We start from the raw sequence: 70631 nt of genomic DNA on the forward strand, positions 1-70631 counted from the left end.
GTTTAATTGCTTTCTGGTCATTATCCAGACTAGCTTGTTCTAAATTACCTTGTGGTTGAAACTGAAATAAATTTTGAAACTTTCAGAAGTCTCATATCCTGGTTCTTTGTGTATTTCTATCTTAGTGTGTATGACTGTGCATGTAGGCAAGAGGTTGACTTTGTCAGCTGTCTTCCTCAATCACTCTCCACCATATTGAGACAGGATCTCACTGAACCTAAAGCTTGCCAATTTGACTAAACTTCCTAGCCAGAGAGCCTTGTCTCCATCTCCCCAGTGACGGGGTTAGAGCTGCAGACCAGCATGCCTGGCTTTTGCACACGAGTGCTAAAGACTAAACTCAGGTTCTCATGCTTACTCAACAAGCACATTACTGACCGAGTCATCTCCCTAGCCCACACTCTTAGAGGTTCTTAGAGGTTCAAATCCATTCCCATTACTATAGTCACATTATCATACCCTTCCCTGCCCACGTTAGAATGCACCCTGTGTGCTCATTCTTAATGGTCACCCAATCCATCCGTTCCTTTGTCCACACCTCACAATCTGGTCCTAACCTCACTTTCTTCTATCCATAATTCAGAGGATTGGGGACCCCTCAAGACTGGGACAAGTCAGCAAACACCAGACCCTTTTTGTTGTTATTTTAGCCTTCTCAGTGTCTGTCAAAACTTGCCAAACCTAAGTATATTCTAAATCATCACCAGAGAGAGAAAAAAAGTTTCGATTACAGTCACACATCACTAGCTCCAATTCTCCCATTGTGGTGGTAAGCAAAGCCTCAAGTGCTGAGGCACAAAAGTGACTTAAACCATCCTGAGTTTAGTTAGAAATCAACTGAGTGGGATGAGGAAGGATCAAAGACCACATGGAGTAAGAACTTTGATCTTATAATAGTATGGTGCTCAGAGGAGAGGATCATGCTATTTAAAGACATCTGTACCGTCTAAACTCATGCTGTTCACACTGATTAGGGAAACTCTTAATTATATTTGGTTAAGAAAATGGTTTGCATTCTATACTAATGTTTTGAAGACTTTCATTTCTCTTTCTTGAGAGAGGGTCTCAAACATTACTAGCTGGCCTGGAACTCAGAGATCTGGCCCGCCTCTACCTCCTGAGTGCAGGAACTAAAGGTGTGAACCACCCCATCTAACTCTTTGGGAGTCAGGTTCTCACTCTAGCCTAGGCTAGCCTGCAGCAATATACCCAACAAAACCTCCGTTTTCTTCACTCTCCTGATCCCCTTGAAGGCAAGATTTTGAAGCAAAACATTAAAACAACTGCAGTAGTGAAACTGTAGTAGACGACAGGCTATTACTCCATGTCCCCTGCCACTCAGCCAAACAGGAAGATCACTTCTCCTTCTTAGCAACTGCTATTGCAGATATTCCCCTTTATACATATGTCTTATCTCATGTGAGTACAGGTTGTTTTTTTGGTTTTTCAAAATGGTTTCTCCATGTAGCCCTGGCTGTCCTGGAACTCACTCTATAGACCAGGGCAGCTTTGAACTCAGGAGAACTTCTTGCCTTTGCCTCCCAAGTGCTGGGATTAAAGGCATGTACTACCACTGCCTGGCTCAGAGGACAAGTTTTATTTCCATTTCATGTATATGTGTGTATGCCTATTTATCTGTATATGTATCACATAAGTACAAATGCCCTTGAGTCCAGAAGTGGTTGTTGGATCCTCTGAAACCAGGTTTACAGATAGTTGTGAGCTGCCCAGTGTGGATGCTGAGAACACTGCCTAGCCATCTCTCCAGCCCTGAAAGGACATCTTTGGGGAGTTGATTCTCACCTTCCACAGTGGCATCCAGGAATCCAATTCAGGTGGTCAGCCTTACACAGAAAGCACGTTTACCCTGCGCCATCCTGCCAGCGTCTTATCCTGAGTCAGTGACATTCTCCCACCTTGCCTTCCTGACTGTAAAACCAGTCACCGTATTTCTAAAATGAAATGTGGTTATCATCTTTGTACCATGAAGTCACAGCGGAAGGCAAAGAAGGTACTTGCTGAGCTCTTGGCAGTCTCTTTCACTTTACATTCTACTAACATTTGTTGAATAAGATGGTTTGTGTGCCTGCTTGTCTTAAAATACACAGCTGGGCTCTGTGGGAAAAGGCAATTTCTGCCAAGCCTGAAGACCCTAAAACTCAGATGGTGAGTAGAGAACCAACTACTCTGGATTGTCCCCTAACCTCCATATACTTTCCATGGTATACATTTCAATGCACAAGTGCACGCACAATAAACAGATATTTAAAATTATCTACACAACTAAAAAAAAAAAAAGGGCTTAACCATTCAGGAAACACTGTAGAGGAGGTTGGAAACAATGTAAGAGCCAGAATGGAGAAGGGCTGGGAAACGATAGCGTCTGGGCAAGATACAGCCATCATCATAACTGAATTACTATGTCCATACTTGATCTGCACAAAAATGGGACAATCAACAGGCAGGTGTTGGAGGAAGAGGGGCCTGGGAACCCCATCCCTCAGTATGGAACTAGTTTGATGATAGATTCAGGAAAAGGGGAAATAGTTGTGTACCCACTGATGATCCCACCAGGCTTAAGTGGAAAGTTCCAAACAGAAAGCCTTGGTTTAACTAAATGAGACTGGTAGAGATGGAAGTAGGAGGTAAAGGTGTGGGAAGGAGATAAGGCTGTGTGTGTGTGTGTGTGTGTAATAACAAGAATGTATTACATATAACCACAAAATTGCCAAAGAACTAAAAAAGAATAAACCCATACACATTGTTTATGTAAAAATTTATTTGACCAAAATGTAGAAAAAGTGATATTATCACATATGATACAACTGCAAGAATCTAAAGAACAGAGTAGGTTTTATTCAATTGCACAGTTTGCTAAAAGATCATCTCCCCGGTAGTGTGATGCTTAATAAATAGGAGTGAGGGGCAGGGGTTCAGCTAAGCTAGAAGCAGGGTGGTTTTTCAGTTGGAATTGTAAACTTGAGTTGTCCCCACACTGCTAGGGAATGTGGAATGTTTCAGTCTGAGATGTTAACTGAGAAAGCAGAAACTACAACAAAGCCAAAAAATGTGCAGCCTACAGAATACTCCACATCCAGTTCAATCAGGAGTTTCTTGGTCTTTTATTAGTGTCATTCCCGAAGGAATTCAAGTCTTGGCAAAGTCAAGCTTCTATTTGTTGTTCCCTGAACAATGGAGATGAAGTTAAACCAATTTCTTTTTCTATCATTTTGCTGGAGACACTTTTTGTTGCCCAACATTTGTTAAAAATGTCTGCTCAATATATTCGTGGCTAGCAATCTTTTTGTTTGAGGCAGAATCTCACTGTGTAGCCCAGGAACTCACTCTGTAGACCAGGCCAGCCTTAAACTCCCAAGTGCTGGGATTAAGGGTGAGCATCACTGTGCCTGGCTTTGCTAGCAGTCTTTGACATGACTGATCTGGAAAGGACTGGACTCTGCCATGTTCCCTTGTGAGCATGTCATTAGACCACGGCAGACAAGCCCTGGAATAGGACACTTGCTCCTCACAATTTTGGAGAGAAAGGAAAATGTGCATGGGACAGCATCAAGGATCTATCAGAAAACACATGGGTAATCACTCCAGCATCCTCACGGAATGCTTAAAGGAAGTTTGTCCTGCACAGTGGAATGTGGAGCCAACTTGGCATGACTGGGCTAATCTCTCTATGGCTTTACTTCTCACAGTAGCTCGTTTTTAATTTTTGCTCTGGGTGGAAAATATTCACACTTTTTCTTGAGACAACCCCCAGCCTCCCATAACTTCCCCAACAGCGACCAGATCCTATCAGATACATGAGCCTGTGCTTCAAAGTGTGGGGCTGACTAATTCCCAGGAACCAAACGCTCTCAGCCGTAAGCAACTACACTCGGTGTGAAATTCCCTGCCTATTTTAAGAATAAATGCAATTTAAGAATAAGAGTAGCTGAAGAAGCTGGTGCCATTTGAAAGGAAAAGGAAAGAAACTTAACTGGTGCTCAAAGCTTGTCTGATATAAAATATTTGGTCATGAATTCATTATCTGCTTGGCATTTCCAGCAAGGTGGAGACACAGTAACAAGAGGAACTTCTGACAAGAGAGGAAAGGAAGACAGGGCACACTGTCTGGAGTCGAGTTGGTCTCAGAACAGGACTCTTCTTCTGGGTTATATACAGTTTAGTTCGTTTAGTGTCTGGTCCAGTGTCTGATGTAAGCCCACATTCTCTTCTTTGGCCTGGGCAAGTTTTTCTGGTAAGGATTAAGACAGGAAGGAAAAATGAATTAATAAGTATTTTTGTTAAAGGGGGGTGGGACTCAAACTGTCAGTGGAAGTCACAGCTGAGAAAGTACTTTGTGTTCTAATCACACAGAATATCATGGAGTAATAGAGATCAAGGCCCAGACAAGATAAAATACGGCTGGGCATGGTAGTGCATTATTTGAATCCCAGCACTCAGGAGGCAGGTAGATCTCTTAGTTCGAGACCAACCTGAGCTACACAGCAAGTATCAAGCTAGTCAGAGCTGTGTAGTTAGATCCTGTCTCAAATGCCTGGATTTGTGGTACACTCTAGCACCTAGAAGGCTAAGGAGTCCAAGGTTATCCTGGGCTAAGGCCAACCTAGGCTACAAGTGACCTTGTTTCACCACCACCCCAACCCAAAGCAAAATCCTGGGTTGGCTGGATTCTTCATCAAGAAAAGGCACTTGCTTCCAGACCTGATAATCAGGGTTTTGTTGTTGTTTTGAGACAGGGTTTCTCCATGTAGCCCTGGCTGTCCTGGAACTCGCTCTGTAGACCAGGTTAACCTCAAACTCAGAAATCCGCCTGCCTCTGCCTCCTGAGTGCTGGGATTAAAGGTGTGTGTCCCCGCTTCCATGATCAGTTTTATTCCTGGGATTCATCTATAGAAGCGACTCATACTGTGTTACATGAGCACCTCCCCCATTAAAAAAAAAAAAAGAAAGAAATTCTTTGCCTTGATGAAACTCAAATTTGACCTCCTGTCCTGTATTTTCCTTTGCTAAACCCAGGAGTTCCTGAGCCACAGCTCTTGGACCGAAGCCCTGAGTTGTACCATTAGAGTGAGCCATTTAACTTTTCTAGGTCTCAGTCTGTGCATCTGTGAAATAGAATAGCTAGTGTGTGTGATCCAGGCTTTAGGAGAACTGGGACATGCTTCAGAACTCAGGAGGTGCTGTACACATAAAAGATTCTGGCCCTAGGTACAGGTGACTTAGTACATTTGTTAAGAAAATGTAAAATCCCGTAACCCATTTTTTCTTTGGAGTGTCTGAGGATTACTGTTTTAATCCCAGGCATAGTGTTCTAGACTGGATGGCCAGCAAATCCCTTCTTGGTACCTGCACTACAAGCCCAGACACACCTAGTCTGTTTACTTTGGTTACAGGAGCTGAATGCAAATCCTTATGCTTGAAAAGCCAGCACTTCTCTGACCAAACAAACAAAAGTCCATGTTTCAGGGGTACTACTGCTGTGTTTGAGGACCCCTACCAGATTGGCTTTTGGAATTCTTTTCAGAAAAGGACCACGGGTAAAGAAAGCCTCTACCTCTCATCCCAGCCATGGTCAAAGGCACATGGCTCCAGCTCAAACATGAGGTGGCAGGGACAGAAGATGAAGATGCCTGTTGTCATTTCGGTCAGAGTCTGACACATGGGAAAAGGCTAACATTCGTACCAGGAGGTGGGTCCCTGGAGATGGCTAGGACCCAGGGTGGCACACGGTGTGCCCTCAGAGAGGCTTGCCATTGAGGGCTGGTTCCGATCCTTCATGATAACTATTTACTTGAGCTTTTGGGCACTCTGTCTACAGGGTGATGGAGGAGCAGAGTGAGAAAACAGTGTGACTAAGCCCTATGGAGTGACTACTAAGAGGTCTCTCAACTGGAATTGTCTAGATGAGCTCTTAAAATAATGGTGAGCTGGGCTTGGTAGCACATGACTAATCCCAGCACTTGGGAGGCAGAGGCAAGGCCAGCCTAGTCTACACTATAAGACCCTGTCTCAAGATAAATAACCCCCACTACCATCACCACTGGGCCCAAGAGGACTTCTGCCGATTTAATGATGTCACCCTGCCATAGGTCACCCTTTGGAAGGGAACGTTTTCCCTTATATGGATAAGGGATATGAAGAATGAAGCGTGAGTTTCCCTCCCTTCCTGGATGAGACAGCCTGGAAGATCCCAACCCCAAGTGTCTGGAATTTCCATGCTCTATCTTGAAGAAAAAAATAATAAATGCTGAGTTGTGCGCTGCCCCAGGGAACCGAGGCCCTGTAGGCCCCTTTTTTCCTTTTCTTCACACTAAGATAAGCGTTGCCTCTGGGAGACAAGCCAGCAAGAACTGGAGGCATTTAAAGAATGCAAGGCATCTCTGAGAATTCTGAAGACCTCTCTGGAAACAAAGGCCAGTCTGTCCCTCCATAGACTCCTTCACCCAGCTTTCCACGAGTCGCTTAGGGAGGTGGGGATTCCTACCTTCCAGGTCATCGATCGTCTTCTCCAGTTTGGAAACTGTCCTCTCTGCAAACTCAGCTCGGGTCTCAGCCTAGGGAAGAAGAGAGTCACTACCTTGCTTCAGATCAGCCCCTCAAAATGTAGGACATGGCTGGGCATAGCCACACTCACCTCCTTCAGCTTGTCAGACAGAAGCTTAATTTCTTCTTCATATTTATCCTCCTTTTCAGAATACTGTGGGAGAAACCAAAAGGCAGGTCTTAAAAAGAGGGGGATGGAGGCTGGAGTGATGCTTTTACAGAGGGGCAGTGTTCAGTTCCGAGCACCAACACGGACACTCACAGCCATTTGTAACTTCAGTGCCGGGAGACCTGACACCCTGCAGTGCAGACATACACGCGGGCAAAACACTTATGCACACTAAATAAAGACTTTCAAAACGGGAAGGAGCTGGGGTGATGATTGAGTGAGTGAAGCATAGCCTGGCAGTGAACAGTGAAGAACCCAGTGTCCACATAAAAGCTGGGTGGTTGTGGCAGCCCATCGGTGGACATGGGATTCCTGGAGCAAGCTGGCTACCTAGACTAGCCAAATAGATGAGCTTCAGTGAGAGAGCCTGCCTCAGCAAGGCTCCCATTAGCAAAGGTCTGCATGCCGACACCCCGGCACATGCTAGGTCGCCTGGACTGAAGAACAGAACGATGCATAGCAAGCTCCCCTCCATCTGACCTTTTCAGAAGCAGCCTCCAGTGACTTGAGGTTGTTAGTGACGTTCTTGAGCTCCTCTTCCAGGTCACCACACTTTCTGCACCAAGACAAAAGATCTGTGTTTCTTCTCATATTACAGCAGGCAATTCTCTTCCAAGAAACCCCACTCCCCAAGGAATGCCGGGAGCTTATCAAACCCTCTCCTGCCAGGTACAGGCAGAGGCAGGGCAGGAGGGCACTTGGAGGGTTTGTAAAGTAAACTGGGCACCTGCCAGGGATGAGGAAATAGGGACTTGTGAAATCTGTGACTGGCCAGGCTTTCTCAGGAAGGTGTGCATATGAGATGAAGCCAGGAGGTGGGAGATGGCATTTGGAGTTCATACCGGACACTCCAGGACAAGCCTAGAATGCATCTGTGAAACCCGGGTGCTCCCAGCCCTGCAGGGCTCTCTGAGGAGCTGGATCCCTGTTCCAAGGCCAAGGGGAAAGGTGTTTTGTTTGTTGGAACCTGTGGGATTCTAGCTGAGCTACCCCAGCGGGAATGTGTCAAGCACCAATACCAATATCAGAAGCAAAGCCCTGAACCGCTTGTGGGGCACCTGCCATCTACAGACAGCATTCTGTGAAGATCACATGGCCTGGCTGGGACATGGGAAAGTCCACGTTCCAAGCCAGCCTGGCTATATAGTAAAACCTTGTCTCAAAAACAAAATCAGCCAACAAGGAACACTGAGGAGGTGAAGTGAGAGGAGGGTATAAGAGCCAGAAGATGGGGAAGAGAGGTGTGAAATGCTGTCTTCTGCACAAGACAGGGCTACTGCAAACTCACAGCAGCAGTGGCTACCCACCCAAGACCTGCACAGGATGGGGCTGTCAACATTCCATCATGGAGGAGGCATGGGCTCATGAGGCCCACCCTGCCCAAGTAGCTATCAGTAGTTAATGGTCTCTGGGGGTGGAGGAGATGCATTCTTTAATGGGGTAGCTCTTCAGCAAGTTGCTTTGCTCAGGTAAATAACCCCCAGCCATGCTCATACTAATATATATATCTAATAACTGTAGCAGGTCACACACAAGAAGAAAGTTAGAAAGGGGCAGTGGGAATAAAAGGTGTAGGAGGTGTGATGTAATCAAAGTAAAATGTGTGTGTGTTGTATATATATGTATAAACTGTGAGGAACAAAAATTTAAAAGCTCGAAAACTACAGAGAAACCCTGTCTCAAAAAACAAAAAAATTATAAGCTCAGCCGGGCGATGGTGGCGCACGCCTTTAATCCCAGCACTCGGGAGGCAGAGGCAGGTGGATCTCTGTGAGTTCGAGGCCAGCCTGGTCTACAGAGCTAGTTCCAGGACAGGCTCCAAAGCCACAGAGAAACCCTGTCTCAGAAAAAAAAAAAAATTATAAGCTCAGTGTGGTAGTGTGTGCCTGTCATCCCAGTAGCCAGGAGTCAGAGGCAGGGAGATCAGGCGTTCCAGGCTACAAGAGACCCTGTATCAAAAAACCAAAAACAGAAACAGAAAGCAAAGCAAAACACAGTAGTCTTGGCTGGGAGAAGGAAATTTCGGGGCCTCTAGGCTGCCCTGGGGTCTCAACTCAATTTCCCAGTATCTTGGTGGGCAAAGGTTCCCTTGGTAGTAAGAACCATCAATCATGTTCTGTCAGCTGATGAAGCAAAAAAGGAGGAATGAGCCCTGAACCCTGGCTGCCCAAGCCCTTGAGCGGAGGCCCCAGCTGCAGGCAATTACGAGCACAGCCCACTCTCCCTCCTCCACCTGGAGCTGGATGAGCAGCTTAGCCCCGTTCTGCCACTTACAATTCGGACACCTCCGCACGCTCCTCTGCTCTCTCCAGCTCACCCTCCAGGATGACCAACTTCCGCGCTACCTACAGAGACAGAAGGGCCAGCTGAGATCCACCCCACCATGGGCCATTCCTTTCAGATGCCGCTCCCTCCAGATCTAAGAGCTCTGGAGCCTGCAAGGGACAGAAAATGTCAGGTTCCCCAAAGTGAGGCAGGCAAGAAGGTAGAGCTGAGTCACTGAACATGGAGGGAGGAGGACTAGAGCCCAGTGTGGTGGACACGCTCATCCCTGTTTGGGAGGCCCCCCAAAATAAAACCAAGCATGAGAGCCTGTAATCCCAGCATTTGGGATGCAGAGGCAAGAAAAAAAAAAATCAAGAATTAAAAGTTACCCCTGGCTATATAAAAGGTAGTTAGAGGCAAGCCTGAGATACCTTAGACCCTTTCTCTAACTTTGGAGATGGAGGCAGGAGGATTAGGACTTCAGAGGCCATTCTTGTATTCTCTTCTACATAGGGAGAACAGCCTAGACTACAGAAGTATCTTTTTCAGAAAAAAAAAAAAAGGAAAACCAAAACAAGACAGCTAGGCACAGCGATTCATACCTATAATCCCAGCACTTGGAAAGCTGAGGCAGTGGACACGGAGTCAAAAGTTCATGGCCAGCCCAGGCATCAGGAATTCCAGGCCAGCCCGAGCTAGTATGAGATCCCACGTCCAAGAAGATAAAAAAGGACAGCAGAGCCTGACTGGCAGCCATGACCCCAGCATTTGCCAACTGGTCTCATATCTAGCTTGAGGAACAAGAGGAGTGAGCAGATGAGCTGGTCTCCAATCACTCAGACAAGGGGTCACAGGACTTTTTTTGGCACCCGTCTAGATAGTTTCCCAGCTAAGTGGCTGTGTCTGGAGACACAGATGTTCCCACAGAGGGAATCGTCCTGACTGCAGCCTTCCACTGGGTTCCTATCGGCAGCATCACTTCCTCCCACTTCCTGTGGCCACCCCCACTGGTCTCACTCACCTCCTCATACTTGCGGTCAGCCTCCTCGGCGATGTGCTTGGCCTCTTTGAGCTGCATCTCCTGGATCTCCATCTTCTCCTCGTCTTTCATGGCTCGGTTCTCTATTACCTTCATGCCTCTGCAAACGGGGTTGGGTGTCAGAGCCAGGTCCTCAAATGCCTCCACCCAACACCCATCAACTTCCATATTCATCTCATTGAGAAGCCACCTGGTGCTGGGACTGAACCCAGATCCTCTACAAGAGCAGTCGGTGTTCTTGACTGCAGAGTCACCTCTCCAGCTCATGGTATCTTTTTGAGCCGGGTCTCTTGCTGAACCTAGAGCCTGCTGCTCTCTGTAGACTGGTTGGCCATGGAACCCCAGGATCCTACAGGCTTTGCCTCTCCAGTGTCAGGATTACAGGCACACCCACCCATGTCCCGCTTTTGTGTGAGGATGTGGATACTAACTCGGGGTCTCAGGCTTGGGCAGCAAGCACTTAACCCAGAACAACCTCCCCAGACCCACATTCATTCATTTTTTGAGCCAGGGTCTCACATAGCCCAGATTGACTTCAAAGTCACTGAGCAGTCAAGAATGGCTTTCAATTCCCGATCCCCCTGCCTCGACCTACTCAGTGCTGGGGCGATGGACTTGTATCATCACACCTGACTTATGTGGTGCTGAGGACTGAACCAACTTTGTGCAAGCATTCTTATCAACTGAGCTCCAATCCTACCCGCAACACCCCTCTTATTAGCTCTTAGAAGACAGGGTTTGCTACTGAGCCTGGGCTACACCTACCTCAGCTTTAGGGAACACTAGAATGACAGGCATACATCATCACCATGTCTGGTGGACTTCACAATCACTCCATGTGGTGGGTTTACTATCTCTACTTTACAGATAAAAGAAACTGAGGGGGGCTGGAGAGATGGCTCAGTGGTTAAGAGCATTGCCTGCTCTTCCAAAGGTCCTGAGTTCAATTCCCAGCAACCACATGGTGGCTCACAACCATCTGTAATGAGGTCTGGTGCCCTCTTCTGGCCTGAAGGCACACACACAGACAGAATATTGTATACATAATAAATAAATAAATATTTTTTAAAAAAAGAAACTGAGGGAAAGAAAGGCTCAAGGTTATGAAGCTGCTAAGCAGCAGAGCTGGTCCTGCTCCTCAGGGTGCACCCCTTTCTTCTTCCTCTCACTGAAGACAAGCCTGAACATCAGCAGTCACTATGGAGTGACACCTGCGGGAATGTTGAGGAGCAGGTGTAGTCGGAACTGAGAGTCACCGATGGCTTTCTAGACCCCTCATCTGCACGAGGCTTAGCTAAGGGTAAGGAGAGAACTGGAGGAGCCTGGCAGGTCAGTGGCCCATGTCTGTCATCTCAGCACTTGGGATACTGAGATAGGCCTTTGAGTTCTATAACTCATATTATATAGAGTTTGGCTCTATAACATGATCTTGTTTCAATAAAAACAAAAGTTTGAAGAAGAAGAAGAAGAAGAAGAAGAAGAAGAAGAAGAAGAAGAAGGGCAGACAAAAGCCAGAGTGGCACACCTCGAGGCGGAGGCAAGGGGCCTGTGAGCTTCAGGTCAGCCAGGGTTAGACAGTGAGACTTTGTGTAGAACAAAGAGACAACTTCCAAACCAACCAACTAACCAACCAGAAAAACAGAACAAAAACCAAAAGCACACAAAGGCACAGAACTGAAAGAACGTGTCCATGCCTGGTATGGGCAGAATGTTTATGCTGGGATGGAAGGGAATTACCGGAAGCTTCCAGAGTCAGGGCTGAATGGAAACAAAATGGACAAGCTGCACTACAAAGACTACAGGGAAGGCAAGCATAACCTGCACAGCCCCAAGTGCTCAAAAATAAAAGTCATGTACCTCCATGCCTGACTTTCAAAATAAACTTTTTTTTTTTTTGGGACATGCTCAATGCTATGTGAACCGTAAGCAAGAGTTCTCCACTAAGAACCCACAACCCGAACCCGTGAGTACAGTCACAGCACAGATGGAAAACTCCTCACGCACCAGGCTGCTGTTAGGAGTGAGCAGTAGAAATGCATGAAATGACCCTGGTCCTGGGTAGAAGGGGCTTAGGGTACTCATGGACTTCCTGTTTGGACTTGGATCCCCCCCCCCCCGTTTAAAATATCTCATTATGCTTATGCAAATATCCCCCAATCTAGAAACAACCAAATTCCTAAGTACGTTCTGCCCCAATCATTTCAGATAAAGGACGCAAAAAGTACACCCAGGTCAGAAAGGAGGATGTCCTAGGGCGGTCAGAACAACTCAGCCGGAGTGGATCAGAGAGGTTGTGGGGCTAGGGAGATGGCGGTGGGGCTAGGGAGATGGCGGTGGGGCCAGGGAGATGGTGGTGGGTCAAGGGAGATGGCAGTGGGGCCAGGGAGATGGCGGTGGGTCAAGGGAGATGGCGGTGGGGCTAGGGAAATGGTGGTGGGTCAAGGGAGATGGCGGCGGGGCCAGGGAGATGGCGGTGGGTCAAGGCCTCCACACAAGCATGAGATCTGGTCCTGCTCCCCAGCACCACATAAACACCACTGCCAAGAAGGTGGGGACAGTATCCATGGAGCTTGCTGACCAGATGTATGGCTCACTGGTAGACCCTGTCTAAAAAAACGAGAGCTAGCCAGAGAGGTATCTCAGTGAGGTAGCGCTTGTCACCACCAGTACCGCCAGATGTTCCAGCTTCCACACATCGGTGGCACACAAGCGAAATATAATCAACTGGAAAAAAAGAGGCCAGGAGCGGTGGGGCACGGAACACGCCTTTTGATCCCAGCACTGAGGAGGCAGAGGAAGGTGGATTTCTCTCTGTGAGTTCTAGACCAGCTTGGTCTATACAGCGAGTCTCAGGAGAGGCTGGACTCACCACACACCAGACCAGATGGAAGCTGGGCACAAAGCTTGGTGACACACATTATTAAAATGTGGAATATGATAAAACACCGGATTTATTTTTTATTATAATTTTACATTTATTTGTGTGTGGTGCATGTGCCCCAGCATGAGTGTGGAAGTTGGAAAATACCTGCAGGGGTTGGTTCTCCTCCACATTGTGGGTCCCAAGCACTAAATGAACTCAGGATGTCACACTTGGCAGCAAGTGCCTTTACCCACTGGGCAATCTCACTGGCCTATTGTTTTTGGGTTTTATTATTATTTTAGTTATTATTATTATTATTATTTTTGAGGCAGGATTTCTCTGTGTAGCTATGGAGTCTGTCCTGGAACTCACTCTGTAAACCAGGCTGTTCTCAAACTCAGAGATCCGCCTGCCTCTGCCTAGTGCTGGGATTAAAGGTGTGCACCACCACTGCCAGCTTTATTTTATTATTTTTAATTATGTGTGTGTGTGACTGCAGGTGCTCACAGAGGTCAGAGGTACTGTGTTCACTGGAGTTGAAGTTATATACAGTTGTGAGCTGCCCAGTATGGGTGCTGTGTGTGTTCAAGGGTGTGTACATGCCATGGCACAGATGTGGAGGGCAGAGGACAGCTTGCAGGAGTTGGTTCTCTCCTTCCACCCAGGAACTGAACTCGGGTCATGAGATCTGGCAGCAAGTGCCTCTACCCACTGGACTACCCCGTCAGCCCAAGTGGACTTTTCCCAGTGTTGAGTACAGAGCCCGTAGGCATAAGCAAGCCCAGCTCCTAGTTGGTGTCTAGTGTCTGGTTTGAGTTCACAGCAGCGCAGTCTGAACTCAGTTCTTTGGCAGGAGCCTGCACTGGTAAACCTTCAGTGCTGGGCCAGCTGGCCACACTGTCCATGTCTGGAGCTTCTGTAGCTATGCACTGGGCCCTCATCCCTCTAAGCAGAGACACCAGAGCCACTCACTCCGGGGAACAGTGGGACAGAGCTCCCTGTGGAAGCAGATATCACTAAAGCGGCACAATCAGCTGCACACAGCGATGGCTGGTTATATACTGACCCCAAATACAGCTGTCATCATCCGGAAGCCTGAAGCTTGCCAGTCACGGGGACCGCCATTTATGCAAATGACGGAGATCACCCCACGTCTACTGCTAACTGCGCGGTGGTGGTGCACGCCTTTAATACCAGCATTCAGGAGGCAGAGGCAGGCGGATCTCTGAGTTCGAAGTCAGCCTGGTCTACAAAGTGAGTTCCAGGATAGCCAGGGCTACACAGAGAAATCGTGTCTTAAAAACCAAATAAAAAAACCAAAAAACCAAAAACCCAAAACCAAACGACAAACTAAACACGTGCACTGCTGCACCTCCCCTTCTGCCTTTACTTCCTCTTTCTCACCATCATCTAGGAACTCCTTTCTCGAATGGGGATGAGCCACTGTGGCTTCCCCGGGAAGCAGCACGGCCCCAGCCCCGACCTGCTCATTTTTGCTTTTCTCTGCCTGTTGGAATGTGTTCTCCTAGGCCATCATCAAAACAAAATAACAACAACAACAACAAAACCAAGATGGCACATTGGGAGAGCGTCTGACATCCCAGCACTCAGGTAGCCGAGGCAGGAAGGTTGTTGCTAGGAGTTGAGGCCAACCTAGGCTACGTAGGTAGACTCTGCTTCGAACAAAATAAAACAGAAAAGGGAATTAAAATAAGCAAGTAAAAAAAACAAAACAAAACAAATCCCAAAAGTCACCACACAAATGGGGTGTTTATAGGGTTGTCACACATCTGTAAAATCCCATCGTCTTTCCCTTTTGCTTTGAGGTCACCAGTATTATCTCAACATTTTTTTTTCCATCTAAAATTTGTTTGTACATATAGAGGCCAGAGGAGGACGTCTGGTGTCCCGCTATGACTGTCTTATCCCCTTGAGACAGGGTCCTTCTCTGAGCCTGGAGGTCGGCTAGCAGCCAGCGAGCCCCAGTGTCCTGTGCAAACACAGTAGGGCTTTCACACGGGCACTGCTGATTTCAGCCCTTACACACGGAGCCAAGCTGGATGCATTAGCCTACCTCTCGCTCTCATCCGCAGCCTTCTCGGCCTCCTCTAGCTTCTGCAGGGCTGTGGCCAGTCGCTCCTGAGCCCGGTCCAGCTCCTCCTCCACCAGCTGGATGCGGCGGTTGAGAGCAGCCACATCTCCTTCAGCCTGCGAAGTCAGAGGCACAGCCAGGTTAAGAAATGGCAAGCTGGCGAGCGGCAGCCCCCACCACCTTCCCTCCGTGACCCCGACCCCCAGCCACAGCCCACCCCAGGGGTCCAGGCTCAAGAGAATTCACTCTCATCTTAATTTAAATTTGATTTTTAAAAATGATTGTCTGTGAGACAGGGCCTCACGAATTGGCCAGGCTGGTCTCCAACTCAGGGATCCTCCTGCTTCAGTCTCTCAGGTGCTGCTGTGACACCATGGGCAAGTCTAAGCACCCCGTCTCCTCGAGAACTTTGGGGATTCACTCTGTGACTGATGGCCAAGCAAGTCAACATAGGAGAGACCACCTGTGCAGCTATCACGTGCTGACTAAGAATCTAACTGCAACGGGAAAGAAACCCAAGCCTTGGTGGCCCACTTGGAATGCAGAGGCAGGCGGATCTCTGTGAGTTCCAGGCCAGCCCAACATCTCAGCACTCTGAAGGCTGAGGCAGAAGGATGGCCAGATGGAGGCCAGTTTCAGCTACAGAACCCACTATGAAATCTAGGTTAATGCTGGCCTACCCACAACCTACAACAGACTCAGTATTAGAGTAAGTTCCAGAAGGTTCTCAGGCTCAAGGTAGGAGTCTCAAGGGACCCGGCTAAGCATGTTCCTAGTCGGCTCCCATACACAGGCTCAGTCCGGTCCCACTAAGAGGCCGTGAAGCTGGATAGGATGAGAAGGGAAGGAACGCTGTGCGAAGGGCATGGGGCAGACCAAGTAGTACTACTGGCTTTTTGGTGTTTTCTGTTGTTTGTGGTTGCTCCTTTCCTAGTGGGAGAGGGACCTGGGGCCTTGTGAACACTCAGGAAGTAGGCTGCCCTGGAGCTGCCCTGTTAGCAGGCTTTCTGGGGGCCCTTTCACAGCATGCAGAAGAGCAGGAGCTCTGGGGCCAAGGAGGCAGGTTGTGTGTGTCGCTCTCTATGCCTCTATCAAAGACTGAGCTTCTCAGGACTAAGGGCTCTGACCAAAGGCGAGGGCATGGCTCATCCCTAACAGGGAAAGGCTGTGGGGGTGGGGGCGGGGGCTCTGATGGCTCTGCTTTGCCATTATTTTCCTGAATTACATTCATTGTGTGTGTGTGTGTGTGTGTGTGTGTGTGTGTGTGTGTGTGTGAAGAAGCAGGGACCTGTGTAGCAGTCAAGACAACAACTTTGGGAGTTAGCTCTCCCTTTCCACTGTGTCCTGGGATGCAAACTCAAGGCAGCCCAGCTGTTGGCAAGCATCTTTAACAACCGCGCCATCTTCCTGGCCCTGGTACTGCTTTATCTTCAAGTCTCACCCATCTTATGGGTGGAGACACAAGGCCCCATCAGTGCAGTGGTTTTGTTCAGTGACTTGGGGCTGGTAAGTCCCTTCTTCCTTTATCCCTCAGAGGCTTGGAGGCCAGGCCAGTTACCTAGGGATGGCCACCTCAAGAAGGAGCATAAAAAGTTGGTCACATGAGACTCAATTAGCAGAGCATGGTGAGATATGCCTGTGATTCCAGCTCCAGGGGAATGAAGCCAAAGGATAAATCATTACGGGCTAACCTGGACTACTTATTATATAGCAAGTTCCTGTGTCAAAATACCAGAAAGAGAGAGAGGTGGAGAGCTGGGGAGCTCACACAGTTAGAAGTTCTTGTTGCCCAGTATAAAGACCTGACTTGAAATTCCATCACACACAATGTGTGTCTGGGTGCATGGGGTTCAGCTGAAGGGGACAGAGAAGAAGTTAGGCTATCGGCTCCCTTTCAGGGGTAACCACTACATGGGGACAGCTATAAAAACAAGTGGGAAGCCGGGCAGTGGTGGCGCACACCTTTAATCCCAGCACTCGGGAGGCAGAGGCAGGCAGGAGCCAGCCTGGTCTACAAAGGGAGTTCCAGGACAGGCTCCAAAACTACAGAGAAACCCTGTCTCGAAAAACCAAAACAAACAAAAAAAACCAAACAAGTGGCAGTCTGGGTCCTCCCTGCCCCTGTTCACACAGTGGGGAAAGACGGGCCAGGGTGCCTGTCAACACACAGACAACAGTTTGCGACTGCACCGCCCAACATGTGTGCCTGTGTATCTCAGACCTCTCCTACCATGTGGGTCAGCCTTGGCAGCAAGTACCTGTACCCAGCTGAACCATCCCAGTGCCTACCAGATTCCAACAACTAGGGCACGGTTGGTTCCTACCCACTTGAGTTTCTAGTATATTTAGCAAAAGTATGCGCTAGGACTACTAGCTGATTTGTTAACTTCTGTTGTTTCCCAAAGAACCTCATACCCATCTGCAATCTGCAGTCACTAGCGTTTTTTCTAAGTCCTGGTCTCTTGTAGTCCAGACTGGCCTTGAACTTCAGATTTCCTTGCCTCAACCTCAAGTGCTGGGAGTAGCTCATCCAGTTCACCCTGTCCTGGAGATGGGACCCGGGCTTTGTGCATGTTAAGCAAACACTGTAGCACTCAGGGACAGCCCCAGCCTCTAGAAGAGTCTGCAGAGGTGCAAGGCCACACCCGGGGTAGTAATCAACTTTCACAGCCACATTGAGTTTCTTGAGTCGGGAGTTGTTTCAAAGAAAAGAGAAAGAATTTAGATTGAGGAGGCACATTCTGAATCTTGGCACATTTTCAACTGCTTAAAAATCGAAAGAGCTTTCGTTCATAAACATCCATTAACGGCAACGCATGCGGGTACGCGAGACACACACACACACACACACACACACACACACACACACACTCTCATTCACTCACTCACCCCCCCTCCCCAGGCTAGTCATCCCGAGTTCCGCCCCTTCCTGCAATCAAAGCTTTCCACGGGCTACAAAGGGTTTCCCTTATAAGGTAAAAGAGGCTCGCTAGATACTTGTGGCCCAGGAACAGGAAGACGTCGGTTAATCACACAAAAATCTAAATGAAACCAGCTGTTGGGAGACAGGCCCAGAAGTCTACCACATGCTCCCCCCACCCCATTTCTGGTCCGGGTGCTTCTGGCCTGTAATCAACTTGAGACGTCTCCCCACAAGGAAGAGAAGCACATTCTGTCACACAAACTTTTAAAGAAACCCCAAGTTTTCCAAAAAGCATCTCCCGCACCCCACCCCCGAGCCGCCAAATTCCTGGCTTGGCTGGAGGCTCGGGGCCATTTTGGAGCTGTGTAGGGTGGGACTGGAGTGTGAAAGGCCAGAACAGCTACTGTGTGGAGCTCTCACCCGGTTCTGAGGCTTCCTCCAGCCAAAGCGGCCCTTGAGGGATTCAAGGTTGCCTTTCGGGCCAGGCTGTCGCTCAGACTGCCTTGGGAGGAGTCCAGGCGGTGCCTGCGCTTCCAACTCCTCCTGGCCTGGCAGTTTCTAGGGTCCCAGCCCTGAGTCCCTACACTCAGGCTTTCAGGGTCCCTAGACGTCCCCTCAACATTTCTCCCTTGTCTGAGAGGCTCCTTAGCCAACAAAAGTGGCTCTAGTACCCAGGTTGGGGACTCTCGGAGTCCCGGAATCGTCCCGAATTCACCTCCCTGGTTTTGTCTGGCCACCCATCTCCACCGGACTTTTGGGAGAGAAATGCGAATCGAATTGTGGGTGCCAGAGCTCGGTTAGAATCCAGATCCGTCTCCGGCCCCAGGCTTGACCCAGGAATAAAGAGGAGGCTGCTTCCTCTTTCGGAGGTATTCATGCACCCGGGTCCCCGGACTCCTTGCGCTCCGACCCCGGAGGGCCCCTAGTGGATATTCCCAGGGTTTTGGGGAGACAAGGTGAGAGGGTGCTGCAGGCCTGCGCCCAGATACGCCTGCGCACAGATACTCCTGCACCCCACCCCACCCTCGGCGGACACGTCGCCGCCGCACCCCAGGGACGCGCCGAGAAAAGTTCGGGCGCGAAGACGCGAGAGCGCGCGCCGCCCCCGCCCCCACCGCGGTCCGGCCGCAGACAATGGGAGCGCGGCGTCCTCCCCGGCCGCCCTGCAGAGCCCCACGCAGGACTGCTCCGCGCCCCATCCCCCGTTTCCCGCCCGGTCAGCGTACACCGCCCGCTCTGGATCCCGGGGTGCAGATGACCCAGGCGGAGGACGGAGGGAGGGAGAGCTGGAAGCGCGCGGAGCGGGGAAGAAAGGAGGGCGCGCGGAAATGCTGCGCGGCCCGGGAGTGCGCGGGGCTGCAGCGCGGGGCGAAGGCTGGGGTCGCGCGGGGGTCGGGGACGGCGCGGCTCGGGTCGCTCACTTTCTCGCGCCGCTCGCGCTCGCCGTCCAGCTCGCGCTGCAGGCCCTGCGCGCGGTCCTCCGCGTCGTCCGCCTGCTGCTGCAGGGCCTGGATCTTCCGCTTCACCGCCTCTAGCGAGTTGAGGCCGGCCATGGCGCGCTCGCTCCGCTGGGCTCCGGCGACAGCTGGGCGGCCGCGCCCGGGCCCGTGAGCCTTGGCCACGCCGGGGCCGCCCCCGCCTCTCCCCGCCCCCCGGCCTCTGCCGTCGGGCCGATGAGGTCACCCCGGCCGGCCCGCGACGTCAGCACCGGGGGGTGGGGGGCTGACGTCGGCACCGCTGGCCACCGCTGCCCTGAGGGCTCTTGGTCCTCCCGCGCGGCCCGCCCCGCTTTGCCTGAGCGGGCGCCCGCAGCTGCACTTACATCGGAGGCTTTCTTCTCTGCCAGCTCTAGCTTCTCCTGGGCGTCCTTCAGGTCCTCCGAGTGCTTGTCCAGCTCGTCCTCCGTGCCCTTCAGTTTCCTCTGGAGGTGCGTCAGCTCCTCTTCCACCTGGGGACACAGAGGAGAACAAGTCAGCTTAAGAATCTGGGTCCCAGCTCTCTGGGCCTCAGTTTTCTTATCCATAAAGTATGGACATAGTTGTGCACGCTTGTCGCCCAGTGAGTGTTTGGGAGGCTGAGGCAGAGGGATCGGGAGTTTGAGGCCCTGCCAAGAAACAAGTCTTTATGAGCTGGTGAGATGGCTCAGCGGGTAAAGGCGCTTGCCACCAAGTATCCACAGAACCCACTCCCACAAGCTGCCCTCTGACCTCACACACGCGCCCCCCACACTAATGTAGAAAGAAAATAAAAAGTATATGTCGACAGGTCTCTTACAGAGAACACTGGATTTATTCCCAGTTCCTGTTCCAGGGGATTCAACACCCTCCTCTGGCCTCCATGACACCACCGCACAGGCATGCATGCAGTTAAAACACCCGCACACATAAAATAAAAATAAATCATACACACATTTCAGTAATTGTGCACTACTGACTTCTTGGACTCACAGCATCCGCACTCTTGAGGACGTCAGAGCCTCCCTTTGCTTGTAAACACTACAAATTCCATCCTGCATGTCCATTTTCAGACTACAGTTTCCAGGTGATGGCTGTTTAAGCAAAGTGGAACCTCTGGGGCTCTTGCCAGGTTTGCTGTGCAGGCCCGTCTCCCTGCTGAGAACCTTCCGTGGCTCCCCATTGCTGAAGAAGACTCGCCTTTCAGAGAACAATTCCGTTACAAACTCAGGTTCGCGCTCTAATTTTTGCACATTTGTCGTGAATCTGCTTTAATTAACACGTCCCTTAACCTTCTCCAAACTCTAGCCTTGTTTGTCCCGAGGGTCTGTCCCCCACTTCCCGTTTGAGGCGTTCCATCCATCTCTCTCAGTCGGCTCAGGAAGCCACCCAGCCTCCGTCTGACCTCCTAGCTGCCAGGGCCACTCCTGTGTCTACTCTAGGGGATCTCCTGGTGCAGCCTGCTGCTGCACCCCTAATGCTATACGTGGCTCCCAGCGGGCATCCCTAACCGGGACATCCTGTTCTGACTCCCTCATGGGAAGCACTGCCTTCCCTAGGTTACCCAGCGCAGGACTGGAACCCAGTTCTCAAGATAAACTTGTTGGGTACTGAATGCTCCCAGCAAGACTGATCGTTGTGGACAGTCAGTGTTAACTAAAATGATAACCAGCTGAACATGTGTTGTGCAAGTGTGTGCACATGCGCGTGCACAAAGCAGGCCAGAGAACATTAAATGCCGCCCACTTCTTTTTTTCTTTTCCTTGTTTTTCAAGACAGGATCTCACTGTGTAACCCTGGTTGTACTGGGACTCACTCTATAGACCAGGCTGGCCTTGAACTCAGAATAATAAACCTGCCTCTGCCTCCCAAGAACTGGCATTAAAGGCTGGCTGCTGTCCACTTTTTTTTTTCTTTTCTTTTCTTTCTTTCTTTCTTTCTTTTTTTTTTTTTTAAGACAGGGTCTCAGTGTGTGGGTCAGGCTGGCCCTGAGCTCTCAGAGATCTGTTTCCTCTGCCTCCCTCCAGTGGGGTTAAGACTTTGTTCTCCTCTCTTCCTCCAGTGCATTGTATGAAGGGCCACCTGGGAGGTCCCGAGGCACTCCTCAGTGGGTAGGAATTAAAGCCCACCCTCCAGGGGGGGAAGAGCCAGGTCTGACACAGGGGCCAGTCCCAGATGACACAGCAGAGAGCAGCTCAGCTGGCTTGTGTGACTTCTGCCACTATCATGGATGTGTCTGGGCCACTCCATCTTCCCTAGCACTTGAGGCTAGAGCCAGGGCCCTGACCCCCAGGCAGGGAGCCTGGAGTTTGGCTCCCAGATCTAGATATCTGACTCCTGACCCCTTTTCTGACTTTGGTTTCCCCATCTGCAGAATGGAAACCTTGGTCTGGTGAACTCTGAACACTCAGGCAGGAAGCTGACTGACTAAGAGTGAGTCATTTTTTTTAAAGACAACTCCCAGAGCAGGGCCAGCCCTCACCCACCCCCATCTTCCTTCTGGACCTGTGAAGTATTTATTGAGCATCTACTGTATACCATGCATGGGTATTCTTTCAGTGTGAAACAGATAGGACCCCACTGGACTCAGAGCCTGTAAAGAGAGTTTGAGGGGTTTTTGTATGCTTTTAAAAAAGAGGTGTGTGTGTGTGTGTGTGTGTGTGTGTGTGTGTTTGTGTGTGCAGGTAACTGCACAGGCGTTTTATCCTCCGGAGCAGGAGTTACAGGAAGTTGGGAGTTGTTTGACCAGGTGCTGACAGCTGAATTCAGGCCCTCCAAGAGCAGTCAGTGCTGTTAGCCACAGTCCCGTTGCTCCAGAACCCATTTGTTTTTTGAGGCAGGATATCCTCCAGCTCTCTATGCAGCCGGTGATGAGGTTGAGTTCATGACCCTTCTGCCTCCACCTCCAGAGTGCTGAGGTGACAGGCATGCGTCCCCTCACCTGACTGGGCCTTTAGTGAGTTCCTGATGTTTTAGGAGACAGCATTTGAACAAGAACTGAGGCAGACATGGGCTCACTGAAGCCCCATGTTACAGAGTGGCAAACTGAGTCTTTGAAAGGGGACTGGACTCCAGGGTCACATGGGTAGAACTTGGATGTCAGCTCTGGTTTGAATGTGAGGCTCTGCTGGCCACACCTTTTGCTGTCAGCCCACTTATCCCTAGTATCCCCAGCCTCCTCCCTCTGGCATCCGGAGTCTGCCACCCCGGGTTTGCAGCTGAAGTCTCCATGGGCCCCAGCATCAGAACACAGCAGGGCGTGCCTATGGTTCATGTGTGTAGGTGGGAGACAGAGGTTAACATCAGGCATCTACTTCTGTCGCTCACGGAAACTGGAGTCCACTAGTGTGTTAGCCTGGCAGGGCAGGGAGCCCCGATCCCCAGTGCTGGAGTTACAGGCTTGCTCTGCTGTGCTCGGCTCAGGTCCTCCTCATGCTTGTGTGGTGGGCACTCCCCCCATGCCGTCCGCAGCCCCTCAGGAGTGTGTTGACTGGATTGGTGACACCCCAAAGCCTCCGGTGGGAGGCGGTGGTCTGAAGAAAGAACAACTCCAGCGGGAACTGGGTTGTTTTACTTCTGTCTAAATCTCATGCACAAAGCGTGTGGGCGTGCAGCCTTCCCTGGTCAACTACTGTGCTTCGGCCTCAGTTTCTCTCCCAGTAAAGTGGTCATAGGATACAAAGTTTAGTGAGGTAGAGGCAGGATGCGGGGTCAAAGGGCAGTAGTCTCACGGATGTTGCTGCCCCGAGTTGGGAGTGGGCAGGAAACAGCCAGGACAGTTTTCCATTCTACTTCCACCCTGGACAGGCACAGCCAGGAACCGGATCTGGCTGGAGGTCCCCGGTGGGCACAGGGGCAGGGGTTGGGTCCGATGGATCCTGATTGGCTCTCTCTTTCCTCACACAGTGTTAGGCGCTCTAGGGAAGGGGCATCTACGTTAGTATCCATTCCCACCCTGCAGCCTCCATTGCCAGCCTCAGCATCCCGAGATTTCACTAAGGGCTCAGAGATGGTGGCCTGCAGCCAAGCACAGTGGTAGACACCCGTCATCCCAGCACTTGGGAAGTTCAGACGGGAGGACCGCGTTTGCAGGCCAGCCTGTGCTACATGGTTGGATCATGTGTCAGAAACCAGATGACATGGGCCCAGCAGGGGAAGGAGAGGGCCGACCCATAAAACTGTCCTCAGATCTTGCCAGGCGGTGGCGGCACACACCTTTAATCCTAGCACTGGGGAGGCAGAGGCAGGTGGATCCCTGTGAGTTCGAGGCCAGCCTGGTCTACAAGAGCTAGTTCTAAGACAGGCTTGATAGCTACAGCGAAACCCTGTCTCGAAAAACAAAAAACAAGCAAAAAAACAAACCCAACCAAACAAACAAAAAAACTGTCCTCAGATCTTCACATGTGCCCTTCCCCAACACAGAACACAAATAAAACGAGAGAGACCTGGATTTGAACCCAGATCACTCCTAGCAGGTTTCTTGAGAAAAAGACTTGGAAATGATGATGATGATGAAGAAGGAGGAAGATGAGGAGGAGGAAGAAGAAGAAAAGAAAAAGAAGAAGAAGAAGAAGAAGAAGAAGAAGACTTGACAATCTGAGTTCAAATCCCCAGCACCCATATAAAAACCCATGGCTGCGCATGTGTTGTGACCAGCACTATGTGGGGTAACAGGAGGCCACCAAGCTAGCCCCAGGGCCAGTGAGACCCTGCCTCAAGGGGTGCTAGAGCGGGACACCAGGCATCTTCCTCTGCCGCCTGGGATACAGACACGTGTACAACACATACATACACACACAGACACAGACACACACACACAGAAAAATCCAGCGAGAAGCAGGACAAACAGTCACTATTTTGGTCACATAGCTGGCTGGGGACTGTGAGAATCTTCTCTTTTGAGCACTGGGTTCCCTTGGGAGAGTCGTTAGACCAACCAGTCACAACTTAATGAGAAACGGAGCTGCAGACTTACTTTTCTATTTTCCAAGCCAAACCCTTCATGGTGAGGACTTGAGGGTTGGGCGACACAGTGTTCACACACCACACAGATACGGGCAGGCGGTCTAGGACAGGGCCACTATGGTTGTCAGGGAGGGCTCCAGGGAAGGAGGAGGAGTGGAGCCGGCCTACACATATGTGTCACACACGCAGGCTTCCAGGCAATTCTGGGACAGCGGGGGATGGGGAGGCCTACAGGGGAAGTCAGGCGGGGCAGGATATGACCCCACATTTATTGAGTGCTGACTCCGAGCTTGGCACTGGGCCAAGAGTTTCACCTGCACTGTCACCCGTGAGCCTCCATGTGAGCTGGGGAGGTGGCTCTGTGATTTCCCCACCTTACAGGGAGGTCACAAAGGCACAGAGAACTGTGCTTGTCCCTGGGCACACGGCGATGAAGCCTTCTGTCTGAACTAACCCCTGGTCTGGGCAGGGCTTCCAGTGTGGTGTCACTATCCTGGGGGATCCCTGGGTTTATCTGAGGCTGCAGATGCTTCTGTGGGCTCTTAGGTGACCGTGTGGTGGGTACACCCTGCAGAGTGGGGGGCAGAGTTGTCTTCCTTTCTCCAGCTGTGGCTCTGGACACAACATTGGAACAAATGAATTTGCAGTGATTGTCTGTGAGTGCTGAGCCTGGCCAGTGTTCACTGCCCCCTCCCCCCATCGGCTCCTCAGGGAATCCCCCAAGGCCTCCTGGGCATTTGCGCCCCAAACTTCCTGGCAGCTCCAAAGCTGTCTGGATGGAAGTGATCTCTGGCTTTGTCACAGGAGCCCGGTATACAGGGTACTCAATGCTCCGCTCCCTGGAACCCAGACTTGTGGCCACTGTAGCGGGTCACAGGTCACCTCTCTCCACACACAGCCACTCTCTCCAGGATGCTGTCACAACTGGGCAATGGCCATGCTGATAAGACCTCATGGACGTGAGTCCAGACACTAAAGCCCCAGCAAGATGTGATCATCCTGTGGCTGTGACAGAAGCACACAGACAGACAGAAAGACAGACAGACCATCTTATCTTCCTCACTCCTCAACCCTGTAGTGAGGAAACACGACGTTTGCACACCACACCAAAGTGCGCACACACTGGAGGTAACGCACAGGGAGAGGAAGCCTCCACACACAGCCGCCCTGACTCACACCCTGACCGCCAGGCCCGCGCCTTTCAGACTTCACACCCGGGGCTCTGGAGACCACAGCCTAAGCGCGGCTCCTGTGCTGTGTGAGAGCTCCACCTGGGCCGATGCCCACAGCCTCCTGGGAAGAACTGGGCTCCCCTCAGCTTTTCTTTGTTAGAAAACTACGCCCCCTACTGTCATGGTGCAAGTGCGGAGGTCAGAGGGCAGCTGACTGCAGGAGCTTCTCTCCTTCCCACTCTGTGGATCCCAGGGACTGAACGCGGGTCATCAGTCTTGGAGGCCATCTCCCCAACTGGCACCTTGCCTTTCTCTCCCCAGTATCAACCCCCACCCTCCCGGCAGTGCCAAGGCCCCAGAGTTCCTGGGATGCTCACTCTCAGGCCGAGCCTGAGACAGGAAGGAATCAACACAGAGAAGTTACTGGGAAGCCCGGAAGCAGCCCAGCGTGGCACAAGGTTCTTACTTGCTTGCACTTGTCCTCAGCTATTTTCCTGTCTGCCTCGGCCTGTTCAGCCCGGTCGATGGCATTCTCCTTGTCCAGCTTTAGCATCTGCATTTTCTTCTTGATGGCTTCCATGGCTTCTACGTGGTGTGGGCACAGGGCTGAGTGAGCAGCGGAGGGTGGAGGACCAGGCCTTATAGCCTTTGCGTGTGCGCCCGCCCTCGTGCGGGCGAGTCTTGGAGGAGGCCCAAATCTACTGCCGGGCCAGCCACCACTCGCTCACTCTCAAGGACTTGGCCAGCTCACCTACCCAAAGACCTCACCTTATTTGGATCTAGGCTTTACTTATAACGTGGTGACGCAGGTATGGGGCCCACTGAGACGGCGGGCAACAGGCAGGTCTCTGGAGATTCTTGTGGCTAGACCTGGCAGCCTCAGTTTCCCTGGCTCCAGGGAAGAATATCAAAGCGTGTGAGTAGGCTCAGTCTTTGCCTCAGCTGTGGAGGGATGCCTGTCTGAATCCTCATCCTGGGAGCGCTGCCTGAGGGTCTTAGCCAGTTGTCTCTATTAGGTCCCCTGCCTGCACCTGGCACTGTCTCTACTCTCATCTCCCTGCACCATCTCCCCTTCTCTGATTCTTTTCCATTTTCCTTTCTGTCTCTCTTACATCTGTCTCTCCTGTCACCGTGGTTTTTCTCAGACGTAGCTCACCAAAGCAAGAAGCCTGGTCTATCAGCTACCATGGTTTATCTCCTACAAACTCCGTCTTCCTTGTTCAGAACCTGCTGTGGACCCCAGTACCTACAGAAACAGCAAATGGCCTTAGACCCCCCACACTTCCCACCGTGCCAGTGCCCCTAAAAAGACAGACCCTGGACTCCCGGCCCAGCAGCAAGACCTTCTTGGTCCATTCCTAGGCCTAGCCCAGACCTTCCCCTAAGTCCTTTCTCTACCCCTTCTCTTGATCTGTGTTCTCACCACACAGCTCAGTTTCCTTTTGTGACTAAAGCAGACTGGGTTAAATATATCTCTTCAGAGTGTCAAGGAAAAAACTTCAGGGGCAGGTCACCAAGGCTCCCAAAGGAGACTGCTGGCACATCATACCTGTCACAGGCCTAACAGGGAGACACTTTCACTCTGAGACAGGATCTTCCAATGTAGCGCAGGCTACCTTGGAACTCATGAGTCTCTCCTCTCGGTCTAGCGGAGTACTGAGGTTGCACACCTTCCCACAGCCCTGGCTACACACTACACACATTTCACAGAGTCTGGCGGAGTACTGGGGTCGCAGGCCTTATCACAGCCCTGGCTACACACTACACACACTTCACAGAGTCTGGCGGAGTACTGGGGTCGCAGGCCTTATCACAGCCCTGGCTACACACTACACACACTTCACCAGAGTTTTTGTAGTGCTGTGTATGGAACTCAGAGCCTTACCCCACACTCAGCAAATGTTTCTCTGCCCACTCATGACTTTTCCCGGGGGATTCTAGCCAGGGGTTCTATTTATGGGCCACATGGCATCCCGCCCCTCCCCAGTGCACAGACAGGGACCTGAGGTCCTAGCTCCCTTGTGGCCACCCAGCTTCTCAGTGACTCGGCAGACACTGATGCTGGGCTGACGTGAGGTCTTTAGCCCCCCGCCCACCCCACGTGGCTGAATCAACCACCTAACACTGAGTCATTCAAGGTCACCTGGCTCAGTCCCTACTGCCCCAGGTGCCTGTCCCCCCCCCCCCCCCCGCAGGTGCTGTGGCTAATTCCAGGTCTCACAGCAGCGGCTCAGGAAGGGGATCTGGTCCGCAGAACCCGTTTTCCTGGGTATGGCCTCACAGAGCAGGCCCTGGTATCTGGACCTGTCCCTCGCTCAGGGAGCTCCAGGTTGGAACCTGATGCTACAAGTGGACTAGGGGGTTGAGCCCCTGTCCCCAACCACATCCTCTTTGTTCTCTGCCCTGTAGCCTTAGGGATAAACATGAAGCCTTTCTGTGTCTCTGCCCCAGGGACATTTGGGAAGTCCTGGCTAAGGGTGGAAAGACTTTTGGAGTTCCTGGTCCCCGAGGGGAGGTCTGGGATGACTGTCCAGTCTGTGTGCACCCAAGGAAGGGTCAGTTAGAAGATATCATTTATAGCTCAAAAAGAGGGTAGTCCCCTTTTCTCCACTTGAGGATAGGCTTTGGACATGAGACTCGAAGTCGTTTGTAGAACAGAATTATGATCCAGGCTGGGTCAGCTCTCTCTCTCTCTCTCTCTCTCTCTCTCTCTCTCTCTCTCTCTCTTCTCCTTTACCCACTGAGCCATCTCCCCTGCCCAGTGTGAGGTTTGGGTGACATGGTAGACACAGTGACTCAGTCTTGTGGGGTGAGACTGACCACTTCAACAGTGCAAACAACTGTCTCAGTCTGGGTGTTGCAGAAGCAATCTTGACACAAGATATCGGAGTGGATATGGGAGGTGATCCAAAGACATAGGAACAGGGAGGCCAGGAGACCCCAACCTTCAAATAAACTGGTTACTACTAGGTTCAATGGGGTTGCAGTACCACAGCCAGCCTGTTGGGGCGCCAGAGGGCACAGGTCTTTCCCACCAGTCCCTCTTCTTTGTGATCTGTGCCTGGAGGGTGCTGATTGTCCAGCGTTTCTGTGGCCAATTTTTTTTTCTTTTTGTTTTTGAGACCTCCCCATCTCACTATGCAGCCTAAGCGAACCTGGAACTCATTATGTAGGCGAGACTGGCCTGAACTCACAGAAATCCACCTGCCTCTACCTTAAATGCTGAGATTAAAGGATTGTGCCACCATGTGTGTGGCCCATGTTTTAGTTTTCATGGGACGGGGTATTGCTATGCAGCCCAGGCTAGCCTCCATGCATCCTTCCTGCCTCACTCCCGAGTGCTGGGATAACAGCACAGGTGGGAGCCATCAAGTCAGTTGGTGCCCTGGGTCTCTACACACCACTTTTTTTAAAAAATATATTTATTTATTTGTTATGTATACAATATTCTGTCTGTGTGTATGCCTGCAGGCCAGAAGAGGGTACCAGACCTCATTACAGATGGTTGTGAGCCACCACGTGGTTGCTGGGAATTGAACTCAGGCAGGACCTTTGGAAGAGCAGGCAATGCTTTTAACCTCTGAGCCATTTCTCCAGCCCCTCTACACGCCACTTTTGAGGTGGGGAAAAGACTCTCTTACGTCATTTGACCCTAGTCACCCACCTTGTTCCACCCACTACATATTCATGAAAGGCAGAAGCTAACTGTATCAGCCTTCTCCCGGTGACATCAAGAGCTCCTGCCCCACCTCCTTCTCTGCAGCCAAGGTAGTGAAACGGGTGGGCCCAGCACTGCACTTTCTCGCTAACGCTAACGCTGCTGGCTGGCCACCCTCTTCATCTGCCCTGGCTTCTGGCTTTGCTTTGTACCTAGGGCTCATCTCATGGGCTCTGCCTAACTTCCACATCTGAAAACTGCTCACCCAGGGCCAGTCAGCAGGCTCGTAGCTAGTCGGGATTTGAACGGGAGTGTCTGATTTAGAAACCGTGACGCTCCCATTTATTAAGAAGAACTCAAGGGACTGGCATGCTGGATCTGTGGCAGAGCACAGGACTAGGATGTGAACCCCAGGTTCTGTTCCCAGTGTCAGCCCTGGGATTTCATTTCCAGCACGGCTGAGAGGACCAAGGTGTGGTCTGATGTCCTTGCAATGCTGAGCAGCACTGTGTGGTTTAGAGAGCTACAAAACAGGCAGGGCCACAGGCTTGGCAGCATAGTGGGGTAATTAATAATAATTACAGTTAACATTGATTGGCCCCATTGTGCCTGCGGCTCTCTGCCAAGTGCCTTCAATTGAATTGCATGCAGTTTTGCAATCTCCCAAGAGACAGACACTGTGTTTTACCTTTAAAAATATAAAAAATATGTATGTATTAGTATTTTATGTGTATATGTGTATCTATGTGTAGTTTGTACATCACATGCATGCAGTGCCCTTGAAGGCCAGAAGGGGGCACCAGATCTCCTCCAGAGTTACAGGTGTCTGTGAGCCACCCAATGGAGGTGTTGGCACTGAACCCAGGTTTCTGTAGGAGCAACCAATGCTTTTCATAGCTAGTAGCCTACTCAAGTGTCAGAGCTAGGATTTGAACATGGGGTCTTGACTCCAGAGTCCACACACAGAGCCACTAGCCAATGCCATGGACAGCCTCTTCTGGTCCAGGGCCAGCCAAGATTATTCACAGTGGTCAGTCAAGGGGTGTCATTGCTGCTATCAGGGGACAGTTCCATTCATGATTCTAATATCTGGTCCCAGGGGTGTGGAAGCCTGGGTTCCAGCTACCTCCAAGGTTGTTTGCCTATGAAGTATAGCTTCCCCTGTGGAGCAGTGTATTTGCCTATTGGGCATAGCCTTCCTTTGTGAAGCAGAAGGCAGGTTTGTTTGGTTGCTGTAGAGATAATAATATTTCTCTTGGACCTAAGGGTGGGGCAGGAATGTCTGCTTCCAAAATAAAAGTTGGAATTTACTCTTTTAAAGAATAGTTTTTATTTTTTCTTTGAAAATTTTCCATCCAATAAATCTGATCATTGTTTCCCCCTCTCAATTCCTCCCAGAGCCTCTCCACCCACCCAACTCCATTCCTTCTTTCTCTCTTTCTTTAGAAAACAACAACAAAAACAAATAGGCAAACAAAAAAGGAAACAAACCAGAAGAAAAAACCAAAACAAAGAAAAAGCACAAGAAACACACATATAGGGCTGGAGAGATGGCTCAGAGGTTAAGAGCATTGCCTGCTCTTCCAAAGGTCCTGAGTTCAATTTCCAGCAACCAAATGGTGGCTCACAATCATCTGCAATGAGGTCTGGCGCCCTCTTCTGGCCTGCAGGCATACAAGCGGACAGAATATTGTATAATAAATAAACAAATAAATATTTTTTAAAAAAGAAACACACATATACAGTCCCATGAAAACACAAAATTGGAAACCATAATATACAAAAATGATCAAACAAAGCAATATGAGTAAAAATTCTGAAAAATTATCATTGAGTTGTTTTCACGTTGGCCATCTACGGCTGGGCACAGGGCCTCCCTTAAGTGTGGTTCGTGTACTGAGCCCCCCTCTCCCCCCGGGGAAAACTAAGTGTTCCTCTGCAAGCAGTTGTCAACTGGAGGTAGTTTCTGGGCTAGAAATGGGGTTCATATTCACTCCCCCTTCAGCACTGGAATCCCATCAGGTTTAGACCTATGCAGGCCCTGTGCAGGCTGGCACAGTCTCTGTGAGTTCATATCTGCATCTAGAAGACCCATTTCCTCGGTGCCCTCCACCCCTTCTGCCTCCTCTTCTGCACAGCTCTCTGAAGCCTGAGGTTTGATGAAGACTTTGTATTTAGGGCTGAGTTGCCCCAAGGTCTCCCACTCTCCACACACGGTACAGTTGTGGGTCTTTGTGTTAGTTCCCTCCCACTCAAGAGAAGGTTTTCTGATGATGGCTAAGCAAGACACTGATCTATGGCTATAGTAGAATGTCACTAAAAGACATTTTATTGCTGTTTCTTTAGTGAACCAACAGCATGGGTTTTACCCTAGCCTCATGACTTATCTAGCCTCAGGTTTTAGGTCATAGGAGCAGTGTCAGGAACAGATTCTCTCTCATGTGATGGACCTTAATTCCATCAGGGAGTGATTGGTTACTTCTACAACTTTTGTACTATTATTGCCCAGGTATTTCATGTGGGCAGGTCACCATAGTAGATCTCAGGTTTTGTAGCTGGGTTAATGGTTACCTTTTTCCAGTTTCTTTCTTTCTTTTTTTTTTTTTTTTTTTTTTTTTTTTTGGTTTTTCGAGACAGGGTTTCTCTGTGGTTTTGGAGCCTGTCCTGGAACTAGCTCTTGTAGACCAGGCTGGTCTCGAACTCACAGAGATCCGCCTGCCTCTGCCTCCCGAGCCTTTTTCCAGTTTCTTTAAGAGAATTGTTTTACATTTATTTGTGTGTGTGGGGGTGGGGGAGACAATTTGGAGGAGACAGTTCTCTCCTTCTATAATATGGCTCCTAGGGATCAAACTCAGGTCATCAAGCTCGGCAAACAAGTGCCTTTACCTGCTGAACCAGCTCGGTGGCCCTTTTTGACAACTTCATATGTGTATACAATATAGCTTGATCCCATGAATCCCCTTCTACTACTCCCTTGCCACCTTCTCAACATGTCTCCCGCCTACTCCCTGCATTTTCTCTCTCTGTATGTATGTATGTATATATGCATGCATGTTTGCATGTGTGTATGTATGCATGTATGCATGCATGTATGTATGTATGTATGCCTATAACCTGTAGTGCAATTAACACTCCCTGTTGAAATGCCGACTCTCTTCTTGGCTTGATCCTGTGTAGTTCCCGCAGCTACAGTCAGTTCATGAGTGCAATGGCCCTGTTGTGTCCAAAATACAGCATTTCCCAGCACTCCTCCCTGTCCTCCCCGTCCTCCTTGTTCTCCCTGTCTTCCTCGTCCTCCCCATCCTCCTCATCCTCCTCATCCTCCCCATCCTCCCTGTCCTCCCCATTCCTCTCCGTCCTCCCCATCCTCCCTGTCCTCCTCACCCTCTCCATCCCCTCCATTCTCTCCATCCCCTCTGACCTCCCCATTTTCCTGTCCTCCCCGTCCTCCCTATCCCCTCTGACCTCCCCTTCCTCATCGACCTCCCCATCCTTCCCATCCTCCCCATCCTCCCTGACCTCCCCATCCTCCCCGTCCTCCCCATCCTCCAGCTCTTATGTTCTTTCTGTCCCCCTCCTCTGAGGTCCTCTTTGAACTCCAGGTGAGAGGTGGCAATGGAGATGGCTCATTTCTAGCAGAATACTTAACGGTCACTTTAATCTCAGACCTTTGGCCAGGCCAGCTATGAGTATGAACTGCTGCCCACTGTGGAAAGAGGTGCCCCTGCTCAAATCAAGGCTGAGAGCCTTGCTTGTTTACAGAGATAATTACTAGCACAGCTGCTGGAGTTAAAGGTGAAGTCCTCTGATCTCTCTGGCTCCAGCTGGTTCTGTGCTATGTGGAGGAAGAATGAGCAAGGGCTGCTGGCTTCTGCAGCCTCAGGGTTTCCGGGGTCCTGCAACACGTGGGAGGGGGCCAGCGTTTCCTGATGACTCCCTCGGACCCTGGACTGCATGGTCCTGCAGCTGTGTGGAGCAGTCTTTCTGTTGTAGCACTGGTCTCTCTCCTGGCAGCTGTGTCCAGGCGGCTGTCCCTGCCGCCACAACTTGTCTCTGCAGGGAGAGGTCTGTGCCTTCTTTCTCTTCTCTCGCTCTCTCAGGATTTATTTTACTGTTACATATATCTATGTATATGTGTTTGATGGAGGAAGGTCATTGGTTAAATAAAAAAAAACTGCTTGGCCCTCATTGGTTAGAAGATAGGTGGGAGGAGTAAACAGAACAGAACGCTGGGAGGAAGAGGAAGTGAGCTCAGACTCCACAACTCTCCTCTTGGGAGCAGACGCCTCAGAGAGACGCCATGCTCCCAGCTCCCAGGCAGATGCACGCGATGAAGCTCTGACCCAGGATGGACATAGGCTAGAATCTTCCCGGTAAGCACACCTAGGGACGCTACACAGATGATTAGAAATGGGCTAAATTAATATGTGAGAATTAGCCTAGAAGAGGCTAGATAGAAATGGGCCAAGCAGTGATTAAATGAATACAGTTTGTGTGTTGTTATTTCGTGCATAAGCTAGCCATGCAGGCGGCCGGGGTGCTGGGAACGCAGCCCCGCCGCTTCCTATTTCAACATGTGTTGACCCCAAATCCAGGCTGTGCTTGAGGGGCTCCAGAAACCCGCCCAGACAGAGAAGGGAGACCAAAAAGGCGTGCTTGGGGGATGCAGCTTCCCTTTGACTCTTCCTAAGCAAAAACAGACCCTTCAGGTTAGGAGCCCGAAAGTCACCAAATTATTTTATTTAATGTACCTGCGTGTCTTTCTGTGTGTGTATGTGTGGGTCCCTAGGAATGCCAGAGTGGGCGTTAAATCCCTCAGATCTGGAGTTACAGATTTGTGACCCTTCTGATGTGTGTTATGGGGTGTGAAGCAGGTCTCCGATAGAGCAGATGGCTCATCGGTTGAGAACACTCACTGGCTGCTCTTCCAGAGGGCCTGGGTTCAATTCCCAGCACCCACATGGTCGCTCACAGTTGTCTGTAGCTCTAGTTCCTGGGGATTTGACACCTTCATACAAACATACATTCAAGCAAAACAGCAATGCACATAAAATAATTTCTATGGACAAAGTTACATGTATGGGTTGTGGGGTACCCATCAGAGAAGACCACTCAGACACCAGCTTAAGCCAATAGAGTTCTTTATTAGCCAGGTGGCAACTACCCTGGGTGGTCAGGATCTCAGTGCAGCCCTGAACCTTTCTCAGGGCGAACTTTTAAGAATAAAAACCATATTTTGGGTTGATATACTTCAGTTAGCATGAACAGTTAGCCAGAAGCCAGCTTAGTCATTCAGACTTTCCCAGAACTCTGATGAATTAGGTCTTTGTTTTCATTTTAGCAGGTAGTACTGACTTCTTGCTGGGTTCTCTAGCCTGAGTGGCACTTCTGCCATTGAGTCAGTTGGTCCCGGGCACTGATACATATGTCTGGAGAGAAGAATGTGCAGGTGTAGGTGTTTGAGGAGACCAGGAGAGGGGGTTGGATGCCCTGGAGTTGGAGTTACAGGTGCTTGTGAGCCACCCAAGTGGGTGCTGGGAATGGAATCGGGTGCTTTGCAAGGAGTAGCCTGTGCTCTCACCCACTGAACTGCTGCTCCGTGTGCTCATCCCATTCTCCATCTTCAGTACCTTCATCTGTTCTTTGTTGCTATAACAAAATACCTGAGACTGAGAAATCACTAAAGTAAGGAGGTTTCCTTCAGTCGAAAGTCCAAGATTATGCTAGTCAGTTCTCCACAACAAAACATCTCAGGAATGACTTTATAAATAAATACATTTGTTTTGATTCAACTTGTGTAGTGACTGTTCTTGTTACTGACATGGGAGAGGAGGAAGCATTTATTTCAGTTCACAGTTTGCAGGATGAGGCATGGAGACACGTCTCCATCTGGGAGGTGTGGTCAGGGGAGGCATGGAGGAGTGTCTCCATCTGGGAGGTGTGATCTTGCTGCTGTTACTTATTAATATAGGCAGATGAGGAAGCAGAGAAGTAGGAAGTGGGTATTATTATCAAAATCTCGCCTTGGCCACTTCTCCCAGCTAGGCCTCCTATCCTAAAGATGCATAAGCTATCCAAATAGTGCCACCTGCTGGGTACGAAGAATTCAGACACACAAACCTCTGGTGAGTATCTTACATTCGAACCACAATAAAATCTATGCCACCAGCCCCCCTCCCAACAATGTCACCAAGTATGGTGGCACACACTTGTAATCTCAGCTCTCCGAGAACCTAGAGGGCATGATGGCTAGGATTGGGTGTAGTGATGAGGCGAGCAGGCCTGCTTTTCATCCCACCCGGGTCCCGCATGGCTAGCTTAGCCCCAGAATAATTACACGGAAACTGTATTCCTTTAAACACTGCCTGGCCCATTAGTTCCAGCCTCTTATTGGCTAATTCTCACATCTTGCTTTAACCCATATTTAGTTATCTGTGTTGTACCACAAGGTGGTGGCTTACCAGGAAAGATTCAGTGTGTCTGACCTGGCGGCTGGCTCCATGGAGTCTGCCTCACTTCCCTTCTTCCCAACATTCTGTTAGGTCTACTCCGCCCACCTAATTTTCTGCCCTATCAAAAGGCCAAGGCAGTCTCTTTATTAACCAATGAAAGTAACACATAGACAGAAGGCCCACCTACATCACTTGGGGAGAGGTTTATTTCAGACAGGTGGGAGAATATGGCCAGGGGCGTCGGGAAGGGCCCAGACTGAACTGAGCCGTGGGGGTCCGGGAGAGTGAGAGAGGAAGGGAAGACACAAAGGAAGGCAGAGAGAACCAAAGTGGCTGAGTGATATGGGAAGGGACACTGGGGGAACCGGAGAGGTTTAGAGTAGGGGTAGGGTGAGAATGTGTGTGTGGGGGAGCCATAGGGACTGAGCGAGACTTGTCTCAAGTGTCTTTGGGACCTGGCAGCTGCAATCTGTCCAGCTTGGGTTAGATGGAGAGTTCCAGACTAGCCAAGGCTCTATAATAAGGTTTTTATTTTCCTCAAGAACAAAATAAAACAGTGGTCTAGAGAGATGGTTCGGTGGTTAAGAACATTTGTTGCTCTAGAAGAGTTTGATTCCCAGGCAGCTCACAACTACCCTCGGCTCTAGGGAGAACACACACACAATCTTAAAATATTTAAAATTATTTTCTTTCTTTCTTTTGATTCTTTTGATACAGGGTTTCTCTCTGTTACAGCCCTGACTGTTCTAGAACTCACTCTGTAGACCAGGCTGGCCTCAAACTCAGAGAGATCCACCTGTCTCTGCCTGCCAAGTGCTGGGATTAAAGGCGTGCACTCCCCTCTCCACTTGCCCTGGCTTAAAATTACATTTATTTTTCCTGAGTATACATGCATCTGGCGGGGTGTGAACCATGGCACGTGTATGGAGGTCAAAGGACCACTTGTGTGGATAAGTTCTCTGCTCTCTCGTGAGTTCTGGGGATCCAGTTTGGATATAAAGCCTGGCAGCAAGTGCCTTAGTCTGCTGAGCCAGTTTCCCAACATGTCGGCCTTTGTGTTGTCTCAGAGGACAGTGTGAGGCTGAGGGAGGACTAGCTTTGCTCAGATGCTCGCTCGGCTCCACCTGTGTGGGCACAGCATCATGGTGCATGTCTTGTTTGGATAATATGGGAGGCAGTGGTGGCGCACACCTTTAATCCCAGCACTCAGGAGGCAGAGGCATGCAGATCTCTGTAAGTTTGAGGCCAGCCTGGTCTACAAGAGCGAGTTCCAGGACAGGCTCCAAAGCTACAGAGAAACCCTGTCTTCAAAAAACGAAAAATTAAAAAAAAAAGATGACATGGGGTTGGGGTTGTGGGTGCAGCTTCCCCTTCATGACTAAAACTATCTTGCAGTCCTCTCTGCCTCTTTCCATGATGTGCTCTGAACCTAGGGTTGTGTTACAGATGTCCCATTTAGGACTATGTCCCCATGGTCACTTGTTCTCTGCATTTGTCCAGTTGTGTGTCTCTGTAATAGCCCCCATCTGCGGCAAAAAGAAGCCCCTGTGATGACAGGTGAGAGCTGCATTTATTAAGAGCTTGCAATGACTCCTTAGTCATTTCCTAAACCAACCAACATGACTGTCATAGGTAAACACGGTTAAACATCTGTGGTCAGTTAACCAGGTATTCACTCAAACATGTGTGTTCAGTTAACCAGGTATCCACGCTCAAACATCTGTGTTCAGTTAATCAGGTAACCAGAGTTAAACATCTGTGTTCAGTTAACTAGGTAACCACAGTTAAACATCTGTGGTTGGTTAACCAGGTAACCATGGTTAAACATCTGTGTTCAGTTAACCAGGTAACCTCTGTTATACATCTGTGTTCAGTTAGCCAGGTATCCACAGTTAAACATCTGTGGTCAGTTAATCAGGTATCCACCGTCAAACATCTGTGTTCAGCTAACCACGTATCCACAGTCAAACATCTGTGTTCAGTTAACCAGGTATCCACACTCAAACATCTGTGGTCAGTTAACCAGGTAACCATGGTTAAATATCTGTGGTCAGTTAACCAGGTAACCATGGTGAAACATCTGTGGTCAGTTAACCAGGTAACCACAGTTAAACATCTTTATTAAAGATTTGTTAGTAGGGCCAGAGAGACTGCTCAGTGGCTAAGAGTGATTGGTGTTTTAACATGGACCAGAGTTCAGATCCCAGCACTCACATTTGGCAGCTCACAATCACCTGTAAGTCCAGCTGCAAAGGACCTGATGCCCTCCTGTGGCCTCTGTGGACACACACACACACACGCACATGCACATGTGCGCACACACATATACACACAGAATAAACAATATTTTTTAAAAAAGGATTAATCTAAGATGGGTGGTGGTGTACACCTTTAATCCCAGCACTCAGGAGGCAGAGGCAGAAGGATTCCTGTGAGTTCAAGGCCAGCCTGGTCTACAGAGTGAGTTCCAGGGCAGCCAGGACTACATTTGAGATGGCTCAGCGGGTAGAGGTGCTTGTGACCAAGCCTGATGACCCGACTTCCTGACTTCGAAGGAAAGAACCAACATCCACAAGTTGTCCCCTGACCTCCACGGTGTCATGACACAGGTGTACTTCCATACGTACACATGTAAAAAATGTTAAAGATGAATTTATAAGTCAGGCACAACAGAGCCCTAACAATAAAGAACTAGTGACAGAATAAACAGTGATAAAGTTATACCAACACGATCTCCTCTCTCTCTTTCCCCCTTACCATTTTTGACTTCTTTCTCCCTCCCTCTCTTTTTCTCCTTTTCCCTTCCTGTCCCCATCTCTCCCTACCTCTCTTCCACTCTCCGTTCTCTTCAAGACCTCACTCTGTCCCAGGCTGGCCTTAAACTCCACACTCTCCCACCCAGCCCCCAGGTGTGAATCCCCCAGGTGTGAACCCCCAGGTGTGCACCCCCAGGTGTGCATTCCCCCAGATGTGCACCCCCAGGAGTGCACCCCCAGGTGTGCATCCCCCAGGTATGCATCCCCAAGTGAGAACCCCTCAGATGTGCACTCCCCCAGGTGCGCACCACTATGCTTAGCTTTCAGCTATGTCACCATATTGTTCTTGTCCATCTTGGGATATCAGGAGATGACAGGATGTGTATGAAGCCACAGGAGCTCTTGGCACAGGCTCTGAGACAGAGGATGGAGATGCTATTTGAAAATAAACACCCAGCGCCTACATGCTTAGCCTGAAACTGGGATAGTTAAGTCATGGATGGGTGGGTAGAGAAGAAGAGAGGGGTACTCCCATCCTGGGAGGGATGGAGTGGAACAGCATGAGATATAATCACGTGGGAAGAATGCCAAATGATTGGGAATTTGGGTGTTAGAGATATGGCTCCATGGTTAAGGGCACTGACTGGCTGCTCTTGCAGAGGACCCGGGTTCAGTTCCCAGCATCTACACGGAGGTTCACAACCATCTGTAATTCCAGCTCTAGGGGAGCCAACAACTTCTGGCTCCCACAGTCACTGTACACACACAGTGCTCAGGCACACATGTAGGCAAGCATTCATACGCATACAAATAAAATAAAATAATTTAAATCTTAGGATTTGTTTTTTGAACTTTCCTTTTTTCTTTTACATTTTAATGAATTTATTTTGTGTGCATATGTGGGTGTGGCTGCTGTGGCAGGCATGTGGACTCAGAACAGGTTATGTGGCTGTGGCAGGCATGTGGACTCAGAGCAGGTTATGTGGCTGTGGTTGCTGTGGCAGGCATGTGGACTCAGAGCAGGTTATGTGGCTGTGGTTGCTGTGGCAGGCATGTGGTCTCAGAGCAGGTTATGTGGCTGTGGTTGCTGTGGCAGGCATGTGGACTCAGAGCAGGTTATGTGGCTGTGGTTGCTGTGGCAGGCATGTGGACTCAGAGCAGGTTATGTGGCTGTGGTTGCTGTGGCAGGCATGTGGACTCAGAGCAGGTTATGTGGCTGTGGTTGCTGTGGCAGGCATGTGGACTCAGAGCAGGTTATGTGGCTGTGGTTGCTGTGGCAGGCATGTGGACTCAGAGCAGGTTATGTGGCTGTGGTTGCTGTGGCAGGCATGTGGACTCAGAGCAGGTTATGTGGCTGTGGCTGCTGTGGCAGGCATGTGGACTCAGAGCAGGTTATGTGGCTGTGGTTGCTGTGGCAGGCATGTGGACTCAGAGCAGGTTATGTGGCTGTGGTTGCTGTGGCAGGCATGTGGACTCAGAGCAGGTTATGTGGCTGTGGTTGCTGTGGCAGGCATGTGGACTCAGAGCAGGTTATGTGGCTGTGGTTGCTGTGGCAGGCATGTGGACTCAGAGCAGGTTATGTGGCTGTGGTTGCTGTGGCAGGCATGTGGACTCAGAGCAGGTTATGTGGCTGTGGTTGCTGTGGCAGGCATGTGGACTCAGAGCAGGTTATGTGGCTGTGGTTGCTGTGGCAGGCATGTGGACTCAGAGCAGGTTATGTGGCTGTGGTTGCTGTGGCAGGCATGTGGACTCAGAGCAGGTTATGTGGGTGTGGTTGCTGTGGCAGGCATGTGGACTCAGAGCAGGTTATGTGGCTGTGGCTGCTGTGGCAGGCATGTGGACTCAGAGCAGGTTATGCAAGAGTCCGTTTGCTGCTTCCACCATGCCAGTCCCAGGGATCAAAGTCAGGTGGTCAAGCTTGGTGGACAGCCTAGAGTCTGGAATTTTCTACTTGACATTGTTTTGGACCATGCATGGTTGCTTGTGACTGACTGAAGTTGCAGGATGCAGGATTGTGATGGGAAGACCAGAGGTTGGCACCTGTGCAGTGTGTAGGATAGACAGAGCCAGGGCCCAGGACACAGATAGGGCAGGACTTAGTACTGGAGGAGGGGCAAGAAGGAAGAAGCTTGGAACCCCCAGTGGACCACCACGGGAGTTGTGGCCAATGAGAGGTGATGAGGTCACAAGACTAGAATGGATAATTGATTCCACTTTGGAGGCTAGAGAGATGGTTCAGTGGTTAAGAGCATTTGCTGCCCTTGCAGAGGATCTGAGTTTGGTTCCCAGCATCAGGAGATCTGACACTGCCCTCTCCTGGCCCCTTTGGGCACTGCACTTACACACACACACACACATACACAGACACACACACACAAACAAATATACCAGAATACCCAGGTAGAAAATAAATCTTAAAAAGTTAATTCTTTCACCCAAGTACTAACTCTGTCCATCCAAGACTGGACAAAATCTGGTGTGTCCAGGATAGCACAGTTAGGGAGAAATAATTAATTCTATAACTAGAATTATGGGAGTGATCCAATCAGTGTGAAAATGTGGTTGTTATGATGGGGGAGGTTAGATGTAAAGCTGTCTGTTCCTCCCTCCTTTCTTCCTCTGTCCTTCTTTGCCTTGCTCTTTCCCTTCCACCATGGGATAAGGGCCATTCTGGAAGGACAGCTCAGTAGCTAAGAGCACTTATTGCTCTTCTAGGGGACTTGAATTTGGTTTCCAGCACCATTTCAGGTGACTCACAGTCTCTTGTAACTCCAGTTCTAAGGATCCAATGCTTTGTTCTGGGCTCCATGGGCACCGCACACATGCATGCACTCACACGCACACACACACAGCCTAAAGAAAACAACTGTTTTGTAGACAACTTCGGGAGAATAAAATTGATGAATTAAAGCCATGTGGTGAATGTCTGGGCAGTTCAGGACAAAGGGGCTTAACTTCTGCCCTTCTGAACAACTCCCAACCCTGGGGCTACCCAACAAAGACCATCTTCCTTCGGAAAAGGGTTCCCAGGGCACCTTTCATGTCCCTGTTCCTCAGGGTATAGATGAAGGGGTTCAGCATGGGGGTGACCACGGTGTACATCACTGCAGCTGCTGTGTCCTTCTGGGCTGTGTGGGAGGATGTGGGGCTGAAGTATACCCCGATGAGTGTCCCGTAGAACAGGGATACCACGGAGAGATGGGAGCCACAGGTGGAGAATGCCTTCTGCTTCCCTCCCGCAGATGGGATCTTCAGCACTGTTGCGAAGATGCGCATGTAGGAGATCAAGATACCCATGAAAGGGGTGATGATGGGCAGTGCGCCCACGGTGTACACCATGATGTTGTTGAGAGACGTATCTGAACAGGCCAGCTTCAGCAGTGGGCTGAGGTCACAGAAGAAGTGGGGGATCTGGTTGCGGGCACAGAATGAGAGGTGAGTCAGGAGGACTGTGTGGGTCAGGGCATTTACGAAGGCTGAGGTCCAGGAGGCAGTAACCAGGAGGCCACAGAGGCGGGGCGTGATGGATGTAGTATAGTGTAGAGGGTGACAGATGGCCACGTAGTGGTCATAGGCCATGGCAGTCAGCAGGAAGCTGTCGATGCCGGCAAACCAGATGAAGAAAAACATCTGTGTGAGACAACCAGGGTAGGAGATGCTTTTGTGTCCTGACACATGGTTGGCCAGCATCTTGGGGATGGTGGTAGAGGTGAAGCACATATCTACAAAGGCCAGGTTGGTCAGGAAGTAGTACATGGGTGTGTGGAGCCTGGGGTCAGTGGCAATGGCCAAAATGATGAGCAGGTTCCCCAGGTCTGTGAGTAGGTACATGCTCAGGAAGAGGGAAAAGAGCAGCTCCTGCTGCCTGGGGTCCTGTGACAGGCCCAGCAGCAGGAACTCAGAGACCCCGCTGAGGTTGGCGCCTTCCATGGCCGGCCTAGAATAAGTAAGAAACTGGATCTGTTCACGGTGCTGACCGAGGTTCGTCCTTCTGTCCGTCGTGCCCCCACACCAACCCCTCACCCCTGTATACCTAGATTGTATCCCTTTCTTTGCTCAGATGAGACCCTCACGGGGGAATTCTAGGCAGGGGCTCCACCCCTGAGCCACGCCCCCAGCCCCTTTCTGGAGATTCTGCAGTGGAGCCTCTGCCTAGAGTCCCACAGTAATAGGGTGGGGATGACTCAGTGGCAGAGTGCTCTCTTAGCATGCGCAAGGCTCCTGAAGGGGGAAAAGGTAAAAGCGGTGCTATGTAGGAGCGGGTACATTGTCTGAGATAGCATGTTTATCAGATTTACAACACTGTCGCAAAAGCTTGAGTCAACCAATGCACAGCAGGACAGCTTATCTAGGCTCAGAGCTCCAGCGGCTCCAGTCCCAGCCTCGTGCCTGGCTGGGGCAGTGTGAAACAGTCTGCTGTGGTGGGTGTGGCAGAGGAAGAGAGAGAAGGAGGGGGCCAGAGTCCCAGTGCCTTTCCCACTAGGCTCTGCCTCCTAAACATGTCACTGTTTCCCAATAGTGACAAAGGCTGATGACCGAGTCTTTTTATTAACATCATTATTTACTATTATTACTACTATTATTTTGATTTTTCGATACAGGGGTTCTCTACATAGTCCTAGCTGTCCTGGAACTTGCTCTGTAGACCAGGCTGGCTTCGAACCCAGAGACCCATCTACCTCTGCCTCCCAAGTGTTGGGATTCAAAGTTGTATGCTATCCCTTCCTGTTTTTTTTTTTTTTTTTTTTTTTTTTGAGATACAGTCTCACTATGTAGTTCAGGCTTCCCTTGAGCTCACAGTGCTGGGGTTATAGACATGCTCCACCATGCCTGGCTCCAGTGTTTGCTTTTCCATCTCCTCCCCTCCAGTGTTTCTCTCTCTCTCTCTCTCTCTCTCTCTCTCTCTCTCTCTCTCGTGTGTGTGTGTGTGTGTGTGTGTGTGTGTGTGTGTGTGCAGAGCCTTAGAAGTCCAGAATAGGGCACTGGTTCCCCCGCAGCTGGAGTTACAGTTGGTTTTTGAGTTGCCTCACATGGGCACTGGGAACTGAGGGGCGTTCTGTAGGAGCAGCACAAATCAGCTCAGCTGCACTGAGCCTCTTCTCCAGCCTCTAACACATGGGTCTGTGCAGGGAGTTCCAGACCCAAGGTTTAATGAACAGTGATTTCATTTCCTCTTTTGCTGCTGTCGTTTTGTCTTTTTGAGATTTTTGTAGCTCAGTTGGGACTTGAACTCTATGTTCCAAGGCTAACTTTGGATTCCTGATTCTCCTGCCTCCACCCCCCCAGTGCGTGGATGACAGGTATGTGTTTCCAAGCTCCGCTGATCATTTCCTGAATGTGTGGCCAGAAGCAGGTCTGCTTAAAATAGAAGGGAATCCAGGCTAGCAAGACAGCTCAGGGGGTAAGGGAGCTTGCTGCCGAGTCTGACAACCTGAGGTTGATCCCCAAGTCCCAGACGGTGAAGGGAGAAAAGAATCTTACACATTTTCCTCTGACCTCCATACCTACCTACCTACCTACACACAGACACACACACACACAGACACACACACACACACACAGAGAGAGAGAGAGAGAGAGAGAGAGAGACAGAGAGATATGCTAGATAGATGGATAAACAGGTAGATAGAGAGAGAACGAGCTCTTTGTCGATGGATGTAGGGACCACATCACACAGTGCTAGCTTTCCCTGGACTATTTTCTCCCCCTTAGTTTGGATAATGAATGTAATTTGTTATCCAGCTGATTTTTTTTTGAATTTTAATTCAAGGTCTCTATGTAGCCCTGGCTGTCCTGCTGTCCTGGAACTTGATATATAACCAGGCTGGCCTCAAACTCATAGAAATCTGCCTGTCTCTGCCTCCAGAGTGCTGGGATTAAAGGTGTGCGCCACTAAACCTGTACAATCTGAAAAAACTAGCATGTTTTTTTGGATGCCTGAAAATCAAAGTCTCTCTCCCTCTCTCTTTCTCTCTTACACACACACACACACACACACACACACACACACACACACACTTTTTTCACCCACTTTTTATTTTTACCCACTTTCCAGCCCTGCCTGCCTGAATTGGTTAGTTAATTTCAGACCCTAGCACCATTCTGTGCTCAAGGTCGTAACTCCTGTGAGCTGTCACCCAAGGGCCCTTAACTCCTCAGGTATCCTGATTTTTGCTGGGCTTGCTCAGGTCCCCAGAGGCTATGTCAACCCTATCTCAGTGTCTGGCCTGACTCTGGGCTTCCTGGCTTAGCCTCATCCCCACTGGCTGTCAGAGCTGCCCAGCAGGGCTTGGGTGGACAGTGGTGGCCACTGGCTGTCGGAGCTGCCCAGCAGGGCTTGGGTGGACAGTGGTGGCCACTGGCTGCCCAAGGGTGCTGGCCATCTTGTCTGCCACTGCTCCTCATCACCCTCTACTTCCCCTCTCCTCATTCTTTCTTCATCCTCCTCCTGCTCTTTCTCCAACCCCTCTTCTTTCTCCCCTTCTGCCCTCTTCTTCAATTTTTAAATAAGATGACTATTGTTTGCAGTGCTGGAGGTGGATACTCCGATGGCTGGGCCCTCTTCCGCTGTACCACACCCTCCACCTTTGGTTTGTTGAGACTGGGGTCTCACTCCAGTCCAATCTGGTCTGGAATTCAGCGCAGACCTACATCGCCTTTGGCAAGCATGGATGACAGGCGTGGATCACCACACCCAGCCTCCCTCCCTGTGCTGATTCTCAGCTTGTCGCTGTTGACTCTGTTGACTAGCAACCTTAGCCCTTCACTGGTTTCTTTGGCACCAGGCTTACTCTAGGTCACTCTCTACATGATACTGAATCAGGGTGAGGGGACCTGCCTCTCCTCTGTAAAATCTTTCACTGACTTCTACCATTCATGAGACGCTGATACAGAAGACATGAAGAGACATGGATGGAGCCCTCATCACACTCAGCACTCCAGCTGAGAGCTCTTTATCTCGATCCATGCACGAGGGGACTCGGGAAACTATCAGTGGTTCAGCATGTGATAAACACAACACTCGACAGCCTGAGCATGGTGGGCTCATCTGTCACCCCAGCACTCAGGAGGCCGAAGCAGGAGGATTACAAGCTCCGGGTTAGCCTGGGCTACATAAACGCTTGTCTCAAAACGAGCAGAAAAGGGACAGCAATGCCACGCGGGGCCCATACTGTGTTCACTGTCGTCTTTTCTATAGCCACAACCTCATGAGGCCTTGGGGAGGGTCACACAGTGGGCTTGGCTGGACCCTCCACAGCCGGCTGCCTTTCTCCTTCTGCCCACTCACCTATGGGAAGTGTCCCTCTGGCCTTGGGGTTCCTGGTGGGAGCTGAGCCAGCGCTTCTTAGGAAAGGGTCCTGGACACTGTATGGCCTGTGGATGCAGATCTTTATCCCCACAAAGGAGTGTGCAAGGCCTTGGCGGAGCAAGATTTGACCTTCATCCTCACATGCTGGGCTTGGTCCCCACGGTCTTGTTAGGACGCTGGCTAATTGCTCTGTGTTCTGTTCCTATCAGGCCAGCTGAGGACACCGTAGCTCCTTTCCAGGTTTTCCCTGCACACCTGTGGTGCCAGTGTCTCTAGGATTCTTTGGGTGACTCCCTGAAGAGCGTGGTTCAGTAGGATTCCCTTGACACTGTGAGTCCTGCCCAGACCCTGGCACAGGTTCTTGGCTTCCTTCTGCTGGAACCAATAGCCTATTCAAACCTTGTTAACAAAGATAAAATTAGTTATCTTTTGCGGGCTGAGGGACGCACTGTCAGTAGCGGGCATGATTCCTGTGGTTAATACCCTTCCATTCCTCTCTGCCTGACCCTGTTCTTCCGGGAATGGCTCCCTGCCTTCCTTTGACAGCAGCTGTCTCTGTTCCCTTGCTGAGGGGTGTACCCCAACCTCATGTGAGGTCTTGTTCCCACTGACCTCACTAGTTTTGACTATAACCACTCCCCGCCTCCATTTTCTTCTAAACCAGGTTTTCTGAGAGCCCAGATTGCGTATTTGGGTCCTGCAGCTGGGACTCCTCCACATCTTCTGAATGTTTTTTACCCTGGTACGAGGGGGGGAGGGGCGGAAAGAGAGAGAGAGAGACAGACAGAAAGAGAAACAGAGAGAGACAGACAGACACACACACACAGAGACAGAGAGAGAGACACACACAGAGAGAGAATGGAGAGATCTGAGAGACAGTATGGTAGGTAAGAGAATTTTCTGCTCTTGCAGAGGGTCCTAGTTCAGTTCCAGCTTCCAGTTCACAATGGCCTGTAATTCTCGCTCCTGCTCTGGGCTCTTAGGACATCGCACACACATGTACATGCCCCTGTCCCGACAAATACACAGACACATACGTTTAAAAAAAAAAAATGAAACAACTCTGTGTTTTTTTTTTTGTTTTTTTGTTTTTCGAATCAGGGTTTCTCTGTGTTGCCCTGGCCCAGGCTGGTCTCGAATTCAGAGATGCATTTGCCTTTGCCTCCTGAGTACTGAGATTAAAGGCGTGCGCCACCACCGCCCGACAAAACAACGCTTATTAAAAGAAAAAAGAAAGAAAGGGATTTGAGCAGCCAGGCATGGCGTTTGTACACTTGTCCACCAGCATGGGGATCCGGAGGCCTGCCCCCATCATATGGCCTTCCAGTACCTTCATAAATTTTTATTTAGCTGCATGCCTTGATGTTGTAAAGCGCTAAATTGTGTGGCTTTAAACCTTTCCTCCTGGGTCTCCAGCTTTTTGGGGGACTCTGCAGGACCTTCAGGCATTACCCCAACTCTGGATCTGAGCTTCAAGGAGGCTGTGCGGATTGGAAGTGGCACCGCGCCCCCTAGCGTCCACGGTGAGAAGCACGGTACAGAGCACAGATGCTTCAACCACAGCTCCTGCTTTCTGGTCCCTCCCTTCCCTCCCTTCCCTCCCTTCCTTCATCCCTTCCTCCCTCCTTCATTCCTTCTTCCGTTCTCTCTCCTTCCTCCATCTTCTCTCCTCTCTCTTTTCCCAGATCTTCCTCCCCTTTTCGTGCGTAGAGGATGAACCCAGGACCCATAACAAGCCAAGCAAGCACTTTTCTCCTGAACCACACACACAACTACAACTCCTTCCAAATTCGTTGAGATTTTGCGGAGTCGTGGCTCAAGGCAGACGGTCAATGTGTACATCTCACTATGTAAGCCTGCTGGCTTGGCAGGACTATTCTCCTGCCTTAGCCTCCTTGGTCGTGGGACAGGGTTGCTTGATTATACTTTTGGGTTTTATCCTGTTGTAGATAGGGTCTAGATATGCAGGTCAGAATGGCTGAGGACTCTCCGTACTCCTGCCTCCTGCCTCCTCAGGGCTTGGATAGATGGTGAGGACCATCGCTTCCAGTCTTAATGTCCAGAGTTAATGTTCTCTTTTTCTGTCTGGTTGGGTCCATCTAGTTGCTATGTGCCTTATAAGGTTTGCATTCTTTTTAAAAAGATTTATTTATTGATTTAGTATGTATAGTGTTCTGCCTGCATGTCAGAAAAGAGCACCAGATCTCATTATAGATGGTTGTGAGCCACTATGTAGTTGCTGAAAATTGAACTCAGGATTTCTGGAAGAATAGCCAGTACTCTTAACCTCTGAGCCATCTCTCCAGCCCCCCCCTTTTAAAATGATTTATTTATTTTTATGTGCATTGATGTTTTCTCTATGTGAGAGTGTAGATCTCCTGGAGGTGGAGTTACGGGCAGATATGAGCTGCCATGAGGGTGCTGGGACTTAGTTTGCTTTCCACCATGACAAAGGCTGGGCAGTGGAGATGCACAACTTTAATCCCAGCACTCGGGAGGCAGAGGCAGGTCGATCTCTGTGAGTTTGAGGCCAACCTGGTCTACAGAGCTAGTTCCAGGACAGCTAGGGCTGTTACACAGAGAAACACTGCCTTTAACACCCCTCCCCAATGGGAAAAAAAACCACCATGACAAAAAGGATCTTGGTGAGGAAAGGATTTGCTTGGTTACACATCCTGAATCACAGACCATTGTAGGAAGCCAAGGCAGAAACTCACTTAAGCAGGGCAGGAACCTGGGGACAGGAGCTGAAGCAGAGACCATGGAGGGTGCTGCTTACTGACTGCTTTGTTCCCCATGGCTTGCTCAGTCTGCTTTCTTATAGAACTCAGGACCACCAGCCCAGGACTGACCTTGTCCTTCCACATCAATCAAGAAAATGTGCCTCAGGCTTGCCCACAAGCTCACCCAGAGGCATTTTCTCAGCTGTGGTTCTCAAATAACTCTAGCTAGGGTCAAGCTGAACAAAGTGACCAGGACACCGTGTATCTTGTGGATGCTCATTTTTGAGGACACTGAGGACGTAAGAACAAATTTAGGGCTGGTGAGGGGACTTGCTGGGCAGAGGCTGGCCATCAAGGCTGACTTGATTTTGATCCCTGGGATCAACATGGCAGAAGACCTGACTGCCGAACGTTGTTCTCTGACCACACACACACACACCAGCTAAATACATTACTAGTAATAAATAAGCAATTTAAAAACAAACCTATTTAGTCTGACTTTTAAGATTTGCTAATGTGTACAAACACTCCACCACTGAAGATCAAGACACTCTGACCTTTTCTAGGCATGGTGATGCAGACATGTTATCACAGTTTTCTGGGAGGCTGAGGCAGAAGAATCACAAAACAGGATGAATTTAAGGATAGGGCTTGTCCCAAAAGAAAAAGAAAAAGGAGAAGTGGGGATGTAGCTCAGAACCCCCAGTGAGTGACTGGGCCGTGGCTTACAAATCAAGCCCCTGTCTAAGCCACTAATAGCAATACAGACACTTTCCACCTGAAATCCTGAGTTGAGCAATTTTACTTAAGCCTTGGGTCTACTGTGAGTGATACCAGAAGCTTAAAAATGGCAGCATCACTGGGTAGTGGTGGCACATGTTTTTATCCCAGCACTCAGGAAGGAGAGGCCAGCCTGGTCTACAGAGTGATTTTCAGAACACTTAGGGCTACACAGAAATCCAACTTGAAAAACAAAGAAACAAATGGCAGCATCAATTAGCGACAGAGCTGATAGCCCTGATGAGTTCTCATTCCCCCAATCAGCTCTATCACTACCAAAACAGCGGAATAATTTATATGTGGCCTGGCTAGCGAGGGTCACCCTGAGTGTCTGTCTTCTACCTTCTACTTAGGTAAAATCTGACCTAAGCAAAATTACTGCCAAGGTCAGCAGAGGCTGGAAGTTTCAGAGTCTTGTTGGCTGTTCTTTGTGGATTTTAGATGTTGGATCCTGGAGTTCCGGCCCGTGAAGACTTTTTTCCTCTCTTCTTCTTCTTCTTCTTCTTTTTCTTCTTCTTCTTCTTCTTCTTCTTCTTCTTCTTCTTCTTCTTCTTCTTCTCCTCCTCCTCCTCCTCCTCCTCCTCCTCCTCCTCCTCCTCCTTCTCTTCCTCCTCCTCCTCCTTCTCTTCCTCCTCCTCCTCCTCCTCCTCTCCTCCTTCTCCTTCTTCCTCCTCCTCCTGTTTGTTTCCTCCTCCTCCTCCTCTTCCTCCTCCTCCTCCTCCTCCTCCTCCTCCTCCTTCTCTTCCTCCTCTCCTCCTTCTCCTTCTTCCTCCTCCTCCTCTTTGTTTCCTCCTCCTCCTCCTCCTTCTCTTCCTCCTCCTCCTCCTCCTCCTCCTCCTCCTCCTCCTCCTCCTCCTCCTTCTCCTTCTTCCTCCTCCTCTTTGTTTCCTCCTTCTCCTCCTTCTTGGAGACAGGATTTCACTGTGTAGCCCTGGCTGGCCTAGAACTTACTAAGTAGACTAGGCTGGCCTTGAACTCAACTCACAGATACACACCTGCTTTTCTCTCTCTAAATTACTGGGATCAAAGGCATGTGCCACCATGCCCTGTGACTTTCCTAGTTAGTTATGAATAAAGGTCTGCTCAGTCTTGATAGACACTTATCACAGACCAAGAAAATCACTCTTCCCAATCTAGTTTAGGGCACCAATGTTTTTATTGGGGTCACCTAAAGAGTATGGGTGACTCAAGGCAGCTCCCAAAGTTCACCCCAGGATGATGGTCTACTCACAAAAGCTGCACCACTTGCAGACAGCTCCATCTCATAGTCCCCACCGTAGAAGGTCTTACTGCTTTATAGCCTCGAGGAGAGGCCTCGCAAACCCTGCAAATCCGAGGAGTTTCCTGAGACTTGTAAGTTTTGTTTATTTCCTTCATATATGATATGAACCTTCGTCCTTCCTCTGGGAGTTTGGAGGAAATCACCAGACAATTCCTCCCTGACTGTAGAAATGTTAGTCATGGGTGAGGCAGGCTGACTATTAGAGCTGCCCCTGTTCACTTTCTGTGGCTATAACACAGGGCTGTAGAGTGATAAGTTATAAGGAAAAGAGGTTTATTTTGCTCTGTGGTTCTGTGAATACAAGATTGAAGGGCCACATCTGTTAACGGTTCCTTTTTGGAAACAGTCCAGGTTTGCTTTAAACTCAATATGTACCCGAGAATGACCTTGGACGACTTTTTAATTTGTTTTTTTTTTTTGTTTGTTTGTTTGGTTTTTTGAAACCTGGTTTCTCTGTAGCTTTGGAGCCTGTCCTGGAACTAGCTCTTGTAGACCATGCTGACCTCGAACTCACAGAGATCTGCTTGCCTCAGCCTCCCGAGTGCTGGGATTAAAGGCATGTTCCACCACTGCCCGGCGACTTTTTAACTTGTATTTACCATTATTTTTCATATGTGGCCTGTTGGTATGTGTGTATGCATCCTTGCATATATGTATGTGTGTGTGCACACGTGGAGGCTTGGGGTTGATGTTAGGATTCCTCTTCCACTCCTCTACCTTATTCTAGATCACCGATGTGTCTAGTCTGTCTAGCCAGCCTACTCTGGGGAATCTCATCTCTGCCTTTGGAGGCTGGGATTAGAGGTGGGCTATCACATTCACCCAGCATTTGTGTGGGCTCTGGGGATCTGAACTCACATCATTCTGCTTATGTGGCAAGTACTTCAGGGCTGCAGCCATTTCTTCAGGCTGACTGTGAAATCTCAGTCCTCCTGCCTCCACCTCTCCAGTGCTGAGGTGACAGGTGTTTCACCTGTACAGCTTAAAACATTTGCCCTCCTATTTAAATAATTTACAAAACATTTATTATGTGTGTATGTGCCATATGTGTGTGGGTGCCCAAGGAGGCCGGAGGAAAGAATTGGATCTCCTGGAGTTACAGACGGCTGTGAGCTGTGTGACATGGGTGCTGGGAACCCAACACAGGTCCTTATAGAACCAGCAGGTGCTCTAAATGGCTGACTCACCTGCCTTCCCATTAACACATTATTATTATTATTACTATTATTATTATTTTGTGTTTTTTTTTTTTTTTTGAGACAGGATTTTTCAGTCTTAGGATTTCTGGCTGTCCTGGAACTCACTCTGTAGACCAGTCGGCCTTGAACTCATAGAGGTTCACCTGCCTCTGTTTTCTGAGTGCTGAAATTAAAGGCATGTGCCCCCAGTGCCTGGTTAAATGTATTTTTTGAGGCAGCTTCTTGCTATGTGTCCTGCCTTGGTGCCCCTGTATGAGTGCAGGGATGAGAGGCATGCACTCCGAGCTGGGGTACAACTGCCTTGGCACCCCTCTACGAGTGCAGGGATGAGAGGCATGCACCTGAGCTGGGGTACAACTGCCTTGGCGCCCCTGTACGAGTGCAGGGATGAGAGGCATGCACCTGAGCTGGGGTACAACTGCCTTGGCGCCCCTGTACGAGTGCAGGGATGACAGGCATGCACCTGAGCTGGGGTTCAACTGCCTTGGCGCCCTGTACGGGAGTGCAGGGGTGACAGGCATGCACCCCGAGCTGGAGTGTAACTTCTAGCTTTCACACAGAAGGCAGAAGTGCACCCTGGAGGAGGCAGCTGGCCAGTTGCAGTAAACCACGCATGTATCCAGCCTTACAGAAGGACTCCTGGGAAAACCAGCATCCCAGAACGTCACTGCTTCACCCTGAAGTCTGCCCTGCCCATGGCCTTGACGAAGGCCATTCGGACTTCTCTGTTCCTCAGGCTGTAGATGAGGGGGTTGAGGGTGGGTGTGATGAGGCTGTAGAACAGGGATACCATGTTGTCCTGTTGTGGGCTGTGGTAGCTGCCCGGGACCATGTACATGAACACGGCTGCCCCGTAAAAGAGACCCACTACAGCCATGTGTGACGAGCATGTGGTGAAAGCCTTGTGTCTAGCTTCGGATGAGCGCATGCGCAGCACAGCCCCCAGAACATGGCCGTAGGAGGTAAAGACGAGAGACAGGGGCAACAGTAAGATCAGTACCCCAGAGACGGATAGTGCCAACTCATAGGCGGATGTGTCTGCGCATGACAACTTGAGGAGAGCTGGCAGCTCACAGAAGAAGTGATCCACCGTGTGTGAGGCACAGTAGGGGAACCTCAGGGTGATGGATGTCTGGATGGAGGCCACAAGTGCACCTGAGAACCAGGATGCGCCCACCATCACCAGACACACCTGGCCTCGCATGAGCACCTGGTAATGCAGGGGGTGGTACACAGCCACGTAGCGGTCATAAGACATGAAGGAAAGAAGGACACCCTCAGAGACACCCATGAGCATGAGGAAGAACATCTGGGTGGCGCATCCCCCGAAGGTTATGACATTTCTTTCCTGCAGGAAGTCAGCCACCATCTTGGGGATGGTGACCAGTGGGAAGCCAATATCCAGAAGTGAGAGCTGGCTGAGCAGGAAGTACATGGGTGTGTGGAGTCTGGAGTCTGTGGCCATCAGGAAAATCAGTATGGTGTTGCCTAGCAGTCCTGTGGTGAACATGGTGGCCACGAGGAAGAAGAGGATGAGATGAGGTCCTGTGAGGCTGAAGAGCCCCACGAGGGTAAAATCTGAGGTTGTTGACACATTTGATGCCCCCATCCTCCCAGAGTGCATCACTGTCAAGGGAAGCACAGGTGATTTGGTAAAGAGTCCCAGTGGGATAATTTTACTTCATACTGCAACTGTTGGTGGTGGCCCTCCCCCTCCTCACCGGAGTCTCATTAGGAAGGGGATGAAAATTTATGAATAAATTCAGGTTCAGCTCAAGTTAGGGGCTGGATGTGTGGCTCAGGGATGAAGCCCCTGCCTAGAATCCCCCAGTGAGGAGCTGGGGGTGTGTCTCAGAAGTAGAGCCTCTGCCTAGAATCCACTTGTGATCAGAACACAGAGAATTCCACCCTGGTATCTGAGAGATACCATCACGGTATCTCTCAAGCAAGCGCAATCTAACAATATTTACAACTGAAGTCCGTCACTAAGTTAAAGTGCACACGACAGCGGCAGTGGGAGATCAGAGGACACAGCTCACCAGACCCTTGGGGCTGAATCAGGTGTGGGATTTTGAAGAGGTCAAGATTCGAAGTAGGGAGACCTTGCCCAAGATGATGTAGGTAGATCAAGACATGTCTGGAACTGTGAAGAAAGACTCATTTCCATACCGTTGTCAGAGAGAAGATCTGAAAAGCAATAAAAGCCAGAAATGGAATATTTGGGATGGTTCAAGAGAGATCGTTAGTCAGCAGGTTGGACTAAGTGTTCCCAGTGATAGAGGAGATACAATATCAGCCTGCTTATTAAGTTTCTGTTGTGTGTATGTGTATGTGTGTGTATGCATGTGTGTGTGTGCATGTATATGTGTGTATATTGTGTGTGTGTGTGTGTGTGTGTGTGTAGGCTAGATGTCAATATTGGGTGTTGTTTTTCAGGGGCTGTATTCTCCATTTTGGTTTTTGATATGAGGTCTTTCCCCAGCTTGGAGCTCCCCAAGCAGGGTAGCTGGTCAGCAAGTCAGGGAACCAGAGGTGGGATTATAAACTTCTGCCGCCATTTCTGTTTTTTTCTCTTTCTCTCCCTCTCTCTCCCTCTCCTCCTCCCTGGTTATGCATACATGCACACATGGTAGCCAGAGAGTAACTTGGAGGAGTCAGTTCTCTCTTACCATGCGTGTCTCAGGGAATGAATTCAGTCCTCATGTTTGTATATCAAACATTTTATAACAGAGTCATCTCTAGCCCACAGTTAGCTCAGGGCAGATGCATTATGTTTAGTGTATAAATGCATGGCCACACATCCACCAGCCTCCCTTCCCCTTGATCTCAGAGCACCTGGCACTGGTGTTTATACTTCTCACCTCCAGCACTGAACACGTCTGTGTTGAAGATGCACCTGTTACAGTTGGTGGGGACACACTCAGAAAGACAGGCATGCTGGCCTTTGGTGCACAGGACAGACACCTGCTTTGCCATGTGTCCACAGGAGGTAGGACCCATGGACGTAAGGGTCTCCCTGCAGACCACGTGACATCCACGTCACCATGCCTTTACCCTGGATCCCTCCAGCCTCTCTGTCTTGTTTTCCTCTAACGCAGCTCTGCTAAGCTTCATCAGAGACCTCTGACTTAGGGCTGGAGAGATGGCTCAGTGAAGGGCATGTGCTGCTCTTCCAGAAGACCCAAGTTTGGTTCTTAGAACCCACACCTGGTGTCTCGCAATCCCTTGTATCTCCAGCATCAGGAGATCAGACACCTCTGGTCTCTGAGAGCACACACACATGCACATCATATAAAATGAATAAATTGACTATAATAATAATAACTTTTGGCAAAGGCCTAGTGAGATGAGTCAGAGGGTGGAGATGCTTGGTGACAAGTTTGAGTTCAAGCCCTGAGAAACAACATGGTGGCGGGAGAGAACCGGCTCCTGCAAGCTGTCTTTGGACTTCACACCCTTGTCAAGGTGGGTATTTCCCACCAAAGCCTCTGGTCGCATTTTCCTTTGCTTAACTGCTGTCCTCTCTCCACTTCTGTCTCTTTTGTCTTGGTTTATTTGAACTTTCAACTTCAAATCATTGAATGCATTGGCTTCTTACCATTGCCTTTTGGTTACCCTTTCCCAAGCCGTTCTGCCATGCAGCTGTTTCTTCCCAATTGAAACATTCCCTCTGGAGACTCCCAAGCCCAGGAAGTACAGCCAGCCAAGACTGAAAAGGCCCCATCGCAGTTTTAGAAGCAGTGAAGTGTTAACACTGGCCGTGGGTGGGGAGGCATGACACACATGATGGGGTGGGACAGACTATTACAGTGACAGGACATGGCATGGCGATGACAACTCCAGAGAGGTGCCACACACTGTGGGTGAGGCTTCCGGAAATGCTGCTGCCTGAGTCCTCTATACTTACGTTTGATCCCCCAAGAAATGTTAGGTCTGTGTTTTTCTTTCTTTCTTTCTTTCTTTCTTTCTTTTTTTCTTTCTTTCTTTCCTTCCTTCCTTTCTTCCTTTTTTCCTCCCTCCTTCCTTCCTCCTCCTCTCTTTCTTTTTTGTTATTTTTTTTTTTTTTTGAGACAGGGTTTCTCCGTGTGGCCCTAGCTGTCCTAAAACTCACTCTGTAGGCTAGGCCGGCCTTGAACGCACAGAGATCCACCTGCCTCCTGAGTGCTGAGATTGAAGGTGTGTGCCACCATAACCTGTCTCAATGTAGGTTTTTTTATTCCTTTTTTTAAAAAAAAAGGTACGTGTTTTGCAGTGTTTACTCTCAGTAATCAACTGCTGTGGGACAATGGTCTTGTACCCTGTAAAGATTTGTCACTTGTATTGGTCTAATAAAATGCTGCCTGGCCAGTAACAAGGTAGGAAGTATATACAGGGTGACCAGAAGAGGAGAATTCGGGGAAGAGGAAAGGCTCAGTCTGCAGTTGTCACCCAAACGCAGAGGAAGCAAGATAAGAATGCTTCACCAAGCCATGTGGCTAACACAGAGAGAATTATGGGTTAATATAAGATGGAAGAGTTAGTTAATAAGAAAGCCTGAGATAATAGGCCAACCAATTTATATTATTGTAGGCCTCTGTGTGTTTCTTTGGGACTGAATGGCTGCAGGACTGGGTAGATTAGAAACCTCTGTCAACAATCAACCATGGTAAATGGATAGAAAGAAAAGGTTTAAAATTTATGTTAGTTGTAAGGGTCTAAGAAAGTAATTTAAGGGCTGGAGAGATGGCTCAGATGTTAAGAGCATTGGCTGCTCTTCCAGAGGTCCTGTGTTCAATTCCTAGCTAACACATCCCAGCTCACAGATCTGGTGCCCTCCTCTGGCCTGCAAGCATACATGCAGGCAGAACACTATACCTAATAAATAAATACATCTTTAAAAAAAGAAAGAAAGTAATTTAAGGTATATAAATGTATGGTGTAAAGGCATGAGAAAGTGGTTTAAGGTATCTAAAGGTATGGTATAGAGGCATGAGAAAGTGATTTAAGGTATATAAAAAATTAGAAATGTTTCAGATTTCTTCCCCTCTATGCTATTGTTATACTAAGACTTCAAATCACTCACTCTCTTGGTAACAGTTATTTACTCTTACAAGGTCTTAGCCATTGAGGGAGGCCTGGAAACCTGGGGTCAGGGCAGGAAAGATAATTCTCTGGTCAAGAGTGCTTGTTTTTCTTGTCAGAGACTGGAGTTAGGTTCCCAGCACCCACATGGTGGCTTCAAACTGCCTGCAACTCCAGCTACAGGGGACCCAGTGCTGCCTTCTGGCCTCTTGGGGCACTGCACATGTGTGCACATACCCACATACAGATACACCCACATACACATACAAAATAAATCTAAAACATAAAGGAAAACTGGGGATGAAAAAGACAGAGATGATTCCAGAAGGCCCAGAGCCCCTTTGGGGAGATAAGAACAAGAAAGCAACAGATAAATAAATAATAAATAAATAAAAAATAAAACAAAACCCACTCTCTTCTTCCATAAATACAACAAAGGAGATTCGTCAATTTGGAAAGTACTTTCAGCAGAGAAAATGAAACAGACTGTCAGGAGGAATAAGTGGCCCATGGCATGGGAAGTCTTTGCCAGCATTTGCCTGACATATATGAGGAACTCCAAACCATCAAACAAGGAAACAAAGCAGCCAGTGCACACAGGGGCGAGGGGTGAATGGTTAGTTCTCAGAAGAAGACAAGAGATCAGTACATTCATGAGAATGGTATTCAGCCTCTTGGAAAAATACATATTGAAAAGTCCATTGAGAATTGGGAGTGGAGGCACAGCAAGATGGGCGCCCTGTGGAAGGATCCTCTGAGATGAGAACTTCCTGGCCCCCAGGGGAACCCTTAGTCAAGCACAGGAAGTAAACAAACTCAAACTTCAGGAAGTCCTCCAAAGCAACAAGGTTGACTAGACCCCTCCCTCCTCAAGTGGGCATAAGGTATTAGACCTGTTGAGAGACAGAGACCAGCTGAGCTCGTGGAAGAGGTTCAGCCCATCTGAGGCACCTAGAAGGACTCTCTCCAACCTGTCAGGCTGCCTGCAGGCTGTGCAGTGCACTCCAGGCCCCTGGCTTTGTGAGCTGTCACACATGCTGGGGTGGGCTTTGGTGATGCAGCTGTCTGTGAGTCATTTCTGCTCCTGTAGGGAACCTCAATAAAACTCATGGTCCAACAAGTTGGACCATGGAGGACCATGAGGAGTTAGTTAGTCTAGGTGCTAATCTAGTAAGTCCTCTGTTGCTCTTTCATCAGTAACTCAAGTAAAATTCTATCCTTCTCAAAGATCTCTGATGCAGTTTGACTGCTGAGAAGTTTTGTTGTTTAAAAGGACAGCCTCACCAAACAAATTTCAAGTACAAGTTATCAAATCTCTCTCATGCTGCCTTCCATAGTTTTAAAGATACTTTTCATTATGAAAAAATGTCTGTCACAGTCATTCCGATATAAGTATGCTACTGTCTGTTTTCACAAACCCAAGGAATTCTTGTGAGTTCCAGGGAGCCGAATTGAAGGATCCACCTTAAACGGGTCAGAAATACCCCTCTGAATTCCCTGTTTCTAATTTTCCCCCCTAAACTTAACTTTGTCCTCTCTTCTGCCAATACCTTAAACAGATGTAAGAGACACCAGATATTTCCATACTACAAACATCATACAGGAGCAAAGAGACCAGCCACTCCAGGATGTGACCAGCTCCCAGCTCTCTCGTGTTCCCCCCAAGACGACGCCCACAAATAAACAGGAAGTAGTCTTGAGAATTCATCGCCCCAATTCCTTTAATCTGTTGTGCCTAACCTCCTGCCTTTTTATTATTAAAAAGAGATGGAAATGTAAAGATCTATCCTGTCCCTTTAAGACATGAGCCATACCTACTACCTCTCCCCACCTCCTGAGGCAGCAGATCTTCCTTCTGCTTCCAGTCTGAGCCCTTTCTTTCCATCTCTCTCCCAAAGAGGTAGCTGCTGCTGTAGCTCCTGTCCTCTCCCACTCTCTCTCTCTCTCTCTTTGCTTCTCTCTCTGTCTCTCTCTCTATTGCTTGCTCTCTCTATGCCTCTCTCTGCTTTTTTCCATTATTCCTTTCTCCCCTTTCCCTTCCATAATCCACTAAATAAATATCCAGCCTCACTCTGCATGGTGTGCCTATCCATCTTTGTCTCTCTCCTGCCATGCGGCTCCCTGCTGCCTGGGATTCGCTGCCCCTTGTGGCCCTTGGCCCACTTGGGAACCTGTGGCATTTTATATAAACCGTTACAGCCACTATCACTTATATGGGGAATCTGGAGCAGCTGAATAAACAGAAAATTGGGTTGAATGTAGTAGATCATGCATATAACCTCAGTACTCAGGAAGCTGAGGCAGGAGTCATGAGTTTGAGGCTTGCCTGGGCTACAGTGTGAGACTGTGTCTCAGAGAACAGCAGCTGACAGCAACCAACCAACTATTAACAACAGGAGGACAAACCAAACCAAGCAATCAACCAGTCATAAGAACAACAAAACCTCAGTTCAACCTACCAACCAATCAACTGATTAACCAAACTACTGACCAACCAACTAACAGATCAACCAACTACCAACCAGCCAACCACAACACTAAAGACTCTATGGAGATGGAAAGGTGGCTCATAATTAGAGCGCTGGCTGCTCTTGCAGAGGTCCTGGTTTATTCCCAGCACCCACAGGACACTCACAGCCATCTGTAACCTCAGTCCCAGGAGATCCAGTGCTCTCTTCTGGCCTCTGAGGGCACCAGGCACAACCATGACACACAGATAGAAATGCAGGCAAAACACTCATACACATGAAATGATAAAATGAAATAAAGTCAACAAATCCTAAAAAAAAAACCAAACCCACAAAACACCCCCAAAATAACCAACTGGCTGACCTTCCTACTGTCCAACCAACCAAGTAACCAGCAATGAGAACAGAGCAGTAAATGGAACGGAGGTCACCAGGGGCCTGAATCTGCAGATGCTGGCTAGCTGATTCTCTCTCAGCCCCTCTGGGCTCTGGTGCACAGCCTAGAAGGAGAACAATGTGTTAATTAAACTGCTTTAATGACCATGACTATATGTAAATCAGAAAGATGAATGTCTTAATATATACAACCTTATCTGTCAATTAACTATTAAAAGGATCAAATAAGCTAAAACCTGGGATTATTATTAAAACTTGAGCTTCCACAGTGGTGTCTGTCTTATCCAATCTCTGGACAAAGTACAATATTGAGGAAGGATGGAGAGGAAGGGGCAGTTACTGGGATGTGAAGGTGTCTGACTGAGAAGTCTGGCTGGAAGCCTTGACACAGTTGTCAGCTGCTTCTTTGCCTGCAGGAAACCTCAGTTTTCCAGGAATCTCACCAGGAACTCCATCTACAGTTAAATTACATCCTCACTTCCTTGTGCACTCCAAGGTGGCCTGGAGCCATCTCCCTTATCAAGATGGTGGTGATAGTGGGGGAGAAGTTTCCTAGCAACCCTCTGAGTTGTAGTTTTGAGAGCCACAAAACTGGTTTACACAGTCAATGCTGGGAGCTTAACTGAGATTCCTATGAATCCTTCCTCACACTCGGGTGTGACGCTCATTTCTGTTCTGGGAGGTTCCCCCTTTTTTCTTAATTTTCATGCTTAAGAATAACGGCAGAAATATCTCTTAGTGTATTGTGTATAGTGATATTTTATTTATGTTTTAATAAATAAAGCTTGCCTAAAGATCAGAAGGTCAAAGCTAAGCCATTAGAGGCCAGGCAGTGGTGGTACACACCTTTAATCCCAGGATTTGAGAGAGAGGCAGATGGATCTCTGTGAGCACTCCCTTATCCCAGTCCGCTGCCCATTGCAAGTTCCCGCATGGTCAACCCTCTGTCCATCCTGCATGCACTGCCAGTGTCCATCACAAGCACCTAAGCCCACCCATCCTCTTCAACTGTCAATCACAAGTCTCAGCCTACAGCATCCACTTCAGCTGTCAATCACGGTACTCAAGACTGCTGCTTTGTGGCCAGCCACCAGACCCAGTGTCTTCCCCGTGCTCTGGCCGGGCTTCCCGGTTCCCACAACCCTGTGGTTCTGTCTGTCTGCACTGGGAGGTGCAGAGCTTCTGGGTCTCACTGTACACGGTACTCACAAAGTGAGTCAAGGGTCCTTACAGCCAGTTCTGGGCCAGGAATGTGGGGGAAGGCGAGGTTTCTAAGCCCCAAAGGGAAAAGAAATTCTATTTTCCATGGTGTATATGCTTTGAGGAGAAAACTGTGGACCAGAGACTAGGAATAAATCAACACATGGTGTCACAGGAGACGTTGGAAGGCCAGTGAGTGATGTGGGAAGACAGTAAGGAGGTTCTGCCTATCCCTGTGAGCTCAGCTGAGAGAAGGCCCTGGGCTTAGCTGGTGCCAGCCCATCTCTCTTGGGATCTGAGCAGATTATGTACCCCCAAGGATTCAGTTCACCCCTAGTTAGATGACAGTGAAAAGTCCTTTCCTCACCGACACTGAGGATCCAATAACTGCCCTCCCTATGCCTCGCTGTGCCTCCTGGTTAACCTTGACTCATTCCTCAGTCTCCCAGGATGCTGGGGTTACAGGTGTGACCCACCATACTTGCTTACACTCTTGAATCAAGTTCTGAAGTATTATTTATATCGTAAAAGAAATGTAAACATTCAAATAGTTGGTAGGATGCAGCTCAGTAGATGAGGGCTTGCTTACCATGCTGGAAGCCCGGGATCCCATCCCCAGACCATAAAAAGACCAAGGACTTACTCTACAGCAAGTAACTGCTATAAGGATGCATTGGTTTGGGTTGGGGCGTTTCTGAACCTGGCACCACTGACATTTTAAGGTGGATGCGGGCTGGCAAGATGGCTCAGTGGGTAAAGGTGCTTGCCACCAAGTCTGAAGACCTGAGTTTGATCCTTAGAACTAACTTGAGCCCAGTTCCCCTGGTCTGCTTTTGCTCTCCTGCTTCAACCACACTGTTTCTAGCCTCCCTGTTTAATGTTTCTTCTCGTGGGGAGATTGTTCATGAAGTAAAGGGCCTTGCCTCCAAGCTTGAGGGTCTAAGTTAGATCCTCAGAACCGACTCCCAAAAATTGTCCTCTGACCTCCACATATGCTGTGACTTTAAATAGATATGATACATAAAAATCCTTCCTGTTGCAGGACAGACACTGCCTCCCCATCCATGTCCCCGCTCCCAGCTCCCTTCCCTGGAGGACTCACCTGGATCTGTTCTGGGTACTCCCAGCTGATAGATACATGGTCACAGACTCAGTCTTGAGAAAGGAGTGTACAGGTGGGCTCTGGTTTACCTCTGAGAATTTAGACTTGAGAACAGGAGTTGAATTCAGGACTGCTGGCTTCCAGATGTTGGGTCCCTGCCTGTGAAGAACAGTTGGGGATGTCTCAATGACTTCCTGTTGTCTCCTGGATGTTTGGGTGGCCCCACTGCTAATCTAGGAAAGTGCACCCCACCAGGGTCTGGAATCTCTTGCAGGTTGCTTTTGAATAGGATTTAATTTGTTTTTACTGTCATGTGTGTTTGTGTATGTGTGTGTGTATGTATATATGTGTGTGTACTACCTTTTAAGGCCAGAAGAGGGCATTGGATTCCCTGGACCACCCTGATGTGGGTGTTGGGAACTGAACTCTTAACTTCTGAGCCATCTCTCCAGACCTTGTGATGTCATCTTTGTGTGTCAAAGGTTGCCTTAGAAAATTAGTGCTTCTCCCCAGCAAGCCCACCCCTGTGATAGGCTGGTGGGATGGCCTGGGATGGTGCTTTCTTTTTATAACTTCCTTGTTATTGCATACATTTGAAGCATGTGTGTAGGTCAGAGCACACCTTTCTGGGGTTAGTTCTTACCTTCTAGCCTTACATGGGTTCTGAAGATCCAACTCAGGTTGTTGGTTTTGTTGGGTAAACACCTTTACTCACTCAACGCCCCTCACCACATCCCCGGGTTCCTCAGAAGAGTCCCTGCCTCAGGCCCAGGTCCAGCGTCTCTGCCAGTGAGCTACACCCACAGCACTCTTTGGACTCACCACCACTCCCCCGTGTCTCTGTCTCTTTCTCCCCTTCCCCTCTCTCTCACATAAATGACGGCAGAAGAAGGTGTGCCAAAGTCCACAGGTGTGGGTCAGACTATGACTTGCTGGGACCAGCTTTCTCCTTCCAACACAGGAGCCCTGGGGACCAACCACAGCCACAGGCCTGCACAGCGAGCCCCGTGACCCTGGAGCCTTTTTGATGCCCCTTCCCTCTTTTCCCTACTGTTTGAAACAGGATCTCAAAACTTTTCCAGGCTAGTTGAAGGGCTTTCTGAGTGTCAGGCATTATTTAAACTAGCAATCCTCCTGCTTCAGTCCCTGAGGAGCTGGGATGGCAGTGCTGTGTCACCGGGCCTGGCGGTCACAGGTTTCATGGACTGACTTTAGAGATCTTTCCTTCCACATCTCTGCTGTGTGTTTAAGATCTGATGCAGAGAACGAGAGATGGAGAGGGGCCAGGCTTGGCTGGCTCTGTGCCAGTAAAACCTTCATACATCCTCATCCCTGACAGTACCATTCATGGGAACCTTGCCTACTTCTCTTTTCTGAGACTCTCCTGTGATCCAGGCTGGCCCTGAATGCACCACTGTGTAGCTAAGCTTGACGTTTGGACCTGGTCTTCCTGCCTCCATCTCCCAAGTGCTGGGACAAGCATCTATCCTTCTGATTTATATGGTGCTGGGGATGAACCTAGCGCTTGTGCATGCTAGGCAAGCACTTTGCCCACTGAGCTACCAGTGCTCTGGATACTAAGGTCCAAGTAAAGTTCTCTGAAACTACAGCTTTAAGTTCTTTGAAATTAGGGGGAGAATGAAGGTTCTACCCATTCTGTGTCCTTAATTAAAGCCAACCATAAAATGTGTTTTAAATGTTATTCTGGTGGGGCTGGAGAGACGGCTCAGGAGTTGAGAGCTTGTGTCAGTCTTGCAGAGGACCCGAGTTTAGTTCCCGGCACCCACAGTGGGCAGCATACAGACAGCTCTAGAGGATCCCATGCCTCTGTCCTCTGAGGACACCTGAGCTCACATGCACAGCCCTCCCACCACACACACATAATGAAAAACAAAATAAAAATTACTGGGAGCATAAAGCAGTCTGCAGAGGCAACAATGGTTGCCTCGCCTTTGCCCCAGGGTACTTTGGGTCTGACTCCACAGCAGCTGTCCAGAGTTCATCTTCCCAACTCCTCGGTTTCAGTGGAAGCTCAGGGGTGGACTTATAAAAGGCATCTGGCTCACAGAGTGCAATTAAAGAAACTGAACAAGGGCCATAGCGATGGCTCAGTGGGGAAGGGCTTACTGCTCAGTCTGACGGCCTGAGTTCAGTCCCTGGGACCCCAAGGAGAGAACTGACTCTTGTGCAAGTTGTCTTTGACCTCCATGTGGGCACCGTGGCATGTGCTTCCACACACGCGCAGACACACACGTCTGAAGCAGAAACAAATCAAATGAGACTCACTGAGTGTTCGCATGCTCTGGTGGGAGCTGGGGATGAAGTCAATGCATCTTCTTACCCTCGCAAATGCCTGCATACCCTCAAACCTGGCCCAATCATGAAATGAAATATGGACATCAACAGGTCCTTTCTAGTCTCACAGAGATACCCAGGAGTCCCAAAGTTCCTGTCCAGCTCCCTCAATGCCCAGGTCCATACACACCTGCCCACACTTTTTCTAGAATGTCTTCCTGACAGAACCTTTTCAGAGAACAGTCCTCTGCCGATATCACTTGCTTTGCTCTGAGGTGCCATTAAAAGTGCTCTCTGAAGACAGAGACCCTGGGGATGCAATTGCAGCAGGACTCTTCTTTTTATCTCTTGGGTTTTTTGTTTAGATGGAAAATTAATAGCTCTGGGAGGTGTAGCCCTTGAGACTGGAATTTTTCCCGGGAGAAATTGGAAAATATTTTCAACTTTCCACTCTTGGAATCAGCTCAGTGATTGACTCAAAGCCAATTGTAGCTGAGAACTTAAAACTCTTTCCCATTTTCTTGTGGGAACAAGGGCTAGGAGAGCTGGTTCTTCTCTTTTCCTTCATTTCAGTATGGATACACGCACACACATCTAACTCCTAGGGGCTGGGCTATGCTCAGAGGTAGGACACTTGCCTAGCGCATCCCACGCTCTGGGCCTCACTCTTCAGCCACACATGCTCAAAGTTTAAAAATTCTGTTGACATTTACTGATTTGTGTGTGCAGGGGTGGTGTGCGTGTATCACATCGTGTGTGGAAGTCGGAAGACCACCTCTGGGAGGCATTCCTTCCTTCTACCACGTGTTTTAGGGATTGAGCTTGAGTTGCTGGCTTGGCAGCAAGAATGTTTACACTGGGAGCCATTCTGTTGACCTGTACACAGATGTACACTAAAGGCACAATAATATAAGATAATACAAAACCATTTACAACAGGAAATGAAAAATGATTACAGATCTATGAACTATACTGAACCTGCTACTAAAAACATCCCTACAAAATAAAAATTCCACGATCATATGGGCTCCTTGTTATATTAATTCATTGGAAAAGTGAGACATGCTTAAAATTATCCTTAGTTTTCTATAGTTCTCTCTGTGTGTGTGTGTGTGTGTGTGTGTGTGTGTGTGTGTGTACAGTACCCATGGAGTCTAGAAGAGGATGCTGGATCCCTTGGAACTGGCATTATAGGTGATTGTGAGCTGCTCTGTGGGTGCTAGGGACTAAAATGGAGTTGTCTGCAAGAGCAGCCAGTGCTCTTAACCACTGAGCCATATTTCTGTCCCCTTGGTTTAGTTTTGATAAAATTTTTATCACTATATATTAGTTACATGTAATAATGTGTTTTATGAGTGCAGTAGTAGATGGAACCGGCTAAGGGAGAAGCCTTAAGTTGGTAGAGCAGCAGGATGTCCAGGCAAGGCTGCTGGGAGCAGCAGCAGGAGTGTTGCGGGCTGAAATTATCTGACCACTGGAGCCTCAACCTCATCTCTGCCTGCACCTGGAGGAGTAAGCATCTGAGCCTAGGGCCAGCAGGCACCTGGAGGAGTGATCACCAAAGGCTCTACCCTGCTCATACATGAAGGAGCCTTCAATGCAGCCACAATCTCCAACTATACCCATTAGCAAAAAAGGGACTCCCCTGACACACAGGCTCTACCTCTTTCAATTGGAGGAAGAAGTGGGTAGACAACAGGGTAAGAATACACTCAACCATATAAAGAGCAATACAGCACCACCAGAAACTAGTGGTTCTATAACAGCAAGACCTGAACATCTCAATGCACATAAAGCAGAAGAAAATGACCTTAAAAATAACTTTATGAAGATGATTGAGGCCGTTAAAGAGGAAATGAACAATTCTCTTAAAGAAGTGGAGGGAAAGACAGATAAAAAATTGGAAGAAATCAACAAATCCCTTAAAAAAAAACCAAGAAAAGGCAATCAAACAGGTGAAAGAAATGGTTTAAGACGTGAAAACTGAAATAGAGGCAATAAAGAAAACATAAACAAAGGGAAATCTGGAAATGGAAAATCTGGTTAAACGACTAGGAACTACAGATGCAAGCATAAACAACAGAATACAACAGACAATTGAGAGAATCTCAGGAGTTAATGATATGATAGAAGAAATAGATTCATCAGTCAAAGAAAATGTTTAATCCAATGAATTCTTAACACAAAATATCCAGGAAATCTCGGACACCACGAAAAGACCAAACCTTAGAATAATACAAATTGAAGAAGAAGAACTCCAGCTCAAAGGCACAGAAAATATATTCAACAAAATCATGGAAGAAAACTTTCTCATCCTAAGGAAGGACATGCCTGTAAAAATACAAAAAGCTTACAGAACACCAAATAGACTGAATCAAAAAAAGTCCCCTCACCACATAATAATCAAAACACTAAACATACAGAATGAAGAAAGACTATTAAGAGCTGCAAAGGAGAAAGGCCAAGTAACATATAAAGACAGACCTATCAGAATTACAACTAACTTCTCAATAAAAATGTTGAAAGCCAGAAGGTCCTGGTCAGGCATTATGCAGACACTAAGAGACCACAGATGCCAACCTAGACTCCTATGTCTAAGAAAACTCTCAATCAACATCGATGGAGAAAACAAGATATTCCATGAGAAAACGAGATTTAATCAATACCTATCTACAAATCCAACCCTACAGATAGTACTAGGAGGAAAACTCCAACCCAAGCATGTTAGTTGTACCTATGAAAGCACAGGAAATAGACAATTCCACACCAGCAAATCCCAAAGAAGGGAAACACACAAACACTACCACCACCACCAACAACAACAAAACCAAAATAACCAGAACTAGCAATCCCTGGTCATGAATAACTCTTAATATCAATGGATTCAATATGTCTATAAAAAGACGCAGGCAAACAGATTTGATATAAGAACAGAATCCATCCTTCTGCTGCATACAAGAAACATACCTCAACCTCAAAGACAGACATTACCTCAGAGTAAAGGGTTGGGAAAAGATTTTCTGATCAGATGGATCTAAGAAACAAGCAGGTGTAGCTATCCTAATATCTAACAAAATAGACTTCAAACTAAAAATCAATCAAAAGAGATGAAGAAGGATATTTCATATTAGTAACAGGAAAATCCATCAAGCTGAAGTCTCAGTTATGAACTTTAATGCCCCAAATACACAGGTACTATCATTTGTAAAAGAAGCATCACTAAAGCTTAAATTTCACATCAAGGTCCACACACTAAGAGTGGGAGACTTTGAAACCCCACTATTACCAATGGACAGGGCTGCCAGACAGAAACCTAACAGAAAAATAAGAGAACTAAGAGATGTTATGACTCAAATGAAATTGACAGACATCTATAGAATATTCCACCCAAACACAAAAGAATATACCTTCTTCTCAGCAGCTCATGGATCCTTCTCTAAAACCAACCACTTACTCCGTAACAAGCAAATTTCAACAGATACACAAAAAAATTGGATTAACTCCCTGTGTCTTATTGGAACATCATGACTTAAAGTTAGAATTCAACAACAACACTAACCGCAGAAAGCTTACAACCTCGTGGAAATTGAACTATGCTCAAGGGAATCACCACTGAGTCAAGGAGGAAATAAAGAAAAAAATTAAAGACTTCCTAAAATTCAATGAAAATGAGTGCATAACATACCCAAACGTATGGGGAACAATGAAAGCAGTGCTAAGAGGACAGTTCATAATACTAAATGCCCACTTAAAGAAGCTGGAAAAATCCCACACTAGCGAGTTAACAGAACACCTGAAAGAAAAAGAAACAAACTCACTCAGAAGGACTAGATGACAGGAAATAATCAAATTGAGGGCTAAAATCAATAAAATAGAAACAAAGCAAACAATACAAAAAAATCAATGAGAGAAAGTTGGTTCTTCAAGAAAATCAACAAGATAGCCAAACCTTTATCCAAACCAACCATAGGCAGAGAAAGAATATCCAAATTAACATAACAATAAGTGGGACACAACAATAAACATGGAGGGAATCCAGAGAATCATCATGTCATGTTAAAAAATCTGTATTCCAGAGACAGAGACCCACATTGGAGCACAGGACTGAATTCTCAAGGTCCAAATCAGGAGCAGAAGGAGAGAGAGCACGAGCAAGGAACTCAGGACCATGAGGGGTGCACCCACACACTGAGACAATGGGGATGTTCTACTGGGAACTCACCAAGACCAGCTGGCCTGGGTCTGGAAAAGCCTGGGATAAAACCGGACTCTCTGAACATAACGGACAATGAGGACTACTGAGAACTCAAGAACAATGGCACTGGGTTTCTGATCCTACTGCAGGTACTGGCTTTGTGGGAGCCTAGGCAGTTTGGATGCTCAACTTACTAGACCTGGATGGAGGTGGGGGGTTCCTTGGACTTCCCAGAGGACAGGGAACCTTGATTGCTTTTCGGGCTGAGGGGGGGGGACTTAATTAGGGGAGGGGGAGGGAAATGGGAGGCGGTGGCTGGGAAGAGACAGAAATCTTTAATAAATAAATAAATTAAAAAAAAAAGAAGAGCTGGAAAAAAATCTGTATTCCACAACATTGGAAAAAAAGAAATCGACAATTTTCTGGATAAGTACAGTGTAACCAAATTAAATCAAGATCAGATAAGCCATGCCTGGACTTGTTTTTTTTAATTAAAATTCTATTTATTTACTCATTTATTTGTGGTGTGAACATGTAGAGGTCAGAAGACAACTTGTAGGAGTTGATTCTCACCTTCTAGGTCACAGGCTTGAAGCAGGCCATCGGGTGTGGGGCAAGTGACTTTCTGTATTCAGCCATCTCCCTGGCCCATGTCCAGTTTTTTTCCAGAGGTGCTGGGGACTCAAACTCAGGTAGCGCCTCATGCTCGCTGAGTAAGCACACTTACCCACGGAGCCATCTCTCCCTCCACATCTGTTCTCTTTTGTTTAATGTGGGCTCTACGGATTGAACTAGGCTCCTCACGCTTGCAAGGCAAATGCGCAACCTACAGAATTGTGCCCCCATCCTGTCCCTGGATTTGTCTGATAGAATTCTCAAGAAGCTCTGGGAAGCTTTATGGGACCCATAATTCAGCTCTGAATACTGAGGCTCAGGGCCGAGGGGCTGATCTCCTGGGACTGAAACTTCTGGAGCCATTGTCCACTGTGTGGAGGGAGAGGAGGGACCAGGATGCTACAGAACAAGCGCCCCCCTCTACAACCACCTCCCCGACTCTCTCTGGGGTTGTCCCATAAGCATGACTTTTGCCATGGGTCTCCCTGGAAGAAAATTCCTGAGCTTAGATCTTACCATAAGGACAGGCCCTATATCCGACTTCCTGGTCCCTCTGGCCACTGTGCCCTGGAATCTGCAACCGCGGCTGATGGACACTGTCTAAAGGGGCCCTGAGTCACTGGTCCCTTTGGCAACTGGACCCTGGAATCTGCAGCCGCGGTTGAAGGACGCTGCCTGAAGGGGCCCTGAGTCAGAGTCACAGTAGTTCAAGGCTTCCATGTGGAGCCAGGCCTGGCTTCCAGCCCTGGTTCCTGAAACCTTCATGATCTTACACATTGGTGACCTCAGCATCTGTCAAAGACACAAGGACACGCTTGTGCTGCTGCCCCACCTCACACCTGTCCTCAGAGACAATCTCCCTGGCCTGTCACCCTCTCTTGTACCCTCCCATCTCCAAAGATCTCCTTCCTTCCTTCCTCTTTCAGCCAGCACCACTTTCTACTGTCACATCCCCTTTTGACTTTTGAAAAATCAGTGAGTCGGCCGGGCCGTGGTGGCGCACGCCTTTAATCCCAGCACTCGGGAGGCAGAGGCAGGCGGATCTCTGTGAGTTCGAGACCAGCCTGGTCTACAAGAGCTAGTTCCAGGACAGGCTCCAAAACCACAGAGAAACCCTGTCTCGAAAAACCAAAAAAAAAAAAAGAAAAATCAGTGAGTCATTTAGAGTTGCTTACAGGAACACAGGCATGCAGCCCACTTCTACAGGAAGTGTCCTCCCCCCACACACTGAAGATGCTAACGGCCAACAGTTTCTTAGGTGAGGGTAAAAGCTCATGTTTTTTGAGGGAAGTGAATGGAAGCACACACAAATGGAGGCCTAGGTCATGTTATGGATAGGGGACAATACTGCATGGATGCAGAGAAGCTACAGAGTGCTGGAAAAAAATAATTATATGTATGTGTGTGTGAGAGAGCACACATGCCGTACCGCACATGTGGAGGTCAGAGGGCAACTGTGGCAGTTGATCCCAGGTTGTCAGGTTAGGTGGCAAGTGCCTGTACCACTGGGCCATCCTGTCAGCCCTAAACACTGGCTTTATAATTTCTGTGGAAAAAGGATCAAAGAGCCCAGCGGGATGGCTCCTTTGAGTGCTTGGCATTTATGCCAAGATGCTGGGGCTTTCTGTATCGGTCTG

At 49.0% G+C, this 70631-nt stretch overlaps 3 protein-coding genes across 4 annotated transcripts; all 3 read right to left on the bottom strand.

Moving 5' to 3' along the window:
- Positions 1-2761: 2761 nt before the first annotated feature.
- Positions 2762-26122, bottom strand: Tpm4 (tropomyosin 4). Of its 2 annotated transcripts, XM_041674489.1 has the most exons (9): positions 25970-26122; positions 19735-19860; positions 14972-15105; positions 10017-10134; positions 9005-9075; positions 7211-7286; positions 6653-6715; positions 6503-6572; positions 2762-4249 (listed from the first exon to the last, which is right to left on the bottom strand). In XM_041674489.1, exons 1-9 carry the CDS (start codon positions 26081-26083, stop codon positions 4167-4169), a joined length of 855 nt encoding a protein of 284 aa, XP_041530423.1. In that variant the 5' UTR covers positions 26084-26122; the 3' UTR covers positions 2762-4166. The 2 variants fall into 2 exon arrangements, with proteins under 2 accessions (XP_041530423.1, XP_041530424.1); XM_041674490.1 differs by lacking the exons at positions 19735-19860; positions 25970-26122 and adding an exon at positions 19334-19567.
- Positions 26123-41357: 15235 nt separating this feature from the next.
- On the bottom strand, positions 41358-42299 carry LOC121462541 (olfactory receptor 1F1-like). Its single transcript, XM_041674187.1, has one exon. The coding sequence runs from the start codon at positions 42297-42299 to the stop codon at positions 41358-41360; it is 942 nt and encodes a 313-aa protein (XP_041530121.1).
- A 10027-nt stretch (positions 42300-52326) lies between these two features.
- On the bottom strand, positions 52327-53271 carry LOC121462474 (olfactory receptor 2Z1-like). The gene has a single exon (XM_041674054.1). The coding sequence runs from the start codon at positions 53269-53271 to the stop codon at positions 52327-52329; it is 945 nt and encodes a 314-aa protein (XP_041529988.1).
- Positions 53272-70631: the final 17360 nt, after the last annotated feature.

Source organism: Microtus oregoni, unplaced genomic scaffold (assembly GCF_018167655.1).
Source record: "Microtus oregoni isolate MIOR12 unplaced genomic scaffold, Mior012 000025F_ref0000491, whole genome shotgun sequence".
NCBI lineage: Eukaryota > Metazoa > Chordata > Mammalia > Rodentia > Cricetidae > Microtus > Microtus oregoni.

Excerpts from the sequence above, each read along its gene's own strand:
- Tpm4 (XM_041674489.1), bottom strand. The coding sequence starts at position 26,083 with ATGGAAGCCATCAAGAAGAAAATGCAGATGCTAAAGCTGGACAAGGAG. Across the intron at positions 19,861-25,969 it reads CTGAGGACAAGTGCAAGCAA|GTGGAAGAGGAGCTGACGCA; the intron begins GTAAGAACCTTG and ends CTGTGTCCCCAG. Across the intron at positions 15,106-19,734 it reads CAGAGAAGAAAGCCTCCGAT|GCTGAAGGAGATGTGGCTGC; the intron begins GTAAGTGCAGCT and ends CTGACTTCGCAG.
- LOC121462541 (XM_041674187.1), bottom strand. The coding sequence starts at position 42,299 with ATGGAAGGCGCCAACCTCAGCGGGGTCTCTGAGTTCCTGCTGCTGGGC.
- LOC121462474 (XM_041674054.1), bottom strand. The coding sequence starts at position 53,271 with ATGGGGGCATCAAATGTGTCAACAACCTCAGATTTTACCCTCGTGGGG.